Source organism: Lissotriton helveticus, chromosome 5_1, assembly GCF_964261635.1.
Source record: "Lissotriton helveticus chromosome 5_1, aLisHel1.1, whole genome shotgun sequence".
In the NCBI taxonomy this organism is placed as follows: Eukaryota; Metazoa; Chordata; class Amphibia; order Caudata; family Salamandridae; genus Lissotriton; species Lissotriton helveticus.
In genome coordinates this window covers 768,467,626-768,539,714 of record NC_136065.1, presented here as the reverse complement: position 1 = coordinate 768,539,714, position 72,089 = coordinate 768,467,626, and positions in this window count along the sequence as shown.

Below are 72,089 nucleotides of genomic sequence, written 5' to 3'. Positions count from 1 at the left end.
GTAGAAAGCTGTCAGGTCGCTTTTACTGAAAATGTTTCTAAACAATTCCTAGACATTTGTGCAGCCTGTGTATTTATACACTAATTTTGAGAGCACTGGAAAAGGATGACATGGGGTGCTAAGAGTTATTTATTTTGTTTTGGGAGTGAAGCAAAAGCAAAACGCATTGAACTCTCAAAAGTGCCATATGCACTTAACTAAAACAAAGTATTTCTTGTTGGCAGGAATCTCTGCTGACCAAAGGCGTGCTGTTTTTCTCTAGTCCGAAAACCAAACTTCACATTAACAATATTTTATAGCCACATAGTACAGAATTGTGACATAAAATTACAACAAACCAGTTAGTTTAATATTAAATATGTTCAAGGAGGCGTTTACTGACTACTACATTTTAACATTGATCTTCAAAAGATTCTTTTTCCAGCGCAGAAGAAGATTAAAAAGGTTTAATTTTCATATAATTGCGTGATCCGCCAGACAGATCAGGAAGATGTAATAAAACTTGTTTGCTTATGATCTAGCACCGTTGATTGATGTGGCATAACTCGGTGCTACTGGAATGATGGAACAATGTAGCCCCAAATTATGGGCAGAGCTAGCTAAATTATGCAGTAATAAAGAGCAAATAAGGCACATTCTGCAGTCCTATTACTTTGCTATTTTCACAGTTTCGCACATAAATATTATCTCAGAAAAGGATTCAGCTCTTTAGTACCAGTTTAATACCTGGATAACAGTTGGCAAATGTAAGGTTGATCAGTTCACATTTGTAAATGGTTTGAGGGTCTGCCACCATTTGGCTTCATGTTTGATTTTTTTTAAAGTAACACCTGAGTTGGTTTAGTTAGAAACACATTTTTGCTGATATGTATATGATGTAGTATATGGTGGACAGATGCATTAAAGCCATAATTATGTGGAAACCACTACAGCTGCAGAAACACAGAATTCTAGTGGCCCAACTTACAATGCACGCCACATACAATAAGGGTCACTGACCCATCTCAGTGTAACTTGTTTCAATGTGCTCTATCAGTCAGCGAGCAAAATGCAAATGCTCAGCAAACTCAATAGTTTCCTGTGAAATGGTAGCCAGGTTGAAATATGTAAGTCAGGGATGCCACCCAAAAACAAGTTTGCTGGATTTTTTTTTTTAACTTTAGCAATTCTATCTTCCCTGCTCTATGTACAAAACCTTGTGCCCCATTTAGATGTCTTTTTAACTAAATGCTTGCCTTCCCTCCTCTATTTAGAGCCTGATGGAGTAACATGTTTCTAACGGAAGAGCCTATGAGCTCTGACATCAGAACTCTTTTGATGGGTCGCTGATCTCCCATTAGTCCATCACTACATCTACGTCAAACTATCCATCCTATTTAGGAGAAAGGTCCTGCTGTAGATATTTCCTGTTCTAGACAACCAGGGCAAGCCTGTCCATTCCGAACCAAAAGCCAAAGAAATTACCCACTTGCACTGGTAGAAAACTCCCTGCATGCCAAGGCCATTTTTTCAGTAACTAACTTGAGCTTTTGCAGTATGTTTTTGAAAAACAAAACTTTGAGCTGGTGCATTCAGCATGGGGCCTGCTAAGTAAAGCACTAGTGCTTTCTGCACTGTCACCACAATGATAGCTTCACAGAGATCCCTTACTGCCTGTCAGATAAATCTATAAACAAGGTGGGTGGACATCCTCCAATTAACATAAAGGACCTGCCTCCGTAGACCAGGAGGCCATTCGACGAGCTCTAAACAAGCCCTTAGGCTTTAAATGAGTTGGTAAGAAGTTAATTGTCATTTCTCTAGAAATCAAATGATCTAAATGTAAGTGAGAATGCAAATTGCTGTAAACAGAGGGTAAATGGGTATGTAATAGACGTTTTAATACAATTTATGAATTGTGAAATATTATTGATGACAGGCCCTTGATGGCCTTTTATCATTTTAAAGAAATGTATTTTGAATACACCAGGGGCCTATTGGTTAAACCAATCAATTGCTTGCAACTGCCTCAACTAAGGTCACTGAGATGCATTCACCTGCTGCAACTGTGAGAGGTATAATATTCAAGCCAAGTTTTTAAACTTGTTAGTTTTTAGAGTAAAAACAAACTACACTAAATTAAATGGAAGTGAATGAGATCAGAGCTCCTATGTTTTGCTGTCTTCCATTGTGTAATTTAGCCAATCTGAACCAATTGCTCAAGTGTGCTATCTTATGGTTGAGAGGAAAGCAGCTAAGGTACCTATTCTAAAAGAAACCCAAATAGAAGAAAGAGTACAGTTTTCGTTATGGGTACAGAATTAAATGAACTGGAAGTCTTGTGACTTGACCCTGATTCTCTCACCCTCTCAATTTGCTTAATTGTTGATCAGAAACCATAGATGTGGTTCTTAACCTGTTGACGTCTGTAAACTCCCACTAAATCAGAGTTTGGGGACAGCCACTGAATCATGACTGGAATCAGGCACCCCGTCGTAAGCAATTTTGATGATGAACAGCAAAACAATACACAAAACAGACAAAAGCAATCATCAGACAAGAACACATGATAACATAATTTGTTTAATTCACAAACAAATGTATAAATACAATTTTAATGGGAATTTTGGAACTTTCTAAATTCAACTGAAGCCTCCCTTCATCCATATTATATACTTTTTGATGTACTTGTACAGACTGCTCCCATTAATGAATATGAGGATACCAATTTATATTTTACCCTCCAATTTCAAATTCCTTCACATTTACAGAACATTTTAAAAATGTCAATTTTACATCATTTTGCTTCTTTATTTATGTTCTCTTTACTGATCTGTAAATAATAATAATTTTTCTAAACAGTCGTGGACCCCCTAAAATTTGCTTTCTGGACCCTCAGTGGTCCCTGAATTACAGGTTAAGAACTACTGGATCAGAGGATCGCTTCATATTGTGTTACAATAAACTTGGTAGTAGATGGCTATGCTCCATGCCACTACTAACGAAATGTAGTTGAAGGATAATTATTGCTCTAATGCTTCACTAAGGGGCTCCATTGAGAGCAAGGATATCCGGTGAATGATGCACAAAACTACATACTTGCATATCTCAGTACTGTTACTTGTTGCACCCTATCCTGATCTTACCTTTCTGTCTTGCTTTGTTTCTTCACTTTGTCCCTGAGGTGCTTATGTGAAGAGCCAGGTCCACAGCTTCTTGTGGAACTCAAGAAGTGAGGTTTTGGCTCTGATGTGTTAGACTTGTGGATGTGAGTGAAGCCTATGAAGAAAGTGGGTGGAGCCAATAAAGGAAGTGGGTGGAGCCAGGGAAGTGAATGTGGCCTTCTAAAAAATATTTGAGCACCTGCACTTAATTTTTTACAAATTAAGCACTGCATACCACACAATTACTTGCCATAACACATAATCCCACTCTACATAATTCCTATACTCTAAATACCACATACTTTCTAATCACATAATTCCACTGTACACAACTTACATCCACTCCACTCAAAAAAACATTAGTAAAAACGTTTACATTTCCTACGCCAATAGCTCTAACTCTCGCAAATGCGAAACCTATTACATTGCAAACACTTCTTTAACTAGTAGTCGCGTTTGCAGAGTGGTGGAGAAAGGATGCTGGACCTCCGACCAGAGCTCAGAAATTCTGCTGCGTAGGACTTTCAGGAGGTACCAGGACACCCAAAGTCCCTCAGGAGTAAATTCGACTTCATCCCCATCCCGTATTATGCCAGGAGGTGCATTTGCAGAGTGGTGTAGAAAGGGGGGCATGGCCTCCAAAGAATGTCTTAGCAATCTCACTGTGTGAGAATTACTGGAGGTAACAAGAGGGGACGTTGGCCCCCAAGGACAACCTTGGGGTCCAATTACCCCTCCTATTCCCTCCAGATATTCCACACAGCAGGATTGTTAAGTTGTCATAGCAGGTCATGCCCCCTTTGCCCACCATTCAGCAAACGCGCTCCCTGGAGCGCTCTTGAATGGGGATTGAAGTCCCCTTCACTGATGGGGGTCCTTTAGGGGCCAACTAGCCTACCTCTTACCTCCAGCAAGCCCCACACAGTGGGATTGCTGAGAGGTGGACACAGACCACGGCCCCTTCCTCTGTCACTCTGCAAATGCGCCTCTTGGCACGCTCTTGGTTGGGGGATGAAGTCCCCTTTCCTACTGAGGGTCCCTGCGGGCCAACTAGCCCTCCTGTTACCTCCAGTAAGCCCCATACAGCAAGATTGCTGAGAGTGCTCAAAGGCCGTGCCCCCTTTTTACATGACTCATGGCGCACTGCTGCTTGGGGATGAAGTCCACAGGGCAAAAGAGGACCTCATCCCCCCACCAGGGACATGGCCTTGGACCACCTCTCTTCAATCCAGCTGTGTGGCACATACTGGAGGTACCTCGTGGGCTAGTTGGTCCCCAGGAAACCTCAGTATTCAATGGACTTAATTCCTCAACTTAGAACATGCCAGAGGTGCGTTTGCAGAGTGGTGCAGGGAGGGGGCGGGGGCTCCAGCGAGATGCCAACTTTTGTATATATATATTTTTAGAAGGGGGCTGTGTGGCCCCCTTCTCTTAGCATTTTTGGGGCCCTGGGGAACCCATCCCCCAGGGTCGAACCCTTAAAAAAAAAATTCAAAACAGGAAGGGGCCATGTGGCCACCCTCCCAAGGATGAATTCGGCCCGGGACCCCATTCCACAGGCCATGGCCTTTTATTAAAAATAATATTAATAGGGAAGGGGGGCTGCATGGCCCCCTTCCCTGGGCTGCTACCTGCCCGGGGACCCCATCTCCCGAGGCTTGGCCAATTTATATATAGATTTAGGGAGGGGGGCTGCCCAGACCTCCTACCCAGGCTGAATTTGGACCCAGGGACACCATCCCCCGGGGCCTGGCCATTTTTTATTTTTAAATAAAGGGATGGTGCTGCTTGGCTCCCTACAGGGCCACTTCTGGCCCCGAGGACCCCATCCCCAGGGCCAGCCCTCAGCATTGGGGACCGTGGGGGCAGCTCCCTGCCTCGTGTATTGCTTTTGAGCAAGGGGAGCTGCTAACATGCAGCTCCCCTTCCCCAAAAGCAATTCTGCTTTGCCATGCTCCTGCCCTGCCATAACAAATAGCAATGTCCTTGGGTGGGCACCCTGGGACATTGCAGTAGCCGGGACTGGGGGGTGGCAGTCCTCAGGGCAATCAAGGGCTCCAGGAGGGGGGCTGTGCGGCCCCCTCCCATCATTTCAGCAGCCCTGGGGAAGTGGTGGTCCCCGGGCTTGGGGGGCCCATGAGCCCCTCCTGCCAATAATTCACAAAAGCCCCGGGGTGGTGGTATCCCTGGGGTTTAAGTGGGTCCATGAGGCCCCCCACCCACAAAATAAAGCCCTGGGCAGGTGGCGGTCCCCGGGGCTGTGTGCCCCCGCCTAATTAAATAAAGCCCCAGGGAGGTTGCAGCCCCAAGGCTTTGGGGGGCTTGGAAGGCCCCCTACATCATACTAAACAAACCCCAGGGAGGTGGTGGTTCCCGGTGTTGTGGGGGGCAGTGTTCCCCTGCATATACTTAGCAGAGCACCAGGGAGGTGGCAGTCCCTGGGGCTGCGGCGGCCCCCACAGGAAGCCGCTATATAATTATGGCATTGCCCCTGGGACCAGGCCCACCCGATGGCTCATTAAAACGAAGCACGGGAGCCTGTGCTTTTTTTTTGTTTATTTTCTCAGCGGGATTTGAGCACCAAGCATGAATTCTGCAGATTTTTTTAATGCTTTTTTGGGGCCTGGGGGCCCCTGTGTGACCCCCTGAGCAGGCACCTTTTCTTGTTTTTCACATTTTTGTTACTGTTTTCTTGTGACTAGGTCAACGAGTCACAAAATGGCTGCCAACACATTCTGCTTTGGAGTGTTGGCAGCCAATCAGAATGAAGTTTGTGCTCGGGAGGGTTTGCAACACCTCCTCAGTGCTCAGATATATACATTTATTTACATTTCTCAGCAACTACTGAACGGATTTACACCATTTGAAAAAAGGTTGCTTTCTGGACCAAGAGCTACCTTTTTGCCAAATTTGGTGTAATTCCATTCAGCAGTTCGGGCTGTAGCCGTGTCTAAAGTTCCTATTGAAATTAACATGGGAAAACGTGTTTTGGGACCCACTTTTTTCTAGGGCCCCGCTTTACGTATCACCCCGAAACTTTCAAGAGGGGAGCTGACCTGACTGAACCATTAGTTTTGAAAATTTGTCAAATGGCACCAAAAATACTGGCAAAAGAAAAAATGCTTTTTGAGAAGAAACAAGGTCTATCTCTATATATTACCTACTGGCGGTCGCCAGTAGGTAGTTATAGTTAGGACCTAGTTACCATAGGAAAATGGCAACATTCTATTCCCAATAACTTTGGCGCCAATTGACGATTCTTCGTGAAATTTTCAAAAACGAATTCTTTGTTGATATCAGCTCCTATGTTGAAAGTTTGGGGGTGATTTGTCACGGGGGGTTGAGAAAAAACGGTGGTCCCAAAACGTGTTTTCTCCATGTTAATTTCTGTAGGAAATTGTAAAATCAAGGCTACAGGTGAAATGGGTGAATGGAATTACCCCAAATTTGGCAGGGAGAAGGGTCATGGTCTAGAAAGCACTCTTTTGTTTAGTTGGTGTAAATTTGTTCAGTAGTTTTGAAGAAATATCGAAACTTACCGATATCGATATTTGGGAATTCTGCCATCTGATTGGCTGAGGCGTTACGAGCACGAGCTTGCTGCTGATTGATTGCGAGCGGTGCGAGCAGTTGCAACTAGGAAGTGTTGGCTGCCATTTTGTGCTACCGTGGCAGCGGTTAAGGGGAAAAAAGGGCAAAAAAAGTGGGAAAGAGTAAGGTAGGAGCAGTGTAACCTCTGTGGGATGTTTAGGGTGTGCTATTGAGGGGGTGCAAAGTGAAGTATTCATCCTTACCGGTGTGAAAGTGGTGGGCTACGGAACTTAAGTGAGGTATTGCGTAGAGTCTGATGCGGCTAAGGTGAGCTGGTGTGGGACTCGGGATTAAAGCGTGAGCCCAAATTATGTGTCATATGCTGTGAAGTCATGTGCCATGGCCCCTGCACTACACTTTTGGAAGTAGTGTTAGCATGTTGTTTATAACTACTAGGACAAACTATTGACCCGTACTGGTCTGAAAGTCCTGGGGTATGGAAAATATGTGAGGTACTGTCTAGAGTCTCATGCTGCTTAGCTGAGCTGCTGCCGGACTCGGGATGAAAGCGTGAGTCCAAACTGTGTGTCATGTGCTGTGAAATCATGTGCTCTGGCCGCTGTGCCACATCTGTCCAAGTAGTGTCAGCCTGTAGTTATAGCCACTCGGAGGAACTTTTGTTTCGAACATTGTAACTTGTGTATGGTTCTTAAGGGGTGTTATACAGGGAGTGCGAAGGTACATTCGCATGTATCAAATTAATTCAGTATTTGTGAAGTACAAACTAATCACTCCTACGGGTGTGATGGAGCTGGGGGTGTAAGCTGAGCTGCTAAAGGAGTCGGGGTAAAGCCGCTGAACTACTGACCCCTACTGGTCTGAAAGTGCTGGTTATGGAAATTAAGTGAGGTATTGCCTAGAGTGTCATGCTGGTAAATTGAGCTGCTGCTAGACTCGGGGATGAAACCGTGAGCCCAAACTGTGTGTCCTATGCTGTGAAGTCATGTGCTCTGGGCGCTCTGCCACACCTGTCCAACTTGTATATGGTGCTTAGGTGGTGTTGTATAGGGAGTGCAAAGGTATTTTGTAAAGTGCAAACTACTGACCCCTATGGGTGAGTAGACCCGGTGATTAAAGCGAGAGCTCCGTGCTGCAAAGTGAGAAGGTATGGCTGCTGTGCCACAGCTGTGTGGAGTATACATTTTAGCGAGAGTCCGGGAGTTGCCGTTACCTGGCCCTAAAATAGCGGAGCTAAGTTGCAAATTATAGGGTGGCTCTAAAAAGAGCCCTTGTGTTCATTAGTTGGAGCTGCGGATGCACAGCTTCAAGTTATTCAGGAAATCTCGATTTCCTTGATCTGTGAAGTGTATCCATCACTTCTGTAGATATCAGCCATATCAAAATGTATGTTGTTGTAGTAGATGGACCCCATTTTGTGGTCTCTAAGGTATGCAGACACAGCTTCGTTGACTTTCTTCCTGGATTTTTCAATGTCAGGACAAAATTGTTTTGACCATTTCCACTTCTGTCTTTGGCATATATTGGAATATACAAAGACAGTTCGAGGCAAAAGTAACATCAATTGTCCAAAGGTGTCCTTCATAAGCATGCCAAACCTACCCCAGTCAATGTGCCTAGGTCATTTCTACCACAGTGCATAATCATGAGGTCAGAGTGTTGGAGATGCAAACAGGTTTTAACCGAAGGGAACAATTGATGCCACTTAAATTCTCTCTGTGGAAACCATTTAATGTCCACATTTTGTAAACCTTGGTCTAAGTCAATATGTCTCTGTTCTGCATACCTCTTGCACCAGAAAACATAGCTATGTCCAACGATCCACACTAGCATTTCGAAGGTATGTAAAGATGTCTGTAGCTCATGCAGCTCCTTTGTAGAATAAGAGATATGTTTAAAGATGGGGAACTAGTTTTTTTCACATTCAAAACGATACCTGATTGGGAGATGAAAAGCATTGTTTTTTAAAAGTAGGGTGCACATTCGTTTTGTGGAAAAGCATGTTTGTGATTGGTTAAGAAAAAGCAGTTTCAACGTGTGATTGGTTAAGAAAAAGCAGTTTCAACGTGAGTGAGAAAGGGAGCGAGAGATAGAAGGAAAGGAATGAAGAGAGTGAGAGAGAGAGAGAAGAGAGGGAATTGAGAGAGAGAGAGAGAGAGAGAGAGAGAGAGACTGTCGCCTCTGCGCATCCATGAGCAAATAATTACCTAGTGCCAGCAGACTGTGCAGCAGTGGGCCGAGTCCACGTGCCCGTCAAAACCCTGCCGATCTCAGAATGGCGGAGACCACATCAGATACTCCACTGATCTCAGATGTGTTGCTGAGTCTTGAGTCATGAAGGGCGGAGACCACATCAGATTCTGCGCGGATCTTACTGATGTCGCCGAGTCCTGAATGGCGGGGACCACATCAGCTTCTTCGTGGATCTCCCAGATGTCGCTGAGTCCTGAATGGTGGAGACCACTACAGCTTCTCTGTGGCCCGGCAGATCTCACACATGTGGCTGAGTCCTGAGTCGTCAATGGCGGAGACCATCTCAGGGTGTGGTACCGCTAAGCCTGTGGAACTCAAGTTCGTGCCACGTGGTCGTAGGCTCCTGATGGCCACATGAGTTTGGGGTAGCACCAACCCTAGGCATATGAAGTCCGCGCCAAGGGGATGGTAGGCCGCTGACGGCCATACAGCTGAGGGTGTGACTAACCTTCTGCGCAACGTTTCATGGACTCTTTATGGTTGAGACCCGTGGATCATTCGCCAGCTAGTCAGCACCGGCAATAAAGGATTTGACGTTGTCGATCTATTATATTTGCGTGGTCACATGGCCTGTGCTACATGTGCAGGATGGGTGTGGTGTGTGTGCAAACCTGCCCTCAGGGAGTGGCTGTGAGATGTTGAGAACTAGACCACTGACCTGCACACCAACAGCGAGTACGCCTGCGACAGGTAGCTATGTGGTGCCAACGTTGGAACGTATTCGGAGTGGTGTGGCGTGGCGTACGACGGAAAAGGGCAGGGATAGACACAATGACGCGGACGGCTCGTAGTACTGGGTCTGGGAGTCGAGCGGACGGGCCGCAGCTGTACTTTTGCAAGCCTGCTTCCAAACTGTTCATAACTCACACTATATAAGTACTGAAAAACCATTTTGTGATTCAGTCCGTCAGCTGGCATCTGTCCGAGGCATTTGTGAAAACATATCGGAGTTATTTCTGTGAGTGATACCCCTTTGACCCTTCCTCTACCCACATTAGCAGGTAACGTACCCTCTTCCCACATTACCAACATACCCCCAACAACCTTCTTGGGTCCCGAAATGTCCCTGTGCGGTTGGAGAAAGAAGAATCTTACTCATATATAGAATTACATATTAAAAAAAATATTTAAAGAAAAGAACAACAAATAAGACTGAAGGGAGTCTGGTGCTGTGGTCGCTGCCACGAAGTTGGGGTCACTGTCGTTCAGGACTCAGGACTCAGTTGCACATGTGGAATTGGTTTATGTTAAATAGGGTTAGTGTTACCAGAAGCATTGAGACTGTATGAGCCAGTGATGATGGTTGATCTGGACGGGTCGCACTGGGAACAATGTTTTTTGCCTACTGGACTGCGTCATGTGGAATCGGGACTGTATCTGAATTGTGAGGCCTGCTGACCGTAGTGTAGGCCAGAGGTAGCAATGAGGAAGGGCCCACAGGCATGTGCACACGTTGGTGGCCCAACCGGCCTGCGTAGTGCTGGTTCAGTGGCACCACTTGTCGGCAGACCTAAATCTGTAAATACTCCTCACTAATCGAAGGGAGTGAGGTGCTGTGGTCACTGACACAAAGTTGGGGTCGCTGTAATTCAGGACTCAGGACACACTTGTGTTAAAGAGGGTTAGTGGGACTTCATGTCACTGGTCTTGCAAATATAAATATACCTCACTGATTGAAGAGAATGTGGTGCTGTGGTCACTGCCACGGACTTTGTGTCAGTGAGATTCAGGACTCAGGACACAGTTGCACATGTGGGATCGGCTTGAGTTGAACAGAGTTAGTGGCACCACGTGTCGCCGGTCTTCCATAGTGTAGGTCAGAGGTAGGGATGAGCAAGGGCCCATAGCCATGTGCATACATTGGTGGCCCCACCGACCTGCGTAGTACAGGTTCAGTGGTACCACGTGTCGCTGGCCTTCCATATGCAAATATCCTTCACTGATTGAAGGGAGTCTGGAGTTGTGGGCGCTGCCACAAAGTTGGTGTCGCTGCCATTCAGAACTCAAGAACCAGTTACACATGTGGAATCGGTTTGCGTTGAACAGGGTTAGTTGGCACCACGTGTTGCCAGTCTTCCACAGTTTAGACCGGAGGCAGCGGTCAGCAAAGGCTCACAGGCAGGTGACGTTGGCTTTAACTGCACAGTTTGGGAGCATTTGGTCTTTTTAACCCATTATAGTCTCTTACACAATTAACTCCGCTACTAATCTTGAATTGTGAACCGTGTAACCCCAGTGTAGGGCATAGGCAGCGGTCAGGATGGGCGCACAGCCATGTGGCGTTGAGTTGAGCTGCACAGTTAGTGGCACCTGGAGCACGCAGCTTGTGCGTACCCTGCGATGACATGTGGTCCCGGCGGGTTGCCCTGGGTTCAATGTCTTGCCTTGATGAGGGCACGTGGAGATGGAATGCTTTTTGTCAATTCTTCTTGACAAAATCCGAGGACATAGAGTACAATTCTCTGTGCAATTAATAAATCAAGGCTGAATGCAAGTTGTGAACCCAGCTGTCCACAGTGTAAATCGAAGGCAGTAGTTAGCATAGACATCGAGGAATGCTTTTTGTCACTTCTTCTTGACAAAATCCGAGGACATAGAGTACAGTTCTCTGTGCAATTAAGAAATCAAGGCTGAATTCAAATTATGAACCCTGCTGTCCGCAGTGTAGAGCGAAGGCAGTAGTTAGCATAGACATCGAGGAATGCTTTTTGTCACTTCTTCTTGACAAAATCCGAGGACATAGAGTACAATTCTCTGTGCAATTAATAAATCAAGGCTGAATTCAAGTTGTGAACCCTGCTGTCCGCAGTGTAAATCGAAGGCAGTAGTTGGCATAGACATCAAGGAATGCTTTTTGTCACTGCTTCTTGACAAAATCCGAGGACATAGAGTACAGTTCTCTGTGCAATTAAGAAATCAAGGCTGAATTCAAATTATGAACCCTGCTGTTCGCAGTGTAGATCGAAGGCAGTAGTTAGAATAGACATAGAGGAATGCTTTTTGTCACTTCTTCTTGACAAAATCCGAGGACATAGAGTACAGTTCTCTGTTCAATTAATACATCAAGGCTGAATTCAAGCTGTGAACCCTGCTGTCTGCAGTGTAGATTGAGGGCAGTAGTTAGCATAGACATCAAGGAATGCTTTTTGTCACTTCTTGACAAAATCCGAGGACATAGAATACAATTCTCTGTGCAATTAAAAAATCAAGGCTGAATTTAAATTATGAACCCTGCTGTCCGCAGTGTAGATCAAAGGCAGTAGTTGGTACAGACATAAGTCTGCGGTGCTGTGCCTCTGGGTTCGCAGGGGGCTTGTGTGGAGGAGGCCCCCGGTCATGGTGGCAGCCCTGTGCCAGTGTGAGTGCCTCCGCTTCAGACTCGTTGGTCTTCCCAGAAGTGAACCACGCCCAGGGCCTGGCCTATTTATTCATACTCATATGCTGGAGTGGCGTACGTAGGACCAGCCCACTCCGCTTCCACTTCTAGGGGGGACAACACAGCTACATGACCGAGATCCTCCATACTGTTTGAGGTAACATGGTTGCATCTACTGTGCACTACAGTACAAGTATCAATAGTATATCTCCACATGGAGATGTTTGTGGTTTGCATAGTGAAGTCTGTGCAGCACATACGCGTTACACTTGACATTGTGTGCATTATTATTGATGGGTGATTTGCCTTCTTCATATATAGTTGGTTGCCACATCTCCCAACATTCAGCTATTGTGCGGCTGAGGGGCCATGGTATTTTGGGAAGGTCCGTTGTCCTGTTTTGCGCTGCCTCGGTGTAGTAGCAGGGGGAGGTCCGGGGGGAGGCTCTGGGTGTTGTGGTCTTGTTGAGTGTCGGAGCTGCGAGATCAGTTCGTTTGGAGCTCATAGAAGGTTGGAGGAGCTCATTCATCGCCTTTTAGTGCTATTTGGTTTCCTTCCAGCGTTCGGCTGCCGCGGAGAAGGTTTTGGACATTTCCGCGTTATCGGCTGAGACATTGCTATTGGATTCCCGGCAGCAAGCAGGAAACCGGTTAGCTGTTGTTTGCATTCCTTCCTTCCTGCGAGCGGCTGCAGCGGAAAAGGATTTCGTTGAGAAATCATGCAAGCATAAAAACTTGGGATAAAGCACCAAACTGGAAAGGCTTGTACGAGACTCATTTGTTTGAAGCTACTGGCTGGTAAGCCTCGGAAGAGGTTGGAACTATTACGGTCTTTACACATGTCCTATTATTTTTCTAGTGTTCCGTTTAGTTGGGCCCAGCTGGAATAACTAGTGGTTCGTTTTTTGTTCTTTCTTTGGATGGTCATTGCCGAGACAGTAACTTTCTCAGAAACTTTGTTTGCCAGTACAATGCCGAGGTCTTGATTCTTCAGTAGAATTCAGCCTCTGGGTTACTGGCGAAAGTTCTTTATTGTTTAAAGGGATAAGAACAAAGGGTATGTTTGTTTAGAGGTTCCTTGTTTGTTTATGGCTGAGTATTGGTGAATTGGAATTAATACTGGGTTTGTTTTTCAGGCAGTTATTACAAAGTAGAGAAGTATCTACCATTAGGGAGGAAAGACTCACCTCCTGATTTACGGGGTAGGTAGAGAATTCTAGCGAGAATTTATGAGAGTAGCTAGGATTGTATGCTATAACCTCTCTCTCTCTTTTTTGTCGTTTCAGCTATCCCTTCCGTTGCTGTCCCTTCCCTTACCTTTCCCTCGCTTGATTGCCTTTACGCTCTGTGTTAGTATAACAGTCAGAGAGTGGTGAAATCAGGAGGTGGACCCCTTTTCAGCATCACCCTGATCCTGAGCGGAAGACGATTGTGACAGAATCACATACCCAAGAAATTATATCCCTCCCGGTCAGGGGGTGCTGAATAATGACGACATTAGATGAGGTTCTGCAGGCGTTGTTGGTTGTCCAACAGCAGTTGGTAAACTCTTGTGCTGAGACAGCAGCCCTTAAAGACAGAATGGATAGACAAACCCGAAACCCTTTTGATGCTTCAGGGGGTTCTCCACAGATACAGGTTACAGTGCCTCCACCAATACCACTGGCCAGCCCTGAGCGTTATGCAGGGGATCCTCTCAGAATACAGGCTTTTTTAACTCAAATCACTCTACATTTTTCATGTAGGCCAGCTTCTTTTCCTAACAACCATTCTAGGGTGGCGTTTGCTATCTCCTACCTTACTGGGGATGCAGCTAATTGGGCGGTCCCCCTGGTTCGTAAAGATGATCCTCTGATGACTGACTGGGTAGCTTTTCGGAGGGAATTCGAGAGGGTTTTTGATAGAAGAGCTACCACCCTAAGCGCAGATCGAGAGTTATTGGGGTTGCGGCAAGGGAAGAAGGATCTTATAACATATATGACCACATTCAATCGTCTGGTTGTTGAAACAGCATGGCCAGAGGAGAAGAGGATGGCATTGTATTATCAGGGATTGAATGAGGAAGTAAAGGATGCATTGGCCCATATTGACCCACAGCCCACTAGATGTGTGGATCTCATAAATCTTACATTAAGGTTGGATCATCGTCTTTCTGAGAGGGGGGTGAGCGCCGGAGGAGCGATAGGACGGGAGGTGGTTTTGAGATTGTTGGTCCTCCTATTGCAAGAGAAGCAGGACCTGAGGCTATGGATGTTGGGGCTGTTCGTCCTCCCTTAACTAAAGCGGAGAGAGAAAGCAGGCGTGCTCAAGGCTTATGCATGTACTGTGGTAGGAAAGGCCACTATGTACGCGATTGTCCTATGAAACCAAAGAAAAAAGGTCCTTATTTTTCGACAAAGAAGGTAGCGGTCATGTCAGCCGATGATGTATCCGAAAGGCAGGAGGTGAATGGGAGAACAGAGAGAGTAGAGACTCAGGTTCAAGAGTGGAGAATACCCTCTTTAGAGGTGTCAGATATGACGGGTTCAGAATCTCATCTTGTTTTGTCCATGTGTCTAGGAACGGGGCAACAACAACATCCGGTACGCTCTATGGTTGATTCCGGGGCTACAGGGAATTTTATAGATTATGGCTTGGTAAAGCGTTTGGGGCTTGTAAAAGTGCCCACTCAGAGGCCTGAAACAGTTCTGGCAGTGGATGGCACTCGATTGAAATCTGGTCCAATAGTGGAGCATACAGAATTGTTGGAACTATCTCTCTGGGGAACATCGTGGGATCATGTGGAGAATATCGAGTTGAATATGATCGAGGCTCCACAATACGAAATCATATTAGGGATGCCATGGTTGTGGCAACACAATCCAACTATGGATTGGAAACAAAAAAACATTCAGTTCGAGTCAGAACATTGTGTTTCTCACTGTTTGCAAACACATCATGACTCACATACGATATCATTGGCTCAGGCTCTCCAGGTAGATACGGCGGCAGAGAAAGAAGTTGTTTTGCCCATAGAATATCATGGGTATAGGAGCGTGTTCAGTGAAGCAGAGGCAGAGAGGCTCCCGCCTCACCGCGACTATGATTGTCGTATAGATTTAGTTGAGGGGCTAGGTACCGTCATGCCGTGTTTATGCATTGTCAGAGTCGGAAACAAAACATCTGAAAGTATATCTGGAACATCTTTGGTTTATCCGCCCATCACGTTCTCCAGCGGCCTCGCCTCTTTTCTTTATATCGAAAGCAAATGGCGAGTTGCGGGCGTGCATCGATTTTCGACAGCTGAACAAAATTACTATCAAGAACCGCTATCCTCTTCCGCTCATCTCCGTTCTGTTAGCTCAAGTAAAGGTGGCCAACATCTACGCACGGTTGGATTTGCGAGGTGCGTATCATTTGGTGCGCATCCGGTCCGGGGATGAGTGGAAAACAGCATTCAAAACTCGTTTTGGGTTGTTTGAGTATCTTGTGATGCCGTTTGGGCTTTGTAATGCCCCAGCGGCATTCCAATATTTCCTCAATGATATAATGAAAGACTACCTTGACCATTTTGTAGTCATCTATATCGATGACATCCTGATCTACTCAGATACCTCTGCTCAACATGTCAGTCAGGTTCTTCTGATCCTGAAAAGATTGCAGGAACACAGTTTGTACTGTAAACTCAGTAAGTGTGAGTTTGGAGTTACTGAGGTGGTGTTTTTGGGTGTGATTCTGAGTCCCCAGGGTTTTAGGATGGCTGACAGAAAGGTGGAAGCTGTTCGGGAATGGCCTGTTCCTAGGAGTGTGAGAGATGTCCAATGTTTCCTAGGATTCTCCAATTATTATCGGAGGTTTATTTCACATTTCTCACAGTTAGCTTCTCCAGTAACCCAGTTGTTGAGAAAGGGAGTTTCTTTTTGTTGGACTGCTGAGGCTATGGCATCATTTAATCAGCTGAAAGAAGCTTTCTGTTCGGCTCCTATCTTGAGACATCCTCAGTCTGATGTCCCCTTTGTTGTGGAAGCAGACGCATCGGACGTTGCGATAGGGGCTGTTCTATCGCAAAGAGATAAGCAAGCAGGCCAACTGCACCCCATCGCATTTTTGTCCAAGAAATTGAACCCTGCTGAGGTAAACTATACCGTGGCAGAGAAGGAGTTGCTTGCTGTAAAGAGAGCATTTCAAGAATGAAGACATTATCTCTGGGGGGACAACACCCTGTCACGGTGTACACAGACCATCGAAACCTTCAGTAGATGAAGACGGCCAGACATCTCACGCAAAGGCAGATGCGCTGGATGTTTTTTTTCGCGGCATTCGATTTTACCATCACGTTTCGTCCTGGTACTGAAAACAGAAAGGCGGACTCACTATCTAGACAATCGAATTTTGAACCAGTTGTGAAAGGGGAACCATTATCGATACTGTCACCAGAAACAGTGCTGTGCTCCACGACAGTAGATCCATTTATTGACACGGTTCTTAATCATCGTTCGTTGGTACAATGGCAGAAGTGGGCCGCAAAGGAAAAACTGAGGTCTTTGAAACATGGGTTGCCAATGCGGGCTAACCAATTGTACCTTCCCACGCATGCTCTTCATTTGATGGCATTCAATTGGTGTCACAACGCTATGGTGGCTGGTCATCCAGGTCATCAAAAAACTATTCATGCATTACAGAGATGGTTCTGGTGGGAGGGCCTGACCAGAGACGTCAAGACTTGGATTGATCAGTGTGAAACTTGTGCTAGAGCAAAAAGCGAACAAGCTAAAAGCAAGGGACTTTTGATGCCACTTCCTACTCCCTCAAGGCCATGGTAGGTAATTAGTTGTTATTGTTATTGTTATTGTTACTTTAGATTGTATAGCGCCAACTCACCGACAGGTCTCAAGACGCTTTCAGACCAAGAAACCCAACAATTCCCAGCTAGAAAAGGAATAGAATACCCTATGATTAGCAGGGGCTAAGGGCTTCCCTGAATAAAGTTGTTTTCAGCTGCTTTCTAAACTTTAGAAGGTTGGCTTCTTTGCGAAGCATGTCCAGCAGCTTATTCCACAGCTGTGGAATTAGTGTGGAAAAGGATCTTCCACCCTTTGTTGCCAGTTTGAAGCGAGGGTAAACCAACAGCTGAGCATCCGAAGATCTAAGCGATCGTGTAGGATAATAAGGCATCAAACGATCCTTTATATAGACCGGTGCTTGTCCATATATTGCCTTATGTGCAACACACAAGCTCTTGAACTCCACCCTCTGCTTCACGGGGAGCCAGTGACGTTTAAGCAATAGGGGGGAGGCATGAGCTCTCCTGGGGAGTTTAAAGATTAAACGTGCCGCGTCATTCATGACAACCTGCAATCTCTTGATCAGGCTATTTGGCAGGCCTAAATACAGGACATTGCCATAGTCCAATCGTGATATAATTATGGTTGAAACTACCGTGCGAAGCATTGATTGAGAGACCAGAGGAACAAGCTTACGCAATTGCCTGATTAGACCAGTACATACGCCAACTACCATAGAAATCTGGGCAGACATTGACAGGTCGTGGTCAATTTTTATGCCAAGACTTTTTACATTTGCTGCTGGTGTTGGAGTAGGACCAAGTTCTTGCGGCCAATACAGATCACCCCAAGGTGATGTACCAATAGATACCACCAAGACTTCCATCTTTTCGGGGTTAATTTTCAGTAAGTTGACCGTCATCCAACTAACTGTGTACCTAAGAACTTCTAACACATGCGCCTGAGCCATAGTAGAGTTCTCAATGCTAAACAGCAACTGAGTGTCGTCGGCGTAATTGAACACTCGATAACCCATGTGCACTAAAGACTCAATCAGAGGTTGTAGGTACAGATTTAAAAGTAGTGGCGATTGTGCTGAGCCCTGCAGGACTCCACACTCCACCATACCTATGTCGGAGAGATCATCTCCCTGTTGAATCCTCTGTTGCCTCCCCCTTAGGAAGGATTCTAGCCACTTATAAGCTACGCCACTTCTTCCCGAGCTGGCCACTCTTTTGAGGAGCAGGTCATGGCTGACAGTATCAAACGCCGCTGACAGATCTAAAAGTATCAGGGCGCTTGGTTTCCTGCTGTCAGCCATGCCTCTAAGCTCGTCCAGCACAGAGAGCATCACTAACTCGGTGCTATGGTGTGCACGAAAGCCTGCCTGACGCCCATGAAGTAGGTTGTGAGACTCCAAAAAAACAGAAAGGTTTTGTAGCACATGTTGTTCTAAGATTTTTGATATAAATGGTAATTGGGAAATCGGTCGATAATTTTTCAGGTTAGCTGAGTCCGCTCCCGATTTTTTTTATCAAAGGTCTAACCCGAGCCTCCTTAAGACTAGGTGGTAGATATCCCTTCAACAATGACATATTGAGAAAGGAGACAATATGATTTTCCAAAATAGGACGCGCCGCCCGGAAGACTCTCGGGGGACATGGGTCAGCTGGCGAGCCTGATTTAATGCTATTCATCAATTGCTCAAGCTTTGTAGAGTTAATTTCAGGAAAGCTTGAAATGATACAATCTTGAGGAACTTTGATATTCTGCGATGGGATAGATCCACTTACTGTATTATTTTTAATCTCAGAGAGAATAGATTGCACTTTCTCTGAGAAATACTGTTGGAAGGTATTGCTGTCAATCTCTGAGTCAGCTTTGACCTGTATCTTTGTCAATTCTCTCAAGATGTTGAACGTTTCCTTCTGAACATTTTGCGCCTGCTTTATACGCGTGTCAAAGTGTTCTGCTTTAGCTGTCAGAATCAGTTTCTTATAGGCGTTTAATTTGACTTTATAGTGTTCACGGTCAGTTTCCTCCTTTGTCTTCCTCCAATTCCTTTCCACACGACGAAGCTCTTTCTTATGTTCTCTCAAAGGAGAGGTGTACCACGGCGCACCTTTCCCCAGCCCTTTAGCTTTTTGTAACCTCTCTGGGGCAATTTGATCGATCGCTTGAGTTAAATTTTGAGTTAAATTCATATAATCCTGATCTAGATTGCCGCTAAGGGGACTAATACAAGGTGGAAGAGTGCCTGTCAAGGTTTGCAAATCAACCTTCTTCCATTGGCGAACTTTCTTCATTTCTGGGGCTTTGGTTACGGAATTCCCATTAATGGGAATAGCATAGTTAATCAGGTAGTGGTCTGACCAAAGGCAGGGTAAGATGTCTTGGATCATCACTTCAGGGTCCGAAGTCCAGACAAGGTCAATCGTGTGTCCCCTGTTATGCGTGGGACCATCTACCAACTGCTTCAGGCCGATTGAGGACATAGAGAGCTCCAATTGTCGAGCTATCGAATCTTTAGGTGTTTTTTCCCAGTGTAGGTTAAAATCACCGGTTATCACTACCTTTTGGTATCTAGTGCAGATATCTGATAGAATAGGGGCAAAGAGATCATTAAATGTTAGAGTAGTGTTAGGGGGCCGATAGATTGTAAGAAGCGCAAGACATGAGTTATTAAAAATTACCTTTATTCCAAGTAGGTCTACCAGATCCACTGATTCCGCTATGAGGTTTTCCACTCTCAAATATTTTTTTAATAAATTTGCAACTCCTCCACCACGTGCGCTATTAGCACGATTATGCCAAACCGCATCATACTCTTCCGGAAGGACTGCTATGATGTCCGGTACTGAATTATCATCTAACCATGTTTCGGTTAGGGTTAGGATATCTATATTTCCCCTTTGCAGAAGGGTAAATATTTCCAGGTGGTGCTTATGGAGAGATCGTGTATTCAGACTCACAGCCTTCAATACAAGATGATCTAAATTGGAACTTCCTTTGAAGGGTTTAAAAATATGCATATCTTTTAGCATGCTAATAATATTTGGGCTCAGCCTCACCTTATTGGAGTGTAAACCATGTAGAGTTTCCGATGAATACGTGAGTCTACGACCAAGAGTCCTGGCCCCTGGGCCCGTTCGCGCACGGACGGGCACAGACGGGCTGGACTCTGGCGTGACTCCGGCGTGCTCCCGCTGCGCGCAAACGCTGCGCGCTGCCATGTCCGTTTTAAATACCTTGCAGTATTCACGCCGCCTAGCACGCTGCCCTAAGTGGCGCTGCTGTGAAGAGATTACTCCCAAGATGGCGCTGCCTAATCCAAAGCGAGGGAAGAAGGACCCGCGAAATGCGGTGGTTTACTAATTATTGTGCAAGTGAATGGAGCTAAAAACAGGGTCAAACTAACATAACACTAAATAAAATACAAAACGGGTTATTTTAAAATTATTCTGATTTCGAGGCTGGTGATTAGAAATGCGCTGCTGATCTAAGCGCTGCGCTAGATTTATGGGTCTTGCCAGGTCCAAGGTCCGGTTCCCAGTTCCAGCCCACCTTAAATACCTTGCAGTATTCACGCCGCCTAGCACGCTGCCCTAAGTGGCGCTGCAGTGAAGAGATTACTCCCAAGATGGCGCTGCCTAATCCAAAGCGAGGTAAGAAGGACCCGCGAAATGCGGTGGTTTACTAATTATTGTGCAAGTGAATGGAGCTAAAAACAGGGTCAAACTAACATAACACTAAATAAAATACAAAACGGGTTATTTTAAAATTATTCTGATTTCGAGGCTGGTGATTAGAAATGCGCTGCTGATCTAAGCGCTGCGCTAGAATTATGGGTCTTGCCTGGTCAAAGGTCCGGTTCCCAGTTCCAGCCCACCTTAAATACCTTGCAGTATTCACGCCGCCTAGCACGCTGCCCTAAGTGGCGCTGCTGTGAAGAGATTACTCCCAAGATGGCGCTGCCTAATCCAAAGCGAGGGAAGAAGGACCCGCGAAATGCGGTGGTTTACTAATTATTGTGCAAGTGAATGGAGCTAAAAACAGGGTCAAACTAACATAACACTAAATAAAATACAAAACGGGTTATTTTAAAATTATTCTGATTTCGAGGCTGGTGATTAGAAATGCGCTGCTGATCTAAGCGCTGCGCTAGAATTATGGGTCTTGCCTGGTCAAAGGTCCGGTTCCCAGTTCCAGCCCACCTTAAATACCTTGCAGTATTCACGCCGCGTAGCACGCTGCCCTAAGTGGCGGTGCTGTGAAGAGATTACTCCCAAGATGGCGCTGCCTAATCCAAAGTGAGGGAAGAAGGACCCGCGAAATGCGGTGGTTTACTAATTATTGTGCAAGTGCATGGAGCTTAAAACAGGGTCAAACTAACATAACATTAAATAAAATACAAAACGGGTTATTTTAAAATTATTCTGATTTCGAGGCTGGTGATTAGAAATGCGCTGCTGATCTAAGCGCTGCGCTAGAATTATGGGTCTTGTCTGGTCAAAGGTCCAGTTCCCAGTTCCAGCCCACCTTAAATACCTTGCAGTATTCACACCGCCTAGCACGCTGCCCTAAGTGGCGCTGCTGTGAAGAGATTACTCCCAAGATGGCGCTGCCTAATCCAAAGCGAGGGAAGAAGGACCCGCGAAATGCGGTGGTTTACTAATTATTGTGCAAGTGAATGGAGCTAAAAACAGGGTCAAACTAACATAACACTAAATAAAATACAAAACGGGTTATTTTAAAATTATTCTGATTTCGAGGCAGGTGATTAGAAATGCGCTGCTGATCTAAGCGCTGCGCTAGAATTATGGGTCTTGCCTGGTCAAAGGTGCGTATGGATTTTGTTCAAGGGTTGCCTTTGGACAAGGGATGTAATGCTATTCTAGTAGTGATGGATAGCATGACAAAGATGGGCCATTTCATCCCTTGCAGGAATCTTCCTACTGCCGCACAAACCGCTCAGTTGCTGCTAACACAAGTGGTTCGCCTGCATGGCATCCCTAAAATCATCATATCAGATCGTGATCCGCAGTTTGTTGCCCATTTCTGGCACATGTGGTGCAAGGCGTTACACGTGAAGGATGCTCTGTCGACCAGCTTCCATCCTCAGTCTGACGGTCAGACAGATAGACTGAATCAGACTCTTAAGAAATATTTGCGATGTTACGCCGTAGAGGCGGGTGATTCCTGGGTGTCCTTGTTGTGGCTAGCTGAACTATCATATAATAACGCGTGGCATTGTTCTACCGGAGAAACACCTTTTCGAGCTAACACCGGATACCACGCAGAAACACTGCCTATCAACGTCCCTAGTGATGTGCAGAATCATCCCACTGTTGCTGCCCAGATGAAAGCTCTGTTAAAAATCCATCGAAGTGTGCAGGAGCGCTTGGAACTAGCAAAAACGTCCTACAAGAGGTGGGAAGATCGGCATAGACAGAAGGGCCCGGTGTACCAAGTGGGGAATAGAGTATGGCTGTCAACCAAGAATATTCGGTTTTGTTTTCGAAGCATATTCCATCCACGTTTCATTGGGCCTTATGAAATTGTCCGTGTGATCAACCCAGTAGCATATAAATTGAAGCTGCCGGCCTCATTGAGAATCCATCCGGTCTTTCACTGTAGCCTGCTAAAACCTGCACGTATTGGTTGGCGGAAAGGGGTTCCTCCAGTGATGAGAGATGGCCAATTGGAGTACGAGGTGAGGCGGATTCTGGATTCACGCTAAAGGAAAGGGCAGTTATGGTTCTTGGTTTCTTGGAAGGGTTACACTTCAGAGGACGATTCGTGGGAGCCAAGTTCGGGTGTACACGCACCTCGTGTTGTGCAGATGTTCTATGCCCGTAACCCTGGGAAGCCTGGTGCTAGGAGGCGCTAGGAGGGAGGACATACTGTCATGATTTGTCGAATGGCGCCTACCTGACTACAACTCTCAGAATGCCAACACCGTGGGAGGAGTTTCTGGACATATACTCCAGCGCAACACTAGGTTGCGCTGTATGTGATTACTCTTCTGAACTAGTTTTGATAGTGTTCGTTCCTGATCGAGGAACGAGGGTTGGAACTTTAAAGTTTGGGAGAACGCTTGTTTCAGGCGTTCGGTATTGCTGAGGATTGCTTCTTGGAACCTGGGAGAAGCCGACCTTCATTTCCGTCCTTCCCGCGAGCGGCTGCAGCGGGGAAGGACTTCCTTGTTCTCGGCTGAGACGCGTTCGTTTGGAGCTCATAGAAGGTTGGAGGAGCTCATTCATCGCCTTTTCGTGCTATTTGGTTTCCTTCCCGCGTGCGGCTGCCGCAGAGAAGGTTTTGGACATTTCCGCGTTCTCGGCTGAGACGTTGCTATTGGATTCCTGGCAGCAAGCAGGAAACCGGTTAGCTGTTGTTTGCATTCCTTCCTTCCTGCGAGCGGCTGCAGCAGAGAAGGATTTCGTTGAGAAGTCATGCAAGCATAAAAACTTGGGATAAAGCATCAAACTGGAAAGGCTTGTACGAGACTCATTTGTTTGAAGCTACTGGCTGGTAAGCCTCGGAAGAGGTTGGAACTATTACGGTCTTTACACATGTCCTATTATTTTTCTAGTGTTCCGTTTAGTTGGGCCCAGCTGGAATAATTAGTGATTTGTTTTTTGTTCTTTCTTTGGATGGTCATTGCCGAGACCGTAACTTTCTCAGAAACTTTGTTTGCCAGTACAATGCCGAGTTCTTGATTCTTCAGTAGAATTCAGCATATGGGTTACTGGAGAAAGTTCTTTATTGTTTAAAGGGATAAGAAAAAAGGGTATGTTTGTTTAGAGGTTCCTTGTTTGTTTATGGCTGAGTATTGGTGAATTGGAATTAATACTGGGTTTGTTTTTCAGGCAGTTATTACAAAGTAGAGAAGTATCTACCATTAGGGAGGAAAGACTAACCTCCTGATTTACGGGGTAGGTAGAGAATTCTAGCGAGAATTTATGAGAGTAGCTAGTATTGTATGCTATAACCTCTCTCTCTCTTTTTTGTCGTTTCAGCTATCCCTTCCGTTGCTGTCCCTTCCCTTACCTTTCCCTCGCTTGATTGCCTTTAAGCTCTGTGTTAGTATAACAGTCAGAGAGTGGGGAAATCAGGAGGTAGACCCCTTTTCAGCATCACCCTGATTCTGAGCGGAAGACGAATGTGACAGAATGAGGTCCATCTACCACAACAATCTACGTTTCAATATCCATGACCTCTATAGGAGAGACGGTGTACATTTATCAGATGAGGGAAACAGAGTCTTCCTCTCGAACTTTAGACTCTGCATTGGCATTTACTATTAGGTACTAAAATCTACCAATAAACACAAGGGCTCTTTTCAGAGCCATCCAACATCTAAACACATACACCTCATAAATATCTTAAAAATATTCTTCGTTTTCTTCCTTCAGTACGCTTATGGGACGACTTCCAATCTTCGCACGCTACGTCGTCCATATGTGCTTGGTACGCGTACGATAAATCTAACATAAAAAAATAGCCTTTATCACATATTTTTCATAATCTCCGAAGAACCCCATCCCCCGGGGCTCAAATGTAATGTTGCGGACCTTGGGAAGAGCCCCAAGGCCTCCACGATCGCAGCCGGCTTCCCACTTCCTGCGGGAGCCGGCATTGCTTTTCGTCACAGACAGCAGCTTACATGCTTACATTCTACTTTCAAAGATGATTTCAACAGTTATCCATTTTATAAAATAATAGTACTGCACGCTAAAGGAGAAAAGTGAGCACAATTATAAAAGAATAGAAAATAGAAAAAAAAATACTTCTACACTCAACAAACTCGTAGCACACTTCGCAGTTTATTTTAAAAGCACCCTACCACAACTAGTTTTTGAAACGCATTATACAATAAAATGGGTCACAAAATAGGCTACATACATAGTGACTGTATCGTAAGGTCACATAGAAAAAAGAAAGCCACTCTTACGCTATCAGTAAAACTCAACAACAGTACAAGGCCCAAATTTCCATTGTAGTGATTTCTTAGTTGCAGGTCTAGTTGTCAGATCGACACACACACTTCCTCATGACTGGTATACACCCACACCACACCCATTCAGCGTATTCGTCACTAATTTCGTAGATGGAGACTTTGAAATCAACAATACAAAACGAGTTTCGTTTTGCACACGCAGGTCCCCATCAACGAAATCAGCCCCCAGCTCTGCAGAATATCAAAATGCCCGGTAGCCAGTCCGGCCCTGCGAACGTCTATAAAGGCGCGATATTATCTAACTCCAAATTAATATTGTAACAATTACCAATCATAACATCTTTCTTTTAATATCTTTTAGATGTCCAGTTTCACGATGGATTATGTAACACGGACAATGGCAATAGCACAAGGTGAGCAAAGAAATTTGTTTCTGAAACAACGACAACTTATCTATCAAAGGAGAGAATCTGTAGTACGCAGCAAGTAAAAAAAACATTGGGCTAACGGGGCTTCAGCTAGGATGACATGGCTTCCTGGGCCCACACACAGTTGTACCCGAGCACGTCACAGGTCTTTCAAACACATTTTGCTTGTTAATGAGGCTTTGATATTCCCCCCCGCTTACAGCCCCTGCAGCTCCACTCTTGCTTGAACTTAAACCCTCACCCCAAATTTTTTCTAGCCCCCCCACCCCCGATATTTTTGACTATGATTGCGCCTCTGGCTTCACGTACCCCTCCCCTGTCATGCGTGTCTCTCCCACGTTTTAATGTCCTTTTTTCCCTTTCACTTTCTTACTCTCTCACATCGTTTCTCTTTGTTTTTTTAAGTTTTGGACTTTGCTATCTCCACTCTGCTCTATACAACCTTATCTAAATTGAAATGAATAACTCTCTTGATTACAGTGAAGGCTTCTTCCACACGTAGACCACCTTATTTCAATCACTCTCTGTGACATCATTTCTCTTTCTCTTTTAAACGTATAGAAAATGCTGTCTGCTTTGACGTGCAGAAGAAAAGTTGACTTAAGTTGTGAATTCCACTCGCCGCAGTGTTTTCGGCCGCAGTGTTTATACAACGGTAAGCACAGAGGCCTAAATATACAATGCATTCATTACAATGCATTAGAAATAAGTCGGCCTATTTACAATCCCGTTCTGCCACTTTTGGGTCACTAACGCAATAGGCACTTCTATGTAGACACCACTTGAACGCGGCACTATAAAGGAACTGAAATGTACTAGGCACACTGCACAAGTAAAACTGTAGTATTACCTTCATTTGTGAAAGGAGACAGTCGGTAGTGTGCAGCAGCTTCACTGTGTAAAATGTATAATTACCTCCGAGCAGTGACAACAGATAGGTTACAACAGTCTGACAAACAGATCTACAAGCTTATTACGCCACTTTTCTATCACTTTTAACATGGGAAAAGTGACACAAGCAGCTTCTAAATGTACGTCTGACTTTTCAAGAAAAAATCTCAACTCCACACTCTGCGAGACAATTTTAATGTTGTTTTCTCTCTCTCACTCTCTGTGACATCAATTCCCTTTCTCTTTTAAACTTATGGACACTGCTGTCTATAAGTAGAACAACAGCTGAACTGAAGTTGTGAATTCTACTGGCCGCAGTGTTTGGCCACAGTCTTTATACAACGGTAAGCACAGAGGCCTAGATATACGATGCCTTCACTGCAATGCATTAGAAATAAGTCGGCATATTTACAATCCCTGCCACTTTTGTGTCACTAACGCAGTAGGCACTTCCATATAGACACCACTAGAACGCGGCACTATAACGCAACTGAAATGTACCAGGCACACTGCACACGTAAAATCGTAGTGTTACCTTGACTTGTAATGCTTCAGCTCATTTAGTCACATCTACATAATTCTAAACTCTAATTTTCTTTTTTGTTTTGCAGATTACCAATCGTATGTCTTTGGGAGTCAACTTCACAATTTGTTTATACTATTTTTTTTTAAAGTGATTTCTCTAGTTGTTTATTATACAGTTATCAGTAAGTTTTGTTTACAGTTATTCTTTTAATAAAACTTAATAAAAAAAACAACATACTACTTTTTCTTTGTGGGGGGATGAAGATCCACAATAAAAATAATATTTATAATGTTGAAGTACTATAGTAAAATGTTCAAGACTAGGATTGAAAAGTACTGAGTTATATTTTCTCTGGATACACTACAACATGGTAAAGAAATCAAACAAATACAAAACAATGTGTACCACATTTACAGACCTCTTGCGACCTTTCCCCATGCAATGCCTACCCGCCTACAAAATTAAGTGTGTGGGACTCAATGATGCCACTCAAACCACGGAAAAAATAACCCCACAAAGACTTCTATAATTTTTGAGAGGGGCTGCGTGGCCCTCCGCCTGGTGCCCTGGAGTCCACCATGCCCAGACCCGGTTTCTGCAGTGTCCTGGGGGGAAACAGCCATTGCAACGCCTGATCGTCACCACGAAGCCATTAGCACGCATATGGCATTACCACACATGCTTTTGCCACTAGTATGCATTTACCACGCATGATAAACGGATAATCTTAATAATGTCTTTGTGTTGACGAACACACGTTGTAATTGCTGTGGCTTACGTCCTTCAAATTAGTTTCTAGGTATACGTGTGACCAAGTCTAATAAGATCAGAGCCCAAGGACAAACACCGTGGTGTCTGTGGCAGGAAATCTCATCGATCACAGAGAAAATATGCGGAAGGTAAAATGAAAGTAACAGGTTAAATAAAAATAACGGAGGAAAACTACTAAAATGGCGGTGGACGGAGTATGTAATCAACGTTTGGCGCCTCAACACTACATTTCAAATAAATATAGATACAATATGTTTATTAATATATTTCAAAAGTATAGCAGCGGATGACACACACAACTTGGGAAAAGAAAGCAGCAAATGTAATACCTGTAATGAGGAGAGGTTTGCTTGGCGAACTTGAAGAAAAAGAAAAAAACCTGCGCTTGCAAACAAGGCTGCACATGCGTATAGAGTACAGCTGATGCAGAATAAAAAAACAGAAACTTTTACATACTATCATAGAAATATAACTCTAAAAATTGCCCCCGGAATTTGCCCCCCGAGACCTAATGAATAAAACGGACTTCTAGGTTTTTTTTTCCCTTTTCCACCGCGTACGAGTACCATATGCATACGCCACGATTTTTTATTTAAAAATAAAATAAAAATTGACACTAAAAATCCATGTACGACCCCCTGAGCAAGCCTAGAGGGTCAGGATGTTTCTACCCTGCCCCCACTCCTTATTTCTCAACTTAGTTTGACTGTTTTCTTGTGCCTCGGTTCTAACGACAAACAAGATGGCTGCCAACACTTCCTGGTTTGGAGTTTTGCCAGACAATTGACAACCAATCAGCATGCAGCTCGTGCTCGTAATTGTACGGATTTCCGTACACGTGCAGAACTCCATCTCTAGATATTGCTATGATTTTACTTGTAATTTTCTCAGAAACTACTGAACGGATTTACACCATTTAACAAAAAGCACAATCTGCGAACCGAACTCTACCTCTCTGCCAAATTTGGTGTAATTCCGTTCAGCCGTTTGGGCTGTAGCCCTGGCTAAATGTCCCTATGGAAAATTGAACGGGGAAAACATGTTTTGGACCCCCTTTTTTCATGGCCCCCACTTGAAGAATCACCCTCAAACTTTCAGGGAAGGAGCGGAACCGAGCAGGCCATTTTCCTGGAGAAATTCGCGAAGATTCATCCACCGGCGCCAAAGTTATTTCAAATAGAATGTTGTGGATTTCCTATGGAAACTAGGTCCTAACTATAACTACCTACTGGCGACCGCCAGTAGGTAATATATATATATATATATTCACTGAAAAAACCATAGGTTTTATACCAGTTATAGTTAGCTGGAAGTTTTACTTGCATAAAACCATTGAAATTCCCACGTTATAGTTAGTTGGACTCACTATAACTTGCGCGTGCAATGCATTGCTGATGACTTCACATATTACATCACTCATGACATGGTCAGTGACATCACTCATGACATCACTGATGACACCATCCAGTGAATGTGTGTCTTTCTGAAAATTAAATATGTTTTATATATGTATATGTAAAAGTTGATGGAAGAATAAATGTTTAAATAAGGGTTTAAATGGATGTTTAAAAAAAAAAAAATTGATTGGTTAACTGGCTTATTAAGTGTATCTTAGTAAATACATATATTAGTGAGTAATGTTTAAATATTTAAATATATGTATTAGTGTTTCACTTTGGGTATAAGTGGCTGCATGGGTTGGTGAGTAGCTACATGTGTATGTATATGGGTTATTAGATGTTTTTCTTAGTATCAGTATGAGTGTTTGTATGGTTTGGTGGGGGTATTACCTAGCACATAGATGCATGAATGACTGACTCTCTGTTTGTATGTGTTTTGAAGACAGCATATGTGCAGGACTGTATGGGTGGATGAGTGTGTATATGTGTGTGTTACTGAGTGAATGACTGTCTCACTAGCATCTTTATCAGTAACTACATATGTTTTAATCTAATATATGTGAATATTGATGAATATAACTGAGTATATGTGAGAGTGAGGGATTCTAAGAGTTCTTGTTTAAATTAGTATGCGTTTCTATAAGTGATTGTTTAAGAGAGTAAGTATGTGTAAGTTTCCTTAGAAGTAAAGTGGTAGTGTGTGTATAGCTGTATATGCAAATAAATGGCTGTTGAATAGTTAATTTGCATCTGTGAGTATGTGTGTGAGTAACTTTTGGATGACTGTCGGTGTGTAACAGGATGTATAGGTGTATCACTACATATGATGAGTCTGTATATGTATGAGTGATTATATTGAACTGTTGGTGAATGAGTGCATGTGTATATAGATGCTGGAATAATTGAATTGGTTGTTGTAAGTGGTATGGCTATCTCCATTTTTTTGTACATTTTAGTTTCTATTTTTGAATATTTGTTTCAAGGGTTACATTACAGTGAAAGGAGGTCTGTCACTCTGTCACAAGGATGGTGTCATCAGTGATGTCATGAGTGATGTCACTGACCATGTCATGAGTAATGTAATATGTGACGTCATCAGCAGTGCATTGCACGCGCAAGTTATAGTGAGTCCAACTAACTATAACGTGGGAATTTCAATGCGAGTAAAACTTCCAGCTAACTATAACTGGTGTAAAACCTATGGTTTTTTCAGTGAATTTAATAGGTTTTTTAAATGCTAAATCCTAACTATAACTGGTGTGAAACCTATGGTTTTTTCAGTGAATTTCATAGGTTTTTTAAATGCTAATTCCTAACTATAACTGGTGTGAAACCTATGGTTTTTTCAGTGAATTTCATAGGTTTTTTTAATGCCTATTCCTAACTATAACTGGTGTGAAACCTATGGTTTTTTCAGTGAATTTCATAGGTTTTTTAAATGCTAATTCCTAACTATAACTGGTGTGAAACCTATGGTTTTTTCAGTGAATTTCAATGTTTTTTTAATAGCAAATCTTTATAGTTATAAAAAATAATAAATTTTAAAGCGAATTTTATATTGTATAATTATGTCATTTATTTTTTTATTTTATTTTTATTTTTCACCCCGGGGCGCTCCCGGGGCGCGTACCGGTGAACGCACGGGTAAGCGCAATGTTACGGCGCGCCCCGGGGCGCGTACAGGTGAGCGTCCTGATAGCGCTATTGCCGCGAACGAAAACAACATCGTGACGTATCGCGTAGCCGCCACCCCTTGCGTCATAAGACACGTATCGCGTAGCCGCGAGATGCGTCTTATGACGCACCGCGTAAGCGCACCCGGAAGCGCATACGATCGCGCAACGTAAGCGCCCTGATGCACTTACGATACACGCCCCGGGACGCACCCCAGGGCGCGTAGCGTAAGCGCGTCAAGCCATGTGACTTTAAAATAACACTTTTCATTGGTTCAGAACTTTTTTTTTTCCAAATTGTGAGAAACCCACCCATTTCTCTCACTATTGCTTTGTACTTGGAGAGAGCAAGAGCTGTTCTGTGTACTGTCTTCATCTCCTACTTTCCTGATCTACAGCAATGGCTACAAGGGAGTCATCCAGCAGTGATTCCGACGAATTTTTGCATGAGGACCCTCCTCACCAGAAGAAAAAGAACCATTTCATCTGGAAATTCTATGACATCCCTGAAGGACAAAAAAAAGTCAATGCTGCAAAAGTAACCTGCAAAATATGTGGCAGTACTTTATTCAGAGGCAATCCTCTAAAAAAATATAGCTTCGGAAATGCCAATTTAATCAGGCATGTCAAAAGAAGACACCCAAACAACTTTGCCAGGGAGAGTGTCAGGGAGCTGGCACGGAATTTACCCACAGATGGCGGCAGCACCTCCACTGGTGGAGCAACACCTTCGGGACCACCCCGTGGAAGAATGGTCCCTAACATACAGCCGGTGTTTGCAGGCATCAAATTTCTGTGCACGCAGTGTGACGAACTGCTCTGCTATGGGGAGCAGAGTGTTGAACTCATTGCCATAAAGAAACAGGAACACCGCTACCCTGCCAGTCCCTAAATGTTCACATTTTTTTGCTCCTGTTGAGCAGTTTTGGAATCCCTGTTTTTGTTTTTCCCCTGAAAAAAATCCCAAAGAAATATACAATCGTTTTAAAAAGTCTAAAAAAATATAAAACAACAAAAACAAAAAAAAGTTATTTTCAGAACTACCTCCAATTTATAAAAAAATGCTATTTTTTTAAAAAAAAGTCTGTCATTTTTTATCTCCATGGTACGCTCCCCGGTGCGCGTACCGGGCGATCCCCCCCGCGAAAATCGTTTTTTTTTTTTTTTTAACCCGGGGGACCCTTTTATGGCCCCCACATCAAACCTAGGGGGTCAGGGGGGGTGTACCCTGCCCCCTTTGCTCATTTCCCCCTTTGATTTTTGCCACCTCTTGTGACTCAATCCTACCGAGACACAAGATGGCGGCCGCTGCGGACTGTTTCGAATGTTTACAGACATCCGAGAACCAATCAGCTTGCCGTGCGCAAGTCGCGTGGCGCGCCCGGAGCACTCCCCGGTACGCGTACCGGGGCGCGGCTCTAGATATATAACGTTTTTTTGAACCTAAATTACTCAAAATCCTATGGAGCACATATCTTGAGACATAGCAAAGGCACATTGGGCTACCAGTCCCTACAATTTTGCCAAGTTTGGTGAAAATCCATTCAGCCGTTTGAGCTAAAAGTGCGACAGACCGCCCTATGGAAATTAACACGGGGAAAACACGTTTTGGGACCCCCTTTTATCTCTGCTCCCACTTGACGAATGCCCCCCACACTTTCAGGAAAGGAGCGGAGCGCCGCGAGGCAAAGTTGCTGAAAAATTCAGGCTGATTCCTCAACCGGCGCCAAAGTTATTCCAAATAGAATGTTGCGATTTCCCTATGGAAATCGATCCTAACTATAACTACCTACTGGCGACCGCCAGTAGGTAATATATATATATATATATATATATATTACCTACTGGCGATAGCCAGTAGGTATATATAGTTAGGGACTGGTAGCCCGATGTGCCTTTGCTATATCTCAAGATATGTGCTCCAGTGGTTTTTACGAAAATTAACTTTGAAAAAATATATATTGGGCTACATTGGGCTATATATATGTTAGAGCCCAAATGTAGCCCAATGTAGCCCAATGTAGCCCAATGTAGCCCAAAGATGTCCACCAGAGACAAAAAAAAACAAATGTAGCCCAAATATCACCCAGATGTAGCCCAAGTATAGCCCAATGACAGAATGTCCCAGAGTGTTCTAAAGAACAACTAGAGCGCTAACAGTCTTACTTATGACAAAAGTATGGCACACCTGAAGTCATCTTGATTGGAATAAAGTGTTAACACTTAAAACATTTAATTTGCAAAGGAACAAAATGAGGGGGTTCATTTTGCCATAGAAATTATGATTAGTGCTGAAGAAAGAAAAATTAGGGCACATTTTGAGTGCCTTCTCAAATCCTCTTATATTTCATTAAAAAAATTCTGATATACAGTCTCCCAAGATGGCCACCAGAGACAAAAGAGCCCAAATGTAGCCCAAATATCAGCCAGATGTAGCCCAACTATAGCCCAGTGACAGAATGTCCCAGAGTGTTCTAAAGAACAACTAGAACGCTAACAGTCTTACTTATGACAAAAGTATGGCACACCTGAAGTCATCTTGATTGGAATAAAGTGGTAACACTTAATACATTTAATTTGAAAAGGAACAAAATGAGGGGTTTCATTTTGCCATAGAAATGTTATATATATATATATATTCACTGAAAAAAAACATAGGTTACACACCAGTTATAGTTAGGAATTAGCATTTAAAAAACCTTTGAAATTCACTGAAAAAACCATAGTTTCACACCAGTTATAGTTAGCTGGAAATGTTACTCGCATAAAACCATTGAAATTCCCACGTTATAGTTAGTTGGACTCACTATAACTTGCACGTCTGCAATGCACTGCTGATGACGTCACATATTACATCACTCATGCATATATTTAAATATTTAAACATTACTCGCTAATATATGTATTCACTAAGATACACTTAATAAGCCAGTTAACCAATCAATTTAAAAAAAAAAACACTGAAAAAACTATAGGTTTCAGGCCTTATATAGTTAGGAATTAGCATTTAAAAAACCTTTGAAATTCACTGAAAAAACCATAGGTTTCAGGCCTTATATAGTTAGGAATTAGCATTTAAAAAACCTTTGAAATTCACTGAAAAAACCATAGGTTTCAGGCCTTATATAGTTAGGAATCAGCATTTAAAAAACCTTTGAAATTCACTGAAAAAACCATAGGTTTCAGGCCTTATATAGTTAGGAATTAGCATTTAGAAAAACCTTTGAAATTCACTGAAAAAACCATAGGTTTCAGGAGTTATATAGTTAGGAATTAGTTTTTAAAAAACCTTTGAAATTCACTCAAAAAACTATAAGTTTTAGTGGTGTTATAGTTAGCTGGACATTTTACTCATACAAAACCAATGAAATTGCTCCTATATAGTTAGTTGTACTAACTATATTTCGCGCACCCACAATCCACTGCTGATGATGTCACATATTAGATCATTCATGACATGGTCAGTGACATCACTGATGATATCTCAAATGACATCTCAGATGACATCACTGATGACATCATCCACGTGACAATCACATACACCTTTTCATACACTATTACAATTTTTCATCACTGTTTGTAAAATACAGAGTATCATATTTAAATCCATTGTCACAGCAATACAAGTATCTAAAAATCCACTCAGTGATTCATAGATGTATACACACATCTAATCACTTACCTATGGATTCACTCATACATGCTGTCAATGAACAATAGAACACTATCAAAAATACTTATACATCTATATCGACATTAAACAACAGCACGCATCCTATTCACATATGAAGTCATCCTACTCACTTATGCAAACAATGGATCATACTTACATATTTACTTAGCAAAACACTTATACAAACACCACTTCTTCTATTCATTTAGATAGTAAGTCATACTTAGTGAAATATAAAATCATTATTACAAGTATACAGTTATCCATACAGTCACTCACACAATCATTGTGTCTTATGTATACTTATTTATATACAACAACTGACACATACACTGCCTTTTATTTTTCTAGTTTGTTGGACCTGTACCTTTGAGAAATATATTTGCTCATCACCACACCCATAAAGAGATTCCCTCACCCAAACTGTTAGAACATGTAGTTTTAACTTCATATATCTACTGGATCAACTATTCACACATCTTTGGACAGTCACACACCCCCCACCGAACCACACACACTTTCACACTCCCATACAAATACTCAGTTAACTAATCAATAACTAATATAGACTTTCACATAGCTAGTAACCAACTGTAGAATCAGTTTACACAACAACTGACAAAGTGATACAGATATTCACACAGTTTAGTCACTATCCACTATATTTAGTGAGACATTATAAATTGGTCAAGTAAACAGTCAATTACACTGCTACTAAATCCTCCATCCAAATATTTATTTATATATATCCACTCATTCTTCAATGTAAATTGCTATATATATAATGCATATTTAAATAACGAAGCAAACCACATTCACTGGATGATGTCATCAGTGATGTCATCAGTGATGTCATTTGAGATGTCATCAGTGATGTCACTGACCATGTCATGAATGATCTAATATGTGACATCATCAGCAGTGGATTGCGGGTGCGCGAAATATAGTTAGTACAACTAACTATATTGGAGCAATTTCATTGGTTTTGTATGAGTAAAATGTCCAGCTAACTATAACACCACTAAAACTTATAGTTTTTTGAGTGAATTTCAAAGGCTTTTTTAAAAACTAATTCCTAACTATATAACTCCTGCAACCTATGGTTTTTTCAGTGAATATATATATAAAACTCTTCCGCAAAGCCACCGCGGGAAACAGTATACTGCATGCCCTCAGCAGTCACCCAGACAATCTCAAATGGAGTATTCCGTTTGGCGAACTGCTGAGGGCAAAACGCAACTGCAACAATGAAAGTGACTACTTGGAAGAAAGTGACACTATTCTAAGTAGGTTTCAGAGTCGAGGTTATCCCAGTTGGGTGCTCAAAAAAGCTAAGGAAAGGGCCAATGCCATCGAGAGATCAGAGACCATTTGTGACAAACCTAGTAGAGGTGATGAGGAAGAGGATGTTACCAGACTTATCCTCACCTACAGTACGGACTCAAAAGTGATTGAAAAAATCATATCCAAAAACTGGGACGTACTAAAGACAGACAATGTCATTTGGGAGGGACCTACCAATGAGACCCAGTATTACATACCGACGAGGGAGGAGCATAAGGGACATGTTAGTCCATAGTGACATCACCACATATCCTCCTACAATGAAGGGACTAGAGGGTTTCTTTCCCTGTGGCCATTGTAAAGCCTGTTCCAACAGCAAGTCATGCAAAGAAATCACATACAATGGTGTCACGAAAAAGATCCTGTCGTTTCTCACTTGCAGTACTACTTTTGTTGTATATGCAATTTTCTGTACATGCAACAAATGTTATATTGGCAGCACTACCTGCATGGCTAAAAAGCGTATTTTGGAACATATGAGAGCCATCACTAATTTTGACCCCAAATACCCTGTTGCACGACATTTTAGAGAACAACATTTCTCGAATGTCAAGGATTTGAGTTTTATCATCCTAGAACAAATAACAAAAAACCCTAGGGGTGGAAACAGGGTTCTAAAATTACGCCAGAGGGAGTCTAGACTCATTATTGAATTCCAGAGCAAGGCCCCTGGAGGCCTTAATCAAGATGAGGAACTAGCCGTGCATCTAAAAATATAATGTATTGCACTACAGATTTTGTTTAACATGTACAGTTCTTATAGTGTTCTTCCATACCTTAGAGATGTGATGCTTTACAGCTTTTTTTAGCCTTATGGTTATGAGAATGTTTTTAATCTAATGATGTATCTGTTTGAATTTTTTTCAGGAGCAAGAGAGGGGGCCCACATAATCTACACTTCACTTCACGGGACTTCTCCCCTTCTCTGTCTCCTTCATCACCTGGGCACTGTATGCTGTAACTATGGTATTGTAACATAAGTTGACTCTGTTGATCTGCGGGCACTTGCCAGTACCTACATGCTAGAACTGTGTATCTGTATCTAAATATAGGACATCCGTAACTTTGGGGCACTGGCCAATACATGTTTTTTCAATCAAATATATGAAGTACATTGTTTTACACTGACAACGTTAAGGTGGGGAACCGTCCTTCCATCTCACACGCATTTAAGGTGAGAATGGGAGGAGTCACGTCATGGGCGACACACATGAAGCAATGTTGTTCTTGCCTCATGACTATTAAGTGTGACCCCGGAGCTTGTGTTTCTTATGTTTTTTACTTTATATTGGATACAATATATAGACATATTTTCGAGACACGTCTCAGGGCATAATACGAGGTGCGGTTATTAATTGCACAAATGTATACAAAGTTTGTAAATGCTGGGATGAATTTCTTCAATGCATATTCATGATTTAGATGTGCATGCTTAATCTCAATTAAGGTTTCCGTATGTCAAGAATACTTTATTGTTTACTTTCATGTTTTACAAAACGTCAGTCTTATTTTGATGTCTATGACTACACAGATTACTTATACCAATAATGTTACAGCATTCTTTCACGTGATCAAGCCGTCTTGTCGGCGAAACGCGTTGTGACTAAACAGCACTATGGAGATTGTGTGATACCTTGCTTTGTGTCCTGAGAGCGTGCTTTACGAACTTTGGTTAGAAAGCAGAAATTTGTCGGCTTTACTCCGCCGACGCGCACGCCACCTCTCACGGGTCGAAGGAGATCCAGAAGGAGTTGGTTGTTCTTGTGGAATATATATATATATATATATATATATATATATATATTCCATATATAGTTAGTTGTACTAACTATATATCGCGCACCCGCAATCCACTGCTGATCATGTCACATATTACATCATTCATGACATGGTCAGTGACATCACTGATGACATCACTGATGACATCTCAAATGACATCACTGATGACATCACTGATGACATCTCAAATGACATCACTGATGACATCACTGATGACAACATCCAGTGACTGTATGTTTCTGTAAAGTTAAAATATGTCTTACATATTGAAGAATGAGTGGATGTATAGGTGTCTGGATGAAGGATTTAGTAGGGGCATGACTGACTGTATGAGTGACTGATTAAATGTGTCTCACTGAGTGCATGGGTTAGTGACTAAACTGTCTTAATTTGTGCATCATTATGTCTGTTGTTCTGTAAACTGCTGCATGTGTTGATCAGTAGCTATATGATTAACTATATGGGTTATTGATTGGTTGCCCAAGCATTTGTATGGGAGACTGAGTGTGTGTGTGGGTGGCTGGGAGGTGTATGACTCTGTGCATAGATGTGTGAGCAGTTGATTCACTAGATGTATGGGTTCAAAAGTGCATGTGGAAACAGCTGTATGGGAGGTTGACTGTGTGCATGAGTGTATTGGTGAGTGAATGGATATCTCAGTGCTACATGTCAAAGTAAGTACATATGTAAAATACAGTACATGTGAGAGTTGACATATATAAATAACTGTGCATAAGAGCCAGTGCATGTGTGAGTGGCTGTATGGATCATTGTGAACTTGTATCCAGGATTGTATAAGTGAATAAATATGTTTTAGTATATGTTTGAATAAGTAAGGTGTGTATAACTGTATAGTTGAGGAAATGGAGGTGTGATTGATTCTTTGCATGACTGACTAGGTGTGTGAGTAACTCCATGGATGAGTGACAGTCTGTGAGTGTATGTTTATACTGAGTGTATCTAAGGTTATATAAGAGTCTGAAGAGGTTCATCATAATATCACATGAATGATGTCATCAGTGATGTGATCAGTAATGTCAAATGAGATGTCATCAGTGATGTCATTTGAGATGTCATTTGAGATGTCATCAGTGATGTCATCAGTGATGTCATTAGTGATGTCATTTGAGATGACATCAGTGATGTCATCAGTGATGTCATTTGAGATGTCATCAGTGATGTCATCAGTGATGTCATTTGAGATGTCATCAGTGATGTCATTTGAGATGTCATCAGTGATGTCATCAGTGATGTCACTGACCATGTCATGAATGATGTACTATGTGACATGATCAGCAGTGGATTGCGGGTGCGCGATATATAGTTAGTACAACTAACTATATATGGAATTTCAATGGTTTTGTGTGAGTAAAATAAGGTTTTTTAAATGCTAATTCCTAATTGTATATGGTCTATAACCTATGGTTTTTTCAGTGAATTTTCAAGGTTTTGTAAATGCTAATTCCTAACTATATATGGTCTATAACCTATGGTTTTTTCAGTGAATTTCATTGGTTTTTTAAAAGCTAATATCTGTAGCTGTAAAATGTATTCTTCTTAAAATCCAAAAATATATTTTATATGTTTATTAATAATTTTTTTTTAAATATTTTTTTTTCTTCGCTCCCGGTTCGCGAACCGGGAAGCTTCCCGTTAGCTCAATTTGATGCCGCGACCCGGTCCGCGAACCGGTAAACGTTCCGTTTGCGCAACTGCCGCGTTAGAAATCAACATCGTGACGCGTCGCGGAAGCGCGACGTATCACGTTGTCGCGTAATGCGTCTTATGACGCGCCGCGTTAGCGCACCCGGAAGTGCTCCGGTACGTGAACTGAGACGCGAAGCGCAGCTCCCCGGAAGCGATCCGGGGCGCGTCGCGAAAGCGCGACGTATCGCGTTGCCGCGTAATGCGTCCTATGACGCGCCGCGTTAGCGCACCCAGAAGTGCTCCGGAGCACGAACCGAGGCGCGAAGCGCAGCGACCCGGAAGCGATCCGGGGCGCGTTCCGCAGCACGTAACATAAGCGTAACAGGTCATGTGACTTGTTAATAAAACTTTTCATTGGTTCATTTCACTTTTGGTTTCATAATGATGTAAGGCTAGGTCAGGTGACCTAAAAATAACACTTTTCATTGGTTTAGAACTATTGTTTTTCCCAAATGATGAAAACCCCTCCTTCTTTCCTCACTCTGACTTTCATCTTTGTGAGAGGAAGACCTTTTTTGATATTTGAGCAATGGCTTCATTGGTAGCTTCAGCTGGTGGACCCCCACCACCACCACCACCTCCTCATGGGAAGAGAGGACCACCTCCCCAGTTCATCAGCAACACAGAGGAGGAAGAGGATGAACAAGAGGAAGAGAAGACAGAAGGACCACAGTTTTTACAAGAGCAGCCCCGGGTTTCTCATCGGAAAACCAGTTTTATTTGGCAGTTTTTTTCAATCCCTGAAGGGCAGAAGAAAGTTAATGCTAGATATGTCACCTGCCTCATATGTAAAGAGAAGTTATCTAGAGGCACCTTAAAAAAGTATAGCTTCGGTAACTACACCATGCATCGTCACATGAGCAGGTGGCATCCATTAAACTACAGCCGGGCAGAGATGCGTGACCTGCAGGACAACCCACCAACTCCTGTGGCCAGGTCATCATCACAGATATCTTTGACAGGAGCAGAGGCACGGGAAACCGTGCCAAACATTCAGGACAACTTTGTCCATATGAAGTTTACCTGTTTGTATTGCGGTGCATTACTGTCATGTGGCAATATGAGCATTACCTTAATCAACCTAGCTTATGAAAATCACAATTGCCCTAAACGCCCCAGACAGTAATTTTTTTTTTTGCTACTGTTGAGCCCTTTCCAATGCCTGTTTTTTGTTGTTTCCCCTCCATCAAAAACAAAAAAAAACATAAAACTGTTCAAAAAATACAAAAAAACAAAAAAATGTTCAGAAAAATAAAAAAAATATATAAAACAACAAAAACATTAAAAAAAAGTTCTTTTCAGAACTACCTCCCCTTTCAAAAAAAATTGCTAGAATGTTTAGCACTCTGGCAAGCTCTATTTCTTTTGGTTCACTTCCCCGTTCGCTTCCCGGTTCGCGAACCCGGAGCGAACCAAAAAAATTTAAAAAAAAAAAAAGAAGAGTAAGTATAAGGGAAGTAAACAGAGAGTAATGTTAAAAGAAAGACAGCTATAGGGAGTAAACCAGAGATACTGTTTAATAGATCTATTTACCGAAGAAAAGATGGAAGAGGGTATAATTGTGAAAAACAAAATAGATAAGGAAGTGAAAGAAAAAAAAGAGAGTAGAACAATAACAAAGAAGAGTTTCTTGGAGAATGTGAGTGAATGTTCAAAATAAGATTAAAACATGTGGAATAACAGAGAGAAAAAACAGAAAACAGAAAAGAAAAAATAACAGAAAAAGATTAATTGAAACAGCAAAGAAATGTAAATAACATAGAGCCATATCATCAACATAGCCAATAAAAGTTTAGCAGCTTTTATCGGCAGAAATGTGTCGCTAAAGCCGCTTTTGCAGCAGAAAACTGCCGCTAAAACCACTTTTGCAGCAGTTTTCTGCCAATAAAAACAGCAATAATTTTATTGGCTGTGTTCATAATATGCCCCTTAGTGTGCTTCAACTACACAGAGAAAGCATTATGAACAAGTAGTGAAAGAGTGATCAGTCAAAGACACCAAGAGTAATAGAGACGGAGTGAGTGAACAAGAGTGAGGAACTATGAGAAGAGAGGGACTGAGAAAAAGAGTGGAAGGAGTTGAGTAAGTAGGTAATAGAGAAAGGAATGAGGAAAGTAGCAAAGGCAGGAAACTGAGGGTTAAAGAAATGAAGCTGTGGAACTAATAGTAGGTGAATGTGATAGAAATGTAACGAAAAGAGTACAAAACATTTACCTTATAATTGTCGTTAACTTACTCACTTTTTATTTTTATACTTTCAATCTGTGAAAGGGAGAACAAACATTTGAAAAATATTAAAACATGTATTTAAAAATTAGAAAAGACAAGGGAAAAGATTGAAGGACAAACAGTTTTTCAACAACTTTGACACTTACAGAAGCTTCTGCTTCTCCAGGCCCCCTACACAGTCCTAAAGATATACATTTTAAACTAACAGTATCTTGATGCAGATGAAGTGAGGCCTATCTTAAAACATGGTGCATCTTTTGCACTGCTGTTGTCTCACAAAAGTGTCGCAAGACACTAACATTTTAAATGATTGTTTCAGGATGCCAATAAGATGTGTCCTATCCAGAGGTTTGTTTGAGGTGAGGCCTACTCAGGGTTCCAAATGAAATTTCGAGTTGTTGAAGAGAACAGAGGAGATAATACATGTGAAGGCCTACCAATGAAGTAAGTCATGTCCACTTCACTCTTGAACAAAGGCCAGACCTCTTCTGTGTCCGTGGACAGACCTAAACTTCATCTGCACAATGTCATTCATAAACTTAGGAAACACAGGTGATGTAATTGAAAAATGTGGAGTTTCTTTTCCTCATTTCACAATCACATCACCTGTGTTGCCTTTGGTTAGGTATCTCATAGTGCAGATGGAGTCTAGCATATCAAAGAGTACATAGAAGTTGAGCAGTATATACAACAATTTTGACATTTACAGAAGACTTAGCTTCTTATCTTGTTGGAGATGAAGTCAGGCCTGTCTTGCAACATGGTGCATCTTTTGCATCACTGCTGCATCGGTTTCATGTGGCACGGGTTTTTTACAGCATGACACATCTGCCTAGATGCATCAATTTGTAATTTTGTCGCCTCATAGCAAATCTTTTGCACCGCCGCTGCATCACAAAAGTGACGCACAGTGGCGCAAAAGAGGCATACACCTATCATAAATCTGTCCCTAACATTTGAAATGATTGATTCAGGATGACGATAAGGTGTGGCCTCTCCAGAGGTTTGTTTAAGGTGAGGCCTACTCAGGATTGCATATCAAATTTATGCTTGTTGAAGAATACAGAGGAGATAATACATGTGAAGGCCTACCAATGAAGTAAGTCATGTCCACTTCACTCTTGAACAAAGGCCAGACCTCTTCTATGTCCGTGGACAGACCTAAACTTCATCTGCACAATGTCATTCGTAAACTTAGGAAACACAGGTGATGTAATTGAAAAATGTGGAGTTTCTTTTCCTCATTTCACAATCACATCACCTGTGTTGCCTTTGCTTAGGTATCTCATAGTGCAGATGTAGTCCAGCATATGAAACAGTATCCAGAAGTGCAGCACTGCATGCAACAACTTTGACACTTACAAAAGCTTCAGCTTCTGCATGCCCCCTACACAGTGCTAATTATATACATTTTAATCTGATGGTATCTTGCTGGAGATGAACTGAAACCTATCTTGTAACATGGTGCATCTTTTACACAAAAGTGACCCACAGCGGAGCAAAAGAGGCGCACGGCCATCATAAATCTGACCCTAACATTTTAAATGATTGTTTCAAGATGCCGATAAGGTGTAACCTAGCCACAGATTTGTTTCAGGTAAGTCCTACTCAGAGTTGCAGATGAAATTTAGGTTTGTTGAAGAATACAGAGGAGATAATACATGTGCAGGCCTACCAACGAAGTGAGTCATGTCCACTGCACTCTTGAACAAATGTCAGACCTCCTCTGTCTCCAGGAACAGGCCTAAACTTCATTTACACAATGTGATGTGTAATGTTAGGAAACACAGGTAATATAATTGAAAAACGTGCAATTTTTTTTGCTCATTCCACAATCATATCACCTGTGTTTCCTTTGCTTAGGTATCTCATTGTGGAAATGTAGTCTATCATATGAAAGACTACGTAGAATATGAGCACTGTATGCAACAACTTTGACACTTACAGAAGCCTCACCTTCTCCATGCCTCCTACACAGTTCTACATGTACATCATAAATGCAAACAGTACAGAATTAATTATACATGTTAAATGGTTTATTTTTGCTGTTCTCAGAATGTATCAAATTTCACTAAAAACAGTGACTTGAAGGTATTCATCATATAACAGCGGGGAAAAAAAACACAATCAAAATGATTGTGTTTAAAAAACCCATACAACATAACAAATCAGAATTCAGAACTCCTTAAAGTTAACTTACTTTCCATGACGTCGAAGGATGTCCTATGAACAGCTTACACTCTGTTGTGCTGTTATTACTTTCAGCCCGCCACTTTCTGAAAGAAAACCTCCATCGTTTTGAAAAATATGTTACATACAATAAATGACTTCTCGCTCTCTACCACACGTTTCCACAAGGCCAAATCATGTCAGAGCCATTTATAACTCTTGGAATTCTTGTAAGCCAATCCCGTCATGTTGTATTTCCGCAACTTTCAGAATTAAAATGTTGAAGATCATTCTCACAATCCTGGACTACTAATATCTTACCCTTCTTGCTCACTCATGTTCTACATTTCCTCTGACACTGATGCTGCTTACTATGAAGCAGACTTACACTACCTCTATGACTACTACAATTATTTAATTCTCTACATCACTTTTAATCACAAAGCAATATAAAACAGTAGACAGCATTGCAGACTTACATTCCCTCTACTCCATGTTTTGATTGGCTGCTTGAATTAGCTTATAAAAAGAAATAGTTTTTCTGAACTCATTCAAAGTGCAGTTATTTTTCCATGACGTCCAGTGTTATGGTAAGAAGTTATGTCTCTGTACTACACTTATCCTCAAGGCCAAATCGTGTAGGAGCCATTAGAACTTCTTGAAATTCCTCAGAGCACATCCCGAGATTCTTTCCCTAAAATTTTGGTTTTAAAAACACCAGGTAAGAATTTTTAAGGTCATACGGCAATTTTTTTGTGAAAATTAAAACAGAATCGTTGCAGAATGACCAGCCATTTCTAGACTTTAAATAAGCTGTGTAATGTCCTGATGTTATTGAAGGACCGTCATGATATATAATTGCTACAGTTACAAAAGTCCTTCCTGATATTGACAACTGTGAAGCCACAAAATTTTTAATTAAAGTTGTCAATTTTGTTCCATCAGGCCTACATCGTTGGAACATTAAAATGACATACTGGCCATATGTTCGTATAAATAATGTTGACATCATTTCAGATTTACATTGGCTACATTCCATGTTGTGATCAGCTGCTTTTACTAGCTTATTAAAAGAGACTGATTTACTGTCTGGCAAAGTTAAATATACAAATCTTTCTGAGTCTACACTAGTAGTACTTGATACCCTACAGTTCTCGCAGTCATGCTGCCATTGATAAGAAAGCCCAAACAGGTGATCTACATCTACACCTTCAGCATGCAATACATCAAGCATATACATTAAAAACTCCTGACAATCTTGCTGAATATTTTGAGAGAATTGTGTTTGACCTGAACATCTGTCTAACAGATGTCGAATTTCAGACACACTTTCTATTTTTGTTCTATCAGTGCTACATTTCTCTAACACAGAATTTAACAAACTGCAAAATCTTTGATCAGAATTGACCACAATCTCTTCTTTTACATTTTCTAGAGAAAACAAAACATTAACCACTACATTAGCATAGCAGTTGACACCAGAACTGTTTTCAAATTGAAAACCAACAACATCTTCAACAGAATCCTTTTTGTTTCTGCCTATAATTTCAGGTTCATCGACTTTTCGTCTTTTTGCTACAACCTCCCTAGTATTGGTCACATTTGTTCGTTTCTGGCCTACCACACGTTTCTCAAACAAAGGATATTGAGGCAAATGTGGCGCATACTCTCTTCTTAACCTATTGTATTCCTTAACACAATCTAGATCCGCACAAATGTTTGTGACATCACACTCAATCAAGTACAATCCCGATAAAGTTCTAACTCGTGACAATGCCACATATGCCATACCCTCCTTGAACACAGAACTGCCAATATTCACCAATGCACTGTCTACACTTAAACCTTGCGATTTATGGATTGTCACCGCATATGCCAAGCAAACAGGAAACTGCTTACGGCGAACATATAAGTCTTTTACAAGCAAAAATCTAGCAGAACAACGACCAATTAGCTGTACTTCCTCAATGCCATCAAATTTAATTTTTAAAAATTCAATTCCATCTCTATTTCTGTATTTCACAAAATCAACAACATTACCCATTGATCCATTTACCAGACCTCTTTCAACATGTAAATTCCTTCTTAAAATTATACGGCAGTTCAAGCACACATTCAGAGTCTTTTCAAAACCTGCAGTTTTAGATATAGTCTTCTCTAATGAATCCAATTTTGTTTTCAAATTCTCAGACAAAATAATTGTTGATCCCATATGCTCTACTCTGTCAATAGCTTCCAGTTTCACAATCTCTTGCTTTTCTAAATGCAACATTTTGTTGTTGAAGATGGCACATTCTGCAAGAGTTGGCATCAAACATATTCCAGATTTCTTCTCAGTAATTTTCTGAAAAATATTCTCAGGCACAACATCTTGTTCTGGATATAAATTTGACAGTAATCGTGCATGTAAACCTTCTTTCCCATGCTCGGTCACTTTTCCAATTCTAACATCTTGTAGAATATTCTTGTAAACTTCATCCTTCGCCTGACGCATATTTTCATGCAGTTCAGCATAATTGAAGTTTAACCATATATTGACGTTGCCAATGCTCCCTAGGCACTTCCTGGTATCTTCATGCGTGAGCATTTTGAACACAGGTTGCCCTATCACTGGTGTCAGCTGCAGAAGATCTCCGAAAACAATGATGTGTTTGCCACCAAATAACACATCATACTCTGTTTTGAGAACTTCTTGCATTCTCAAATGCACAAAGGCAAGCATGACATTGGAAACCATGCTTACTTTGTCAATGATAAGAAGTTTCATTTTCCTCAAGATTCTTGAAACTTCACAACAAGCATCTCCAGATAGCTTGTGATATTGTAATTTGTTGTCATGCTCCACTGGCAGCATCAGTAAACGATGTAAAGTAATCCCTTTAATGTTATGTGCTGCCAGTCCAGTTGGAGCGGTGACAACACAAGACAGCGATGACTCAGTCCTTTTCTGCAAATAACATGAAATTGCTTTAATGAGGAAACTTTTTCCAGTTCCCGCTTCTCCACTCACGTACAGTCGGATAGGCTTCAACGACGTACATGAGCACTCTTTCTTCTCATGACTTAATCCATGATCAATTTGCTTGGTAACTTCGTCATATATTTTCCTCTGCTCAACGTTGAGTTGTCTTTCCAAGTCTTCTAAGTTAACCGCATCCTCCTGAGCATGTGCCATGGCTCTTTCCACTTCATTCATAGCAGTGGCAGCTTCATTTTCGATAACAGGTCCTCCTAGTGGATCCTGACTCAATGAAGCAGAACTCTGACTGTCCTGAGAACTGTCTCTGGCAATCTCGGCTGCAATCGTTGCTTCCTGCTCGATTTCCGCATTCAACATTTCTACATATTTGGGAAAAGCAGGACATTCTATGGTCTCCTTGGCGGCAGTGAAAGAGTCTTCGTAACAGAGGAAATCTCCAAGCAGTTCCTCTGCTGCACACCAAGGCTTGAAAAGTTGCAAAAGTGCTAAATAGAAAAACTCATTTTTTTCAGGAGATTCGCCACTCAATTTTCGATGGTTTACCAAGTGGCATTTTCTTTGCTTGACCAGACATCCCTCACTTCCAATTACAGCATACACTCCTTTCTCAGTATCTTCTTTGATGTTCCTCTTGAATATGTAATTTTGTAGAACCTCATACAGACAAACATTCTCGAGGTGACTGCTTCGATTTGGATAATATGTATCCATCATGTTGGTCTTCAAAATGTCGGTACTGTTTGGCTCCTTTTCCGCCAAATACTCAATTTCCCGCACAGGTTTCAGAACTCGATTACGTGTTGCAGCAAGACCAAGACTCGCCCAAACGATACTCCTAGATTTGGCATAGAGACTTGCTGAAGACAACCGGTCAGAACATTCGTAAGCTCCGATTTCTCGATGCGACAACATCTTTAGACTGAAACTGTACAACTTCTTACTGAGGCTCTTTTCATGGGAAATGTCCTCCCACATATCCTTCAATTCTGTCTTCTCTTTTTTGGTGATGTAAGATGTCACATACCGAGCCACAGCCATACAGTTATCAGCCACAAACTGTATATCCATGTTAGCATTCCACATGGACAAAATCACCGGGTTGTAGTCGTTGATGTACTTGGACTCTTCGTTCCTCTTCAAATTGTATGTGTTTTTAGGTGATTTCTTCATCACATTATGTCGCAGCGAAGACATCAAACTGTTTACTCTTCCTTTAGAAATCACCGGTCGTGGAAAGCCGAAACGACATTTGGTGTAGAACTTGTCCTTGTTTCGGAATTTACGACGACAGTACTTTCCACAACGATGACTTTGGAAACGTAGAACTTTTTCTCTTAGGCTTTTCTTCTCCTTTGCGTTTGGAACAGCACACGTAGAATACTGTTGTATGAAACTCATCACTGAGTCTTCTGGATCTGTTCCAAATTTAGGTGCATCCTTGATCCACAACAGCATATGTATGTGAGGAGCACCTCTTGCTTGGTACTCCTTTCTCCAGAAGAAATCCAACACCTCTCCAAGAGGTGGATTCTTCTTATTCATGATGAAAGACATCATAGCTTCAAATCTATGATTGAAGTACCAGCATACATTGACTGGATCCAAAGAGCACAGTTCTCCGGGTGTCTTGAATTCGATGTTTTCGATGTTTCCATTTGCCTCTCGTAGACATTCAAGTAAGTCTTCCCAGCCATACTCGGCACAGCTCAGAGTGAGGAACCATGTGGGAGTTCCTAAGTTCCTCAGCATACATTTTAAATCACCATGACGACGGTACCAGTACTCATTAGTACCACGCTGACACGCCATGAGATTAATCAGGTGAGAATCCAAAATACTGTCTTGGACATTGACTTTATCCATAAAGTCACTTGCCGAGATGTTTTGCATGTGTATACCACTTTTCAAGATGTGGTTCACTGCATATGACAGTCCAGACAGATCGCTTTCAAACAGGAGATGAAACAAATAGGGAATACATTGTCGAAACCTAGCATCTCCTGCATACAATCGCAAAGTCCGGTAATCAGAAGCAGGAATTTGATGAGGTCGCTCATCATATCTTCCTCCCTGACCTGTTGGAAAAAGCTGTGGGAAACACCGAGCTTCCAAACTTTCCTCCCAAACACTAATGGGACTCCCTTTGGCTTGTTTCATTTGAAACAACTCAATAGCATTCCCCATGACTTCCTTGGAATGCAAAGGATGAACACTATAATGTTCATATATTTCTTCACTAGTAGAGGGTTCTACTTTCTCAATTTGACCAGCACACAAATCGCTATCCTCTTCCTCACTTACTTCCTCTTCTGCAACATATATATTCTTATAGTACTTATTATTTTTTTTCAAGTACAATGTTGCCTTTTTGACTTTCCACTAAATCTTGCCATATTTTCTTATTCTTTGTCGGAACCCCATTAACTAAGATAACCAGAGGGTCCTCTTCCACTTTTTCTACTCCAATTGTGTTAATGTTTTTCTTCAAATCTAGAGGCAAATAAACAACTCTTCCCTTTAATCCTCTCTGTAAATCTGATGGAGGCAATTTCCCTGTCTTTGGCTCCATTCTTACAATAGCCTGAAAGGGATGGATACTTTGAATCAAAATAGATTCATAAGTATTTAAATCCTTCAATTCAGAAGGAATCTCAACCAATTCCAGATTATTATGAACTGCTCTAGCAGGCATCTGGTTTTGATTTAATTTGCTACAACAATAAGTACACACACGTTGATCCGATCCCAAATCAAAACAATTTTCTACCATCAAATATGTTGTGAAATCCTTCCATTCACTATTATTTTCCCTTTCACTTTTTGCATATAAATCCACTAACTTAGTCTGATTCTTATAATAAGTGCGTCGACAACACACACAAGTGAAATTAGGCCTCTCACTTGATTTCACCTGAAACGTCGCAATTTCCCTCTGAAAATTATCTGTACTGGAAACCTGTACACTATCTTCCACATTACCCTCTTCTTCTTGGTCAATTTCAACATTCTCCTCTTTACTTCCAAAGTAACAAAACTCAATTTCTTCACAAATATTCTTCACATCTATTTCAGAACCATGCAAAAGAGCAGCGCATAATTGTTTAAGCATAATTGCTGGACTCTTAGCATAATACAACATTCTAACTAATTTCCTCACTTTATTATGATGCACTGCTAGCATCCTGAAATGATGAAAAACACTCTGGCATACTCTCCTGGAAAGACAAGCCAGTGAATGACCATGCAAACCTGTCACTTTTCTCACTCTGCAAGGATCTAATTCTTGCAACAACTTCATTTTCTGCTTCAAACTTTTCTTATTAAATGTCCGTACAAAATCACAAAGCAAATTGATGGAATCCTGTCGCACACTGCAAATACTACTACACTTCCAAGTGTACACAGGACCCTTAGGACGTCTTCCTAAAACCTCATTACCTAACACCTCTTCTGTCTCTGTTGTCACAAGTTTTTCTTTTTCAACTTTACAACCATCTTTCACTTCATAAGCTCGACCACTGGTGTCAACTGCATGCACCAAATCATTATCCTGGAAATAACTCTCCTCATTAAAAAATGCCTCACAACTTGAACTATGCATCCATTCTCCGGAAAAAACTTCACAAAAATTACTACGATTAACTATTCTCTTCCATCTACTATTTCTTTTGAAATCATAAATTGCCTTGTTTAGCTTCCTAATTCTATTGATTATCAAAATAAATAACTTACGTTTAATTTCAAATGCCTGATCAATAACTTTCTCAACTTTTTTTTTCTCTTATAAAAAACCACTTTCTGTTGACCTTTCTTAATATTTTTTAACAAATTGCCAATTATCCTGTTGCGGAACATTCGTTTACGAATGTCCCTAAACTGTTGTTTCCTTCTACTATCATGCACAGAGTTATCTCTTGCTCTAGCAGTAACATTTTTGATTGGCCTTTCCTTTCCGTTTAAAATGCTTCTCTTTTTCTGGACTGAAACATTTTCTGTAGTAATATTTTTTTTACTACAAATATTTCTTATAAATGTTTTTGTGCTCTTACCCGGTGCTTTCTTGGTGACTTGACAAATTTTTTTGTTAGAGGACTGCTGCATTATTTCATGGACCTGCTGTCTTTGACGTTTTGCAGCCTTTCTAACTCTATCCTTGGTTGGCATGGTGAAATCTTGAAATGATATGCAGTTGAATCTGTGGTAAAATATAATAAAAAATGTTATTAACCACTATTACCAAACAGTAAATCAATAACAGTCATCAAAAACTTAACACACTACTTCACATTTTTACATAGAATATTTTTTAGTGCTTGGCAAATTTAGAATACAGAAATAGCAGAAAAGAAATGGAATTCATATTCATTTTACCTGTGCTATTTTATATGTGAATCTGATCTAATTTTATGAGCATATTTTAATATTTTATTGAAGACACTACACATAACCTGTTTTTGAAGGTGTCTTTATTTTTAAATGAAACGGTTTACATTTTTACTTTTCATTTATTATAAATTTTTATATGTTTATAGTTCCATAGGCTCAAGCACGTCAGCTTCCCAGCCTATATCATACAATTCTGACAAATCGGCATCCTCATCATTTTCTTCATCATCCTCAGAATTTAAATCATCCAAGGGATCTACTTCCACTGATGTTTCAATTACAAGTTCAATGATAATGTCATAATCAACTGATTGCTGATTGTCACTCATGGTTGATGTTGTCGTTATCTTTAAAGAAAGAGAACAACAATGAGATGTTGCAGAGTAAGAGACAAATCTCAGAGATTATAATAGTAAAATTGTTTAACAAGAGTAACATTTTGCAGCTATTATTTAGCCATGTCCAGCGATGCTGAGGAAGTGAAGCCTATGTCCAAGTTTTCAGTGAACATGACTCATCTCTTCTTAACCTTGGATAAGCCTCACCGACTCTGTGTCCCCTGCTCATACTTAAATGTACAGGGGCAGATTTATGCTAAATGGCGCATCCCCACGGATGCACCAGTTAATGTGCACCGCTGCTCTGCCAGCCATAGTGTGCCGAATTTACAATGTGGAGCACCATTGAGCAAAAACAGCACAGATGCGTCACACATCTGTGCCACAAAAGCAGCACATTGCAGGAATCACATCATAGGCGCGACATGTCTACTGCAATGCACAGGAGGAACCGTCACATTGCATGGTGCATCACTTCTTATGCCTGTTTCAAACAGGCATAAGGATTTCATTCAGCAATGCTATAAAGCTGACTCAGTGAAATCTTCTAAATTTCACTGTGTTAGTTTTACAGGGATTTCTTGCAAATTAATGCATACCTTGCAACAAAACACCTATATGAAAACTGACGCAGGTTTCATGTGGCACAGGACTTTACAGCATGACACATCTGCCTAGATGCATCAATTTTTAAATATGTCGCCACATAGCAAATCTTTTCACCACCGCTGCGTCACAAAAGTGACGCACAGCAGCTCAAAAGAGGCACACACCTATCATAAATCTGTCCCTAACATGTTAAATGATTGATTCAGGATGACGATAAGGTGTGGCCTATCCAGAGGTTTGTTTAAGGTGAGGTCTACTCAGGGTTGCAGATCAAATTTACGCTTGTTGAAGAATACAGAGGAGATAATACATGTGAAGGCCTACTAATGAAGTAAGTCATGTGCACTTCACTCTTGAACAAAGGCCAGACCTCTTTTGTGTCCGTGGACAGACCTTAACTTCATCTGCACAATGTCATTCGTAAACTTAAGAAACACAGGTGATGTAATTGAAAAATGTGGAGTTTCTTTTCCTCATTTTACAATTACATCACCTGTGTTTCCTTTGCTTAGCTACCTCATATTGCAGATGGAGTCTAGCATATCAAAGAGTACACGGAAGTTGAGCAGTGTATACAACAATTTTCTCATTTACAGAAGACTCAGCTTCTTATCTTGTTGGAGATGAAGTGAGGCCTGTCTTGCAACATGGTGCATCTTTTGCATCACTGCTGCATCGGTTTCATGTGGCACAGGTTTTTTACAGCATGACACATCTGCCTAGATGCATCAATTTGTAATTTTGTCGCCACATAGCAAATCTTTTGCACCGCCACTGCGTCACAAAAGTGACGCACAGTGGCGCAAAAGAGGCCTACACCTATCATAAATCTGTCCCTAGCATTTTAAATGATTAATTCAGGATGACGATAAGGTGTAGCCTATCCAGAGGTTTGTTTAAGGTGCATGAAGCTCTAGCAGTACATATCCAGAAATGTAATTGATTTCAAAAAACGTTTTTAAACACAACATATAAATCAATTGTATACCTACATTCATGGGGAAATGACTTAAAATGAAATTAAAATCGTTTGTGAGGAAAAGGAATGCTTTTAAAATTTATGACAAGGAAATAATGGTGTCTGCTTCTTCATTTCATTTCTCTTCAGCATTTTTGGGTCACTTTTAACATGGCTATGTAACTCAAAGACTCAAAATCTAAATTTGCCAAGCACAGGTGCGAGCATATTTACAAGGAATTTGCACCACGGGGAAAGGTCTTAAATTAAAATGGGAAAAATAACATCAGAGACACTCAAATGCCTTATAAAGAAGCAGACACCATTATTTTCTTGTCATAAATTTTAAAAGCATTCCTTTTCCTCAAAAACGATTTTCAAGTCATAATTTGAAAACACTGCACATGGGGAAATGACTGAAAATGTCCTTAAGACACATGAAAGCGTTTTTTGATTGCCTTTGCAGCATTTTTGGGTCACTTTTAACATGGCTATGTAACTCAAAGACTCAAAATCTAAATTTGCCAAGCACAGGTGCGAGCATATTTACAAGGAATTTGCACCACGGGGAAAGGTCTTACATTAAAATGAGAAAAATAACATCAGAGACACTCAAATGCCTTATAAAGAAGCATACACCATTATGTCCTTGTCATAAATTTAAAATGCATTCCTTTTCCTCAAAAACGATTTTCAAGTCATAATTTCAAAACACTGCACATGGGGAAATGACTTAAAATGTCCTTAAGACACACGGAAGCGTTTTTTGATTGCCTTTGCAGCATTTTTGGGTCACTTTTAACATGGCTATGTAACTCAAACAATCAAAATCTAAATTTGCCAAGCACAGGTGGGAGCATATTTACAAGGAATTTGCACCACGGGGAAAGGTCTTACATTAAAATGGGAAAAATAACATCAGAGACACTCAAATGTCTTATAAAGAAGCAGACACCATTATGTCCTTGTCATAAATTTTAAAAGCATTCCTTTTCCTCAAAAACGATTTTCAAGTCATAATTTGAAAACACTGCACAGCTCCTATGCACAAAAACACCCTGTCAGTACTAATACTTCACTTTTTATCCAATTACAATTTCTCAAAGAAACATAATCTATTTGTAAAACACTTGAGACAAAGCAACATTTTAAAAACACAACTTTCTTCATAATTTTCTCCTTAAAGCACACTATTCTCTATCTAAATTAAATAAATCTTTTCTCACCTTAGCAAATACTTTATGAGTTTCAAAACAGTCTCAGAAATACACCAATTTGTCTTCAGCAGAACAAAGGGTATGCACTCCCGAGGCTGCAGCTATAGAAAGCACAGAAATGCTGTGATTCTTCACACATATCTCTCATGTCACCCAATCAAAACTCTTCCCTCACTTTTTTCAAATCAAAACCCTTCCCCCCTCTGCCCTCTCTGCCTTTTTTGCATAGCAACCACCTCCTGGAAGACCTCTGGTGTTTGCAAGTTCACACAACAATGTTTCAATTGAACTCTGAACTCTCAGTGCACCTGCATATCCAGTGCAATCTTTCATTTAATGATTTTTTATTGACCATTCAAAATACATCTTTCAAAGAACTCATCCATGCACCCTAACTTTCTGTTTTCAGCAATCAAAATCCACCAATCACTGTTACTGCTTCATTAACACAGAAACTCCACAGTTTTTTTCATTTTAAACTCTTATTTTTTCAACTGCCATTTCATTGCCACACTTCATCTGACTGCAGCAGAACCTTCTCTCACCATGTTTTCTGTCTGGATTGTTGGACATAGTTACATCTATTGGGCTCAGAGGTATGCTGAGAACAGAAATTTACCTAACCTCAATTTACAAGATGTGGAAATTAAGTGGTTTGGCCACAGAGGATTAAAATGTCACCAATTGATACCATTGGTGAAAACCTTTATGCATTTGCCAAAACCTGACCTGTTAATTGTGCACTGTGGAGGTAATGATTTGGGCACTTTGACTGGGGTAGGTTTGGAAATGCTTTTAAAGGACACCTTTGAGCAATTAATGGCACTTTTTCCTCAAACTGCCTTGGTATATTCAAATATATGCCAAAGACAGAAATGGAGGTGGTCGAACCAATTTTGTCCACAAATTGAGAAATCGAGGAAGCATGTAAACAAATCTGTTTCAGCTTACATGAGAGACCATGGAATGGGCTCCGTGTACAACAATAACTTGCGTTACTACATGCAAGATATCTACAGAGGAGATGGAGTTCACTTCTCAGATGAGGGCAACAGAATTTTCATTCTGAATTTAAGACTGTGCATTGGTACCTACTTATAAGTACCTAAATGTACCATAAACCCAAAAGCTCTTCTCAGAGTTACCCTACATCTGATCACTCACAATTATTATTTTACTCTAACTTTTTTCACTAATTTTCAACAAAGTACGCTCCCCGGGGCGCTACCCGGTACGCGAACCGGAAGCTAACCTCGCACATATGGGCCTCCTCAGCCACCCTCAGAAAACCTAGGGGGTAAAGATAAGTCTACCGTGCCCCCTTCTACCCATTCTGAACATTATTTGCCCTCCATCTTGTATCTTAATTCGACCGAAACACAAAATGGTGGACTCCCGTAACGCTTCAGGTTCGCGTACCGGGGCGCTCGCCAGTTCGCGTACGGGGGCGCTCCCCGGGAAGCGCTCCATCAAAAAAGGTGGGAAAGTAATTTACAGAAAAACGACTGGAGACACTTTCACCAAATATAGATTAGCTCATACTACATACCAATCCCTACCATTTTCACAAATTTGATTGAAATTCCATTTAGCCATTTAGCCTGTAGACCTTTCTAAATACCGTGAGGTAAATTACTTCACAGAACACATCTGAAATGTTGGAATTGACAACCAATGAAAATGTTACTTTCATTTTCTACTTTTTTTACCTGACATTTGATTCGTTATATACCTGAATATATTTAAAGGAAGAGAAGGGAACACAGCCATTTTGACTACTACTTCCTGGTGTACATTTCAATTGGATTTTCACTAATCACTTCAACTTCTTTGTAAAGGTAAGTTGTTATTTTAAAAACTGAAGTATATTGTGCACTATCAGTTAATATGGTAAACTTTTTCTGATAGTTATATACTATCCCTCTGTAGTAGTTATAGATTTAGATAGACTTCTCTGTTATAGTTATGGATGGAGTTAGGTTTCTCTTGTATAATTATGAATTTACTTACGTTAAATCACATACACTTTTTTATATTCCTACTTCCACTCTGATACTATACACTGCCCAAAGATAAATTCACTGATAACAACTGCCTATCTAAAATTAATCCCAACAGTGCCCTATCTCTACTAATATATATTTTTTTTATCCAAATTTCAGGCAACATGGAAGGCGAACAGAAAGTTTCATTTCAAATTGTCCTGCAAGAGAGCAGCCAAGAATTAATTGATCCAAATTATATAGAATTTATGGATGAAACTTGGGACCAAGAACTACTGCAATGTGTGCAAGCAGTAGATGACCTCCTTCAAAATGAGGACATTTTACACACTCAGAGATTACAAGCTATGTTCAATGAAAATAACGACATTTCAGACAGTGAAATGTTAGAAATGTTATTAAATTTTGAAACACAATCACAATAATAAATAATTGCTTAAAAAATAAAGAAATTAAAAAATAATCAACAAAACCAACAATCAATTAACATACAGTATTTGAATATTTGAAAAGTCTATCATTCTTTTTTCCTTATAGTACGCTCCCCAGAACGCTTCCCGGTTCGCGGACCGGGCGCTCCCCACGCAGGGGCCCTTTTAAAGCCTCCACATCAAACCTAGGGGGTCAGGGAGGATCTACTATGCCCCCTTATGGTCATTTCCCCCTTTGTTTTGGCCTCCTCTTGTCTCTCGATCCTACCGAGAGACAAGATGGCGGCCGCTCCGGACTGTTTTGAATGTTGACAGACACCGGAGAGCCAATCAGCTTCACTACGCGAAGTTCCGTTACGCGTCAAGTACGCGAACCGGAGCGCTGCCTGGAGCGCGCTTACAGATATATATCTTTTTTTGAACGTTAATTTCTCAAAATCCACTGGAGCACATATATTGAGACCTAGCAAAGGCACATCGGGCTAACAGTCCCTACAATTTTGCCAAGTTTCGTGCAAATCCATTCAGCCGTTCGGCCTAAAGGTGAGGCCAACCGCCCTATGGAAATTAACATGGGGAAAACACGTTTTGGGACCCCCCTTTTTTCTCGGCCCCCCCTTGACGAACCCCCCCCAAATTTCCAGGGGCTGCTCAGAAACAAAATGTTCCATTTTCCTGAAAATGTCAGCCAATTCCGTCCACAAACGCCAAAGTTATTCGACATAGAATTTTCAAAAATCCCATAGGGAAAAGATCCTAACTATATATACCTACTGGCGACCGCCAGTAGGTAATATATATATATATATATATATATATATATATATATATATATATATATATATATATATATATATATACATATATATATTTATCAATCAGTAACTCTCCGAACCACCTCCAGCCTGGAAACGTCAGCGAAGAAGGAGAACAGACCTCTCGAATTCGGCAAGAATTTATTGCCAAGTCTTAACAGATGACGCGTTTCTGGCGTGAAAGCCCTTGATCACATAACGGCCACAGCAAACTTTTCTCTATTTAAAATTTTTGTTTGTGCACTCCCACCCGCACATGTGACTAGGTCATATGACCATAGACAGTGAGAAAATACTCTATAAACTCGCCATATACTGTCATTTATCAATATACAATTGCATGAATACATCAGTATGTGAATTAATATAGTAGCCACATTATAAATCATTATCATCACTATAAATACAGATATTTAGATAAATATAGCAGCACTATTAGCAATCTCTAAGCTTACTGTAAACATACAGGTAATAACTTTAGTCCTAACCACAGGGCATAGAACATGGCAAAATGTATAGATCAGACAAATACTGCCACTGATCTCACAAAAAAAAAAAATATATATATATGTAGATATACATATATGCCTGTTTAAATACAGACATCGATGTGCTGCCTATAACTGTATCAATACAGAAAATCTAATAACACACATTTGTTAATTGTTAATGATACTGAAAATATTCCGTATATGTATAGACCATGTGCAAAATATAGCAAAGATTAATAAGTTACTGTGTAAAAAACTGTGCAAAATATATGTGCAAATAGCTATTGTTAAGTGCAAACCTTATGATAAATAACATCTATCAATCAATATATTCAACAACAATGAACCCAAATATATTGGTTAAAATATGTTATGTTATGTTATACTAGATTTAGTTTTTAATTTCTTCTTGTTAAAATTATATAAATAGTGTTTTAAATCTTTATCATTCCGGTAAAATCAGTGCAAAAAGGAGGTAAGATATATATAAAAACACATCTAATTTGATTATTTACATATTCTATACTCTCAGAACTATATAGAAACCATTGCCAATGAAAACATTTTTTTCATATTAATCTCAATTATGTATTCTCCCTTTCCTTATTATTCTATGTCATGATATTAGGGAACCTATATATCATGCGGAGAAATACACCATATCCACTGTTGCCAGCAATTCATTAAACTACATTACTAATCCAGATATTAGAAATTAAAACCTCAATTGTTTGGTAGATGCCAGGGAACCTTATTATCTACAAGAAATTGTCATCTTAGTTTCTAGTAGACGCAACTGGCGCTCACGGTTACCTCCCCTGCGTGGTTTCGGGATAGCCCCTACCACAAAATACTGTAGGCAGACCACATTATTGTTGTGACATCTCTTGAAATGGCGTGGCACAGGGTAGGCTGGGTCAGTGTGTAGAATAGCACGAAGATGCTGCAAAATCCTGACGTGCACCTGCAGCTTGGTACTCCCAATGTAGTTCAATCCGCAGGTGCACGTCAGGACATACACAGCATTCTCCGTTCTGCAATCATAGCTCCCAGAAATTGCCACATCTTGAGTACTGAATAGAGTACGAAAATGACTAGTGTTGACCCCAAACTTGCACGCTCTACAACTAGTGCATTTGCAAAACCCATTTGCAGGTTTTAGCCACATACTGTTTGAGATTGTTTCAGGACTATTCTTGTCTCGACTGATCCCCATATTATTCACTCTTCTAAAAGTTACGGTAGGGCTACTAGACAGTCTAGAACCAAGCACATTATCAGTTAACAGAATCGGACAGTTTTTCTTAACAATGGCCCGAATCTTTTTCTCCTCATTACTGAAAGATGTTTTTAGTCTAGGACAATTCATTTTAACAATCTCTCTTCCTGTGGCATCCTCTGATTCAGAATATGCAACTATAGGGTCTCTATCATCAAAAAGGCTTTCTCTAGATCTTAATTCCACCTTTTTGATTGCTTTTTGTAATAGCACATCGGAATAACCCTGTGCTCTTAATCGATCAAGCATATTGCTGAGGCAACTTTCAAGATCCCTTTCAGTACTACATGTGCGTTTCAATCTCAAAATCTCTCCATGAGGGAATGCTGGCAATGAAATGTTTGGGGTGCAGACTCGTGGCGTGAAGAGTGACCTTACCAGCCGTGGATTTCCTATGTAAAGTAGTTTCTATTCTCTCATTTTCAAAATAGATTTTCAGATCTAAAAATTCCGCACTAGTCTTATCAATGTGGGAAGTGAATTTTAAATTGAGGGAATTTTGGTTAATTTCATCCACAAAGACACAGGCTTCTGATTCTTCTCCTTGCCATAAGATGAAAATATCATCAATATAACGGAGATAGCAAATCATTTTTTCCTGATACCATGTCTTATGCTGTTTTTTTAGGACCTGTTCCTCCCACCAGCCAACGTGTAAACACGCGTAGCTGGGGGAGAAACAGGAACCCATTACCACTCCTCTCAATTGTTTGTACAACTCCTTCCCAAACAGGAAGAAGTTGTTGTTTAGACACCACTCAATAAGTTTGATGAGAGCTTTGTTATGTTCATAAAGTTCACACGGTCTCTTAGACAAAAAGTATTCAACAGCTGACATTCCTTGTATATGATTAATACTGGCATACAACAACTCAACATCTAGCGTTATCAACAGCATGTCATCACTCCAACCAAGATCTTAAATTTTTGTTAGGAAATCACTCGTGTTTTTTTACATAACTTGGTAGTTCCTTAACTAGATCCTGAAGAAAAAAGTCAATATACCGACTCACTTGTTCCCCGGCACTCTTAATGGCAGATATAATTGGCCTACCGGGCACTGGTATTCTTTCCTTGTAAATTTTCGGTATTAGATATAGCACAGGGAGGACTGGAAATTCATTATTCATGAACTTGAACTCATCATTCGAAATCAACCCTTCCCTGCGCCATGATGACAGTTGTTTGAACAGAGCCTCCTTCGCTTTTGAATACTTTTTGTGAGTAGTTTTCTCATAACACTCTCTATCACATAGTTGTCTGTTGGCCTCTTTGATATAGTCCTTCTTTGGCCAAATAACCAAATGTCGTCCTTTATCAGAGTTTTTTATTACTATGTCATTGTTGTTGCTCAGTTTATATATATATATATGTATGCAGGTTGAGCTCCTTCCATCTTCTCTCGCCCTATGGAGTGATTACTCAGAGTTCTTGTAAATACCAGAAAGTTGGTTTATTCCAGGTAACGCATTTTGCTTGCACAGCAAGCTTGGTCACACATATGATTGTGGGTTGTGACTCGCACTACATACATACTGTAGAAACAAAGGTGGGGACAACCAAAAACGCTCACAAGTGGGTCTACTTGGCATCCATTTTGTAACGTGTATTAGTTAGTACACAAAAGTATTAAATATTCATACAGCAGTGCCCTGAGTGGTGTTCATATATCCACATGCACAGATTAAAAGCGTTTTATGGTCAGAAGCGAACATGTAGAAATATGGGACAGATTTGTATACACCTTAAGGTAGGGTAACACTGTTAGTGTTTCTAAATTGTCAATGTTTGCTGTGTATTCAGGGGTGCATACCTGTATTCATTTCATACAAAAGTACCCTCCTAGGGATTACTGCATCCTTGTAACTGTTCACTAAATACATACAACTTTACGTATTCCAAAACAGTACATTTTTGCCAAAGGGCATTGAACAGATGAATCTGTTAGTCTTGGTACATGGTAAGTTAAAACAAATATATTCCGAACAGTGCGTTAAGGAAAACAAAGTGTTTTAGCAAAGTGCCCTTCTGCCGCTTGTATAAAAGCAACCAGTACGTCCACAATTGTTGTGTGCCAAGGACTAGATGTTTATACTAAAATACAGTCAAACATATCCGTATGAGAATGCGTCCTGGCATGGGAGATATAATACCTCTTATTTTAGTTTATATAAATGCCTGCACATAAACGGTAATGTTTCTCAACTGCTTTCGGCTTAGTGCCCTAGCGGTCAGGCTGATGAAAATGGTGCTGGAATAGAAGCGGAGCAAAAATGTGCCTAGTATTTGATAAATATATTGGGGGGCCACGATCTCTATAGTCCTAACATCTGCTTCAACTGAAGTTTTGAGATAACTACACTCCAGCTGTTCTATCTCCTGAGTATTTACGTCACAACCTCTACCAACACCCGAAGAGTTACCTGTAGTGTCTCAGCCCAAGGACATCTGGGAACCGCGACGGCAATACCTCTCGCACCAATCTCAAATGGATATCATATCACCCTGATTTGTATTTGTAATGCAGTAGCAATATAATAATCTGAGTATGCGTATAATAGACTATGTAGAGACCTTTCCACTGATGTTTAATGTGCATTTCAATCACAAAAGATATGCAAAAGCCAGTTGCTTGTAGTTAGTTTGTTAGAATTGCCATGTGTGGCAACAATCTTTGTGTTCTCTTGCTATGAAAACCCAATAAAGAGAATTAAAAAAAAACTCTACCAACAACTATAGGTAATTTATATATTGAGTGAAAGTGATAAATAAAAAAGTAATCACATTTTTAAATTATACCCTGTATTCAAAGAGATAGTTAAGTTATGGCAACACATCTCCTATCTTTCTGGTCTGGCCCTCCACCATGATGTCTGAAGAAAAATGTAGGGGGTACGTTGAAGTTGATCCTCTAAGGCGGCCCGACCCTTTCTCCTGTGAAGAAAGAGAAAGAAATACATTCAGAAACCAATTATATACAAAAGTGGATAGCATACTGTCTGAAATTTAATATACACTTGAAACTAAATGACAACAGCGATTAAAACAGTCAACTTATTCATGAAGGTGGATGCTCATTTCTTCGTCCAGGTTAAGCCCATCCGCGCTTTTCATTTGTAAATCAATTTTATGCCAGGATTCTTTCTTGCGTAGCTGTAAAACTCTGTTCCCTCCCCTATGTGTTTGCTCAATCTGTTCTATTGCAAAGAAAGTTAGGAGGGAATTGTTGGAGAGATGCTACTCCGCAAAATGTCTGGCCACTGGGTAATGGGGGTCCTTATTGCTACTGGCCCTCACATGTTCTAGTACTCTTTTCTTGGTGGCTAATGTGGTGCTGCCTACATATCTTTTTTTGCAGGGACATTCTAAATTGTAGATGGTGAATATGGTACCATATGTCAGGAATGTCTTAATGCCCTTTTCACCTGTAGGTGTATCATACGATTTTCTCATCGTACTGTTCCTGCAGGCCTTGCAGTGACCGCAGGGAAAAAAACCCTTGCAGGTCAATCTTCATGTTCAAACGTGTGTTGGTAATTTCTACTTTCACCACAAAGTCCCTGAGATTTCTTCCCTTTCTATATGTTATACATCGTCTCTTTTGTATAGTTTGACCTATGATGGGGTCACTTTTAAGGATGTTTCATGTGTGATTGAGAATTTTAGATATAGGTGTGTACTCTATGTTGTACGTGAGAATTACTCTGGGTGTATTATTTATCTAATAGTGTTTCCTCTAGTTTGATTATGCTAACTTTTTCTTTCGCTTTGGTCAGCACCCAGTTTGGGTACCCTCTTTCTCTAAATCTCATCATCATGTTCTCTTGTTCCTCAAGAACGTTTTCCTGTGAACTACAATTTTTCCTTGCTCTCAGCAGCTCACCAAATGGAATGCTCCACTTGAGTGTTTCTGGGTGTCTGCTAAAAGCATGGAGAAGACTGTTTCCCACCATAGATTTACTGTGAAGTTTGGTGTTTAGTTGATTATTTTGTACCTCAACTACTATATCAAGAAATCCGATCTGTGTCCTGCTCATGTTGTATGTAAGATTGAGGTTGAAGGTGTTGGTATTGAGTTCAGTAATCATTTTCTTTGCGCTCTCTTCGCTACCTTTCCACACCACAAACATGTTGTAGGTATACCTGTACCATTTAATCACCTTGTCGTTGTCTGATTTAAGGATACATTTTTACAAAACCTCCCCTTCCCATACACCCAGGAACAGGTTGGCAAAGCTCGGGGCAAAAAAATTGCCCAAAGCAGTGCCAAGGACTTGTTTGTACATTGTGCCGTCAAAAATAAACATGTCATTGAGGACACAAAATGTCATACATTGTAACTGCATTTTAGTGTGTTCTAAGTAACATAGTCTATCAATCAATCAATCAATCATGAAATTTGTAGAACGCGCTACTCACCCGCTAGGGTCTCGAGGAGCTGGGGGGAGGGGGAGTCGCTACTGCTCGAACAGCCAGGTCTTGAGTTGTTTCCTGAAGGAGAGAGGATCCTGGGTCAGCCGTAGGTGGGTGGGGAGGGAGTTCCATGTCTTGGCCGCCAGGTAGGAGAAGGATCTTCCTCTGGCGGTGGATCTGCGAATACGTGGGACAGTGGCGAGGGCGAGGCTGGCGGATCGGAGCTTGCGAGTGGGTGTGTAGAATGTGAGGCGGCTGTTGGGGTACTTGGGGCCCATGTTGTGGAGAGCCTTGTGTGCATGGGTGAGGAGTCTGAACGTGATCCTCTTGTTGACAGGGAGCCAGTTCAGGTCTTTCAGATGGCCAGAGATATGGCTGTGATGGGGGATGTCCAGGATGAGTCGTGCAGAAGCGTTCTGTATGCGCTGGAGTCTTTTCTGGAGTTTGGCTGTGGTTCCGGCGTAGAGGGTGTTCCCGTAGTCCAGTTGGCTGGTGACAAGGGCCTGGGTGACTGTCTTCCTGGTTTTGGTGGGGAACCACCGGAAGATCTTTCGGAGCATGCGCAGGGTGTTAAAGCAGGACGACGAGACGGCGTTGACTTGCTTGGACATCGTGAGGAAGGAGTCCAGGATGAAGCCCAGGTTACGAGCATGGTCCGTTGGCTTGGGGGCGGTGCCCAGGGCAGGGGGCCACCAGGAGTCGTCCCAGGCAGAGGGAGAGGGTCCCAGGATGAGGATTTCTGTTTTGTCTGAGTGCAGTTTCAGACGGCTGAGCGTCATCCATTCCGCGACGTCTTTCATTCCTTCCTGGAGGCTGGCTCTGGCAGTGATGAGGTCGTTGGTGAGGGAGAGGATCAGCTGGGTATCGTCAGCGTAGGAGATGATGTTTAGGTTGTGTTGGCGTGCGATGGCTGCGAGGGGGTTCATGTAGACGTTGAAGAGGGTGGGGCTGAGTGAGGATCCTTGCGGAACGCCGCAGATGACTTCGGTGGCCGCGGAACGGAACGGTGGGAGGCGGACTCTCTGGGTTCTTCCGGTGAGGAACGAGATGATCCACTCCAAGGCCGTTCCTTGGATTCCAGTGTTGCTGAGGTGTTGTATCAGAGTGCGGTGACATACAGTGTCGAAGGCTGCTGAGAGGTCCAGGAGGATGAGTGCCGCTGTTTCCCCGTTGTCGAGCAGGGACCTGATGTTGTCCGTAGCTGCGATGAGGGCGGTCTCGGTGCTGTGGTTTGCTCGGAAACCGAACTGCGAGGGGTCGAGGGATTCGTTTGTCTCGAGGAAGGCGGAGAGTTGTTTGTTGACGGTCTTCTCGATGACTTTGGAAGGAAAAGGGAGGAGTGAGATGGGGCGGAAGTTCTTGAGGTCCGTGGGGTCCGAGGTGGGTTTCTTCAAGAGGGCACTGAGCTCGGCATGTTTCCAGCTCTCCGGGAAGGTGGCAGATGCGAAGGAGCTGTTAATGATGTCCCGGAGTTGGGGTGCGATGATGAAGTCGGCTTTGTTGAAGATTAAAAAAAAATGTTGGAATTTGTAAAGCGCACAGCTTCCTCCACCGGAGGTGTCCCGGCGCTGTCCGTATACTACTTAGGAACCCTTCCTGGCTTTCCTGGGAAATGTCCACTCCTGGGCACCCCCCAGGTGCAGCCAGGTATCCCAGCGCTTTTGGGGCCGTTGTGGAGACTAAGCAAGCTATTGCCCAGAGTTGCAGCGTGGGACCCATGATCAGAACAGGCACTGAGGCGAGAATATCCAGTCAGGGGAATTAATGAGCCGGAGACCCGCCGAGGCGGGAATCAAACCCTGGTCCCTGGCCAAAGCTCTGCATCAAGGTCTTCCTGCTCTAACCATTGAGCCTCAATTCTCCACCAAGATGTGGTGTGGACAGGGGCCGGTGGGGGAGCCGGAGTGGATGGTGTTCATCGTGCGGGTGGTGTCTTCGGTGCTGACCGGGGTCCAGTTGCATAGGGTGGTGGGGGGTGCTGGTTCGGTGGTTGGGAGCGTGGTCTGTGCGCCGAAGCTGTTGTGTATGTCGGCGATCTTGCGGTGAAAGAACGAGGCGAGTGAGTCTCAGAGGTCTTGCGAGGGTGTGATGCCGTTGTTGCAGGCGCTGGGGTTGGAGAGCTCTTTAACTATGCTGGAGAGTTCCTTGCTGTTGTGGGTGTTGTTGTCCAGTCGTTCTTTGAATGTTGTCCTTTTGGTGGTGCGGATCAGCTGGTGGTGTTTGCGGGTGGCGTTCTTGAGGGCTGTCATGTTCTCTGTTGTCTGGTCGTGGCGCCAGGCATTCTCGAGGGCGCGGCAGGTTTTCTTGGAGTTTTTGAGGTCGTTGGTGAACCATGAGGTTTTCTTGCTGCCGGGTCTGCTGGGGGGTTCTTCAGAGGCGCGAGGTCATCGGCGCAGTCGGTGAGCCACTGTGTGAGGTTGCGGGCTGCTGCGTTGGGGTCCCTCGTGTTGGTGGGAGGGTTCTGGCTGAGGGAGGTGGTGAGTTGGTCGGCAGAGATCTTGCTCCAGCTTCTGCGGGGAACCTGTTGCGGGTGGTGGTGGTGGGTCGTGGTTCTCCTGAAGTTAAAGTGGACGCAGCTGTGGTCTGTCCAGTGTAGTCCGGTTGAGTGGCTGAAGGAGATGTGCTTGCTGGAGGAGAAGATGGGGTCTAGTGTGTGACCGGCGTAGTGGGGGGGGGTGTTCACCAGTTGCTTGAGTCCGAGGTTGGCGAGGTTGTCCAGCAGGGCGGCGGTGTTGCAGTCCTTGTTGTCTCTAGGTGGAAGTTGAGGTCCCCTAGGAGGATGTAGTCTGTGGAGGTGAGGGCGTGCGGCCTGACGAAGTCTGCGATGGCTTCGCTGAATTGTGTGCGTGGTCCTGGGGGTCTGTAGATGAGAGTGCCTCTAAGGGTGGTCTTGGGGTCGGTGTGTATCTGAAAGTGGAGGTGCTCGGCAGCGGTGAGGGTGTCGTCAGAGTTGATCGTGATTCGGATGGTGTTTCTGTGGATGTTGGCGATGCCTCCTACGGTTTGGTTTCTGCGGTCCCTCCGGGTGATCTTGTAGCCATCCGGGATGGCTATTGCGATGTCGGGGGCTGAGGAGGCGTTCATCCAGGTTTCTATGAGGAAGGCGACGTCTGGTGATGTTGTGTCGAGGAGGTTCCAGAGTTCGACGGCATGTCTGTGGACGGAGCGGGTGTTGAGCAGGATGCACTTGAGGTGATTGTTGCTGGTGCCTGGCCTTGCGGGTGCTGAGCAGGTCCGGAGGCTGGTGAATTTTCAGGCTTGGCAGGTGAATGGTCCATGGGTGCGTTTCGGGTTGGCATGGTAGCAGGCGGGGTTCCGGCCGGTGTTGAGTGCGTTGAGGGTGGCGGCGTTGTAAGTTCGTCGCGTGGGCTGGCATCGTCGGGGGTCAGGGGTCCTGGCGCTGGGCGCGGTCCAGGCGCTGACGGTCGCAGACATGCTTGCCTTTGGTGCGCCTTCAGCGCGCCATCGGCGCGTCCGCTGCGCGTCCTGGCGGCGTGCTCCATAAGAGGTGAATAGGGAGGGTGGGGCAGCTGGGAGGCGGGCGCGGGGTGGCGAATGGGAAGGGATGCACAGGCAAGTGGGCGGGCCGCAGGGGGGCAGCGGCGGGAATCAGGGCAAATACAGACGGCGGTAGGGTGCTGGAGAACGAAGAAACCAGCAGGCAGAACCTACAAAAAAGAAACAAAACGGGGGGAAAGCAGAGAAAGGGCACAGAAAGTGGAGGAGAAGCAGACAGATCAAAAACAGCAGTCACTAGGAGCCGCGAACTCGCGGAGGCAGTGGCAGTTGGAGGCGGAGGTCACGATCCCTCAGGAGGAGCCTTGCGGCGTGGGGAGTGTCCGGACCAGGGTCAGGACACCCTGATTCTCAAGAAAGTATTGGCAGCATCCTATCCCAAGTGAGTGATTGATAATCAAGTAGAGGGAGTTCACATCCTTAGTAATCATAAGGTAGTCTTCTTCCGAGGAGGTGTTACTGATTTTGCCCAGGAAGTCTTTGTTGTCCCTCATGTATGAGTGGAGTTTTTCCACATACTCTCGCAGAAAATGATCAATATATTTTGAGACATGTTCACAGACATATCCTATTGAGAATACGATAGGTCTACCAGGTGGTATGTTGGGTTTCTTGTGGACCTTTGGTAGTAGATAAACAATAGGAGTTTTTGGATGGTCGCATTTCAAATAGCAATTTTCTTCCCATTGGAAGATACCCTTGTCTTTATACTCAGTGAGCATGTTCCAGATATTTACAATGCTTGCACTGTATTATTGTACATTGGTTTTCATGTAAAATCTGGTATCTTCCAATTGTCTTTTTGCTTCGGCAATGTATGCAGATCTATCCCATAGCACAATGTTCCCCCCCTTGTCGGCAGGGCTGATAATTATGTGTTCGTCTTCTGACAGAGATTTGATTATTTTCCACTGTTTGTTTGTGAAGTTCGAAGGTGTGTTTTTATTTACGAAATTGTATCAGTTCCTTGGTTACTGTGTCGTGGAATGTGTCGATATTGTTGGGCGGCATGGTTGGTAGGAAAATGTATTTCGGTTTGAAACTGGTGTTTGCAGGTTGGTCAGTTCTATAGTTGGTTTCTTCATCAGTAGGATCTAGGCCTGCTTCTTGATAAAGACCTTCCATCGCCTGTTACGCCTCCCTGTCTTTGATGCAAATAAAGTTATCCTGCTCATTCATGTTCATTTCATTGGGATGATGTTTTTCTCCGTCTTTCGAAATGTGCCATTTTTTTAATTTTACCTTTGTAACAAATCTCTGGATAATTAAAAGAGTTAGTAGAGCAAAAAGAAATGCCTAAACATAGGGTATGTTTCTACCTCATAGATAGTGGTCTGTATGATAAATTAATGATTATTTTATTTACCTTTTCGTCATCCATCATTTGTGTGTCCTCTGGCTCCTTTATCTGGTTCCTATAAGCCTATGTCCTCTTCCTCTGCCTCTCTTGCTTTCTCTGTCGCTGTCGCTTCCTTCTTCTCCAGTTTCTGACTGTTTTTGTTTCACGACCTCGACCCCGACCTCTCCCTCTTGTCGTTGTTGGGTGTGTTCTCATCGGTTTCTCCTTCAATCAATCAATCAATCAATCATCGGAATTTGTATAGCGCGCTACTCACCCGTAGGGTCTCAAGGCGCTGAGTGGGGGGGGTCGCGACTGATCGAACAGCCAGGTCTTGAGTTGTTTCCTGAAGGAGAGATGGTCCCGGGTCAGCCGTAGGTGAGTGGGGAGGGAGTTCCAGGTCTTGGCCCCCAGGTAGGAGAAGGATCTTCCTCTGACGGTGGATTTGCGGATTCGTGGGACGGAGACGAGGCTGGCGGATCGGAGCTGGCGGGTGGGTGTGTAGAATGTGAGGCGGCTGTTGAGGTACTTCTGTCCCGTGTCGTGGAGAGCCTTGTGTGCGTGGGTGAGGAGCACGAATGTGATCCTCTTGTTGACGGGGAGCCAGTGCAGGTCTTTCAGATGGGTAGAGATGTGGCTGTGGCGGGGGATGTCCATGATGAGTCGTGCAGAAGCGTTCTGTATGCGCTGGAGTCTTTTCTGGAGTTTGGCTGTGGTACCAGCATACAGGGTGTCCCCGTAGTCCAGTCGGCTGGTGACGAGGGCCTGGGTGACTGTCTTCCTGGTTTCGGCGGGGATCCATTGGAAGATCTTTCGGAGCATGCGCAGGGTGTTGAAGCAGGAAGACGAGACGGCATTGACTTGCTTGGTCATTGTGAGGGAGGAGTCCAGGATGAAGCCCAGGTTGCGTGCGTGGTCCGTTGGTTTGGGTGCGGTGCCCAGGGCAGGGGGCCACCAGGAGTCGTCCCAGGTGGAGGGAGATGGTCCGAGGATGAGGACTTCCGTCTTGTCTGAGTTCAGTTTCAGATGGCTGATCTTCATCCATTCGGCGACGTCTTTCATTCCTTCCTGGAGGTTGGCTTTGGCGGTGGCGAGGTTGTGGTGAGGGAGAGGATCAGCTGGGTGTCGTCGGCGTAGGAGATGATGTTGAGGTTGTGATGGCATGCGATGGCAGCGAGAGGGCTCATGTAGACGTTGAAGAGGGTGGGGCTGAGAGAGGATCCTTGTGGAACGCCGCAGATGACTTCGGTGGCCACGGAGCGGAACGGGGGGAGGCGGACTCTCTGGGTTCTTCCGGTGACGAACGAGATGATCCACTCCAGGGCCGCTCCTTGGATTCCGGTGTTGCTGAGGTGCTGTATCAGGGTGCGGTGGCATACGGTGTCGAATGCTGCTGAAAGGTTCAGGAGGATGAGGGCAGCAGTTTCCCCGTTGTCTAGAAGGGACCTGATTTCGTCGGTGGCTTCGATGAGGGCGGTCTCGGTGCTGTGGTTTGCTCAGAAACCGGACTGAGAGGGGTCGAGGAATCCGTTGGTCTCGAGGAAAGCGGAGAGTTGTTTGTTGACGGTCTTCTCGATGACTTTGGCTGGAAAGGGGAGGAGCGAGATGGGGTGGACGTTTTTCAGGTCCGTGGGGTCCGCGGTGGGTTTCTTAAGGAGGGCGCTCGGCATGTTTCCAGCTCTCCGGGAAGGTGGCGGATGCGAAGGAGCTGTTGATGATGTTCCGGAGTTGGGGTGCGATGATGGAGTCGGCTTTGTTGAAGATGTGGTGTGGGCAGGGGTCGGTAGGGGAGCCGGAGTGGATGGTGTTCATCAGGCAGGTGGTGTCTTCGGTGCTGACAGGGGTCCAGGTGCAGAGGGTGGTGGTGGGGGGGGCGTTGGTTCAGTGGTTGGGTGTGTGGTCTGTGCGCCAAAGCTGTTGTGTATGTCGGCGATCTTGCGGTGGAAGAACGAGGCGAGTGAGTCTCAGAGGTCTTGCGAGGGTGTGATGCCGTTGTTGCAGGCGCTGGGGTTGGAGAGCTCTTTAACTATGCTGAAGAGTTCCTTGCTGTTGTGGGTGTTGTTGTCCAGTCGTTCTTTGAATGTTGTCTTCTTGGTGGTGCGGATCAGCTGATGGTGTTTGCGGGTGGCGTTCTTGAGGGCGGTCATGTGTCCTGCTGTCTGGTCGTGGCGCCAGGCTTTCTCGAGGGTGCGGCAGGTTTTCTTGGAGTTTTTGAGGTCGTTGGTAAACCACGGGGTTTTCCTGCTGCCGGGTCTTCTGGGAGGATTCTTCAGAGTTGTTGAGCTGTTGAGTTGTTGAGGAATTTTGTTTTTATAATAATATATAATATAATAAAACTGTTGAGCAGGATGCACTTGAGGTGGTTGTTGCTGGAGCTCGGCTTGTCGGGTGTGGCGCAGTTGCGGCAGCAGGTGAATTTGCAGGCTTGGCAGGTGAAGTGTCCGTGGGTGCGTTTCAGGGTGGCTTGGTAGCAGGCGGGGTTCAGGCTGGCGTTGAGTGCGTGGAGGGTGGCGGCGTCGTAGGCTCGTCGGGTGCGTTGGTATCGTTGAGGGCCAGGGGTCCTGGCGCTGGGCGCGGTCCAGGCGCGGACAGGCACAGACGGGCTTGCCTTTGGCGCGCCTTCGGCGCACAATCGGCGCGCCCGCTGCGCGTGAACGCTGCACGTCCGCGCGGGCTCCATATGAGGCCAAGTGGGAGGGAGGAGAAGCTGGGAGGCGGGAGCGGGCGGCCAATGGGTACAGAGAGAAAAAGGGGGCGGGGCCGCGAGGGAACAGCGGCGGGAATCGGGGAGCGAGGGGGGGCACACCAGGGGTACAGTACTAACGAATATCACAATATCTACTAACAGGAAGGAAAGTACAAGTTACAAAGCAATATCTACTAAACAGGAAAAGAAAGTAAAGGTTATAAAGCAAACAGCATGGAGAATGAGGCCAACAGCAGTGAAGACGAACGATCAGCAGCGAGGGGGTGCCGAGGTCAGGGGCGAGCCTGGAGCCTCAGCTGGCGAGCCGTGCGGCGTGGGGGTGTCCTGGGGTCCTTATTCGAAGGAGACAATACTCATCGAAAAAAGTAGTAGGTTGATTTCTGTTCGCCGTTCAATCGTGTATTTGAGGTTGTTCTACTTCCTCATCGCTGCTGGTTACGGAATCAGTTCCATCAGCATTCTCAGTCTCACTCTAAAGAGGTTCTCCTTGGGACAGCTTCTCATACAGATGATCGTATTTGTGAAAATACGTTAGAATTCTGTGGCTCTCGTGATCTACTCAGTCGCGATATCATTTGCGCTGTTTTCTCGCTTTTATATCTTCTTCATAGGTTTTTAATCTTAGTCTCAGATCATCAGTACTTTTTTTATTATATCTTGTTCTATATGTCTTTTGAGTTCATCCTTCATTCGTAGGAGGGAGTGGTATAAATACGCAGCCCTCTGGGCACCATATCCTTATCGATGTAGTCTTGTAGTGAGATGGCTTCCCGCAACTTACAAAAGATAAAGAAATTGGAAACACTCCCTCCTACGAATCACCAAATCAGAGGACGCTGGAAGAATGGGCGGAGAATTCTGCCAAAAGTTCCAAACAGATGCTGACCATTCTCTTGAAAAACGCATGGGAAGATAGGGAGACATTTCTTCAAGAACTTAAATCATTCAAGTATGAACTCAAAATACATAAAGAA